This window comes from Thalassophryne amazonica, chromosome 20 (genome assembly GCF_902500255.1).
Source record: "Thalassophryne amazonica chromosome 20, fThaAma1.1, whole genome shotgun sequence".
Classification (NCBI taxonomy): domain Eukaryota; kingdom Metazoa; phylum Chordata; class Actinopteri; order Batrachoidiformes; family Batrachoididae; genus Thalassophryne; species Thalassophryne amazonica.
The window spans coordinates 63,445,179-63,517,267 of record NC_047122.1 but is presented as its reverse complement, the minus strand read 5'-3'; the positions used below and the strand labels follow the sequence as shown (position 1 = coordinate 63,517,267).

Here is a 72,089-nt window from a genome sequence, read left to right as displayed (position 1 = left end):
CACACAGATAATTTCTCAGAAGATAACTTGTACCTACCTGCAAGATATCTTGTTCCCAGAAAATAGCATGTTCCCACAAGATAATTGTTCTCAAATGAAAACAACTTGTGCCTGTAAGACATCTTGTTCCCACCATATAGCATTTTTCCACAAAATAACTGTTTCCACAAGATACCTTGTTCCCAAAAGGTAACTTGAGTCTTATGATATCTTGTTCCCAGCAAATAATAGCATGTTCCCAAAAGAAAATTGTTCCCAAAAGATAACTTGTGCTTGTAAGATATCTTGTTCCCACAACACAATTGCTCCCAAAAGAACTTGAAACCTGTAAGATATCTTGTTACAACAACATAATTGCTCCCACAAGATACCTTGTTCCCAAAAGAAAAGTTGTGCCTGTAAAATACCTTGTTCCCACGAACCCGATGGCCATATTTGATGGCCTCAGGTAAAAAATGAGGCAAGCGAAGTTGAATGCCCCATTCTGTTTATTAGAGTACAACATTTACCATAATGGCGTCATAGGTAAAAAACTTTGAGTATTTTCATGACATTGACAGTCCAACTTTAAGAGTCCCGGTTGTCCTTTGAGAAATCTGGTCAACTTGTACCAGATGGCAGGAACAGTAGGAGTCGTGGCTACATAGAACATGTCTTCAGCGGTAATGAGGAAAAACTGAAACTCTTAACTGACCTCATTAAGGACAGAAGATCCATCAGAGGGTGTTACTTTCATTCATTTTAACTGTCGTATGTAATAATAAAAATCAGCACCGTGAATTTCTTCCTGTTTGGAAACATTTAAAATTTTGTGTCATTTATTTGCACAAGTCCCGGTCTGTAGCGTCCTTAGTATAATTATGGAATGGTAATAACAGCATCAACGTGATGCCACTTTAATTTTAGTGTTTTCACCTCAAGATTAGTTGTATTTAATTAAATTACCACAAAACTACTGCACAGTGAACAGAACACGGGGCTTTTGTGGCCCTGATGGGTCCAGTCAATAATCCAGTCTGTGGTTTAAACACTGATCGTCTGGATAGTAATCACACTGGAGGTATTCACTCATCAAATTAGTACAGTGGCAGTGATGCACCAGTGTATGAATTGTCTGTGGTCATCATTAGCCATTTGGAACATTTACCAGCCAACATTAAGTCACATGGACTAATATTACAGAATACTCAGAATATTATACAATGCTTAATTTCTTAATGTACAGGATTTTCCTGCTTTCCACAAGTTGGAATGGACCATCTGGCTGCCCGGAGTGGTTACCTTTCTCCACCTAGTACAAGGCGCACAACTGCTTCACCTCAGGGAGCTTTGGTGGATCCCTGCTGCTCCTGTAAATGAATGTGGAATCCGCTTTCTCGCTTCTGTCAGACTGAGTTGACTAAATAAATAGTGAAGTGTCAGGTTCAAGCGCACACAACCCTTAAAAAGTACTGACAAATGGGAATCCGTTTGCTTTATTTTATGTTATGTCAAAAACACAGCCATGTCTAAGTGACTGAGTACAATCCCTTTCTACCCTGTTCCTTATTTTACAGTCAGATTACACGCCAAATAAATATTAGGGTTATAAACCACGTTTCTTCACAATGCAATATTGATTTGTTGGTCAATGATGCCATATTTATCCAATGGTATGAGTGATGTTGTGTACTGAGGATTTTGGCTGTTTAATGTGCATTTGTGTCTTCTTCATTTTGTTGTATTGACATCATCACAGTCTGAGCTCCCAGAGATGAATGTCACTGCAGAGATAAGTGAAGGAAAAAGCAAAGTGAGGTGAAAATATTTACTCTGTCAAGCTGGGTTTAAGTGCATTCCATAACTTTTAGGCACAACGAAATTCTAAAGCGATTGCACACATAAGAGCAGAAGCATCTGTCGGCCATAAAAGTACCGCATTAAAAACTGGCTGTTGGTTATTGCATGGATGCAGACTGAAGTGCTTGGATGAACCTGATCATCAATCAAACATCAGCTGGGAACAGGTGGAAAATATGGATGTCGATGACAGAACATTAACATGTCTGCAAACGTGCATTTAAATCTGTGTTCAGCAGACATGTAAACATCTGCACACGTTTGTTCTGTCCTTCATTTGACATTACACAAAGCTGATTCTCCACATAGTTATCCGCTAACGCGACGGCCTGTTTCGCCGCACATGACCACTGATTGGGTTGGTTACTCCTGATGACACGATCGCATGATTGAAACGTTTTAATCTGATGTCACAGTGTTCCAGCTGCTACCTCAGAATTTACCGAAATTTGGCACACTTTTACTTTGACATACGGGGAGTGGCATAGGCTGTTGAGCATGTTAGTAGTATTTAAAGGGAGAGACACTTCTGTGCTCCATCATCATTGTTGGCAGGTGTGCTAAATGGTTGATGTCATACTTTTCTCTTTGTTGGTGAAGATAAAGTTTTCCTTTCAGTCTCTGAATCAAACCTGTCCTGGGGATGGTAATCAGCTAGTCAGTGTAGAAAATGACTTTCAACAATGAATCAGTGTGTTTATAAGCTTAGCTCGAATCCTTCATATCTACATGGGAGCCCAGCTCGCCCCCATGGAGGCTGCCATGTTGTTACAGTAGCCCAAACATGCTTCCTGTACCTTTCGTGCTTTGCAGCATGGATGGTTGACCAGTGTGTTCTTTCAGCTTTGGGGTGGCCGCAGTAGATCCAATATGGATCTGCATGCTGATTTGGTACACGTTTTTACACCAGATGCCCACATTTCATGGCGAATGGGCAGGGGGTGGCCTTCAACCGTCAACCTTCTGCTCTGGAAACAAGCACACTAACCACTTGCCGAGGTCAGAATACTGAATAAAATATGCGTTCCCCTTCACGCACAGCCAAGTGCCACCAAACTGTTCCGAGGACCTAGACCAGGGGTGGGCAACGAGGGCCGAGACACTGCAGGGTTTCCTTGCAACCAATCACCTCAGCAGGTGGGTTGCTGATGAGCTTCTCCCTTGAACATAAAACACCTGGTCATCAATTAAATTACCTGCTGAGGTGATTGGTAGCAAGGAAAATCTGCAGTGCTTCGGCCCTTCATGGCACATGATTGCCCACCCATGACCTAGACCTTCAGCAGTTCTAGCTACATGCCAAAAAAAAAAAATGGAGATTGCAGTTGCAAAAGTGAGAGAGGAGTTGTGGAAGACAACAAAAGCTGTCACCATATACACATGAAGCCTCCCCTTAACTACAGTTGGGTCAGATTTTACTTCCCACTTGTGCGGCGAATCCCCACAACGTGATGAATCGCAGCATTCCTCTTGGTTCTGGCGGCGTCGGGCTTTGAGCCCAAAGTGGCTCTTCCATCCTTCATTTGCTCAGAAGTGTTTTTCATCCTCTTTGGCCCCGGTGGGAAACAAAATTCATGACCCGCCACCTTTTTTGCTGACTGCACGGGCCATCCGCCGCCTGGGAAAACCATTTCCCAGCTATTTTACTTGCTTCACAAAACACTTGATGACACAAGTGGCATGAAAAGTTTGGAATTCAATTTATCAGTGGTTATTACTTTGTAGTGCCGGCACTTACTGTTATGTTTTGATTATGGGTATTTTCTGTTGAGTTGGCTGCCAACGCACGGCTTTTGAAAGCGGCGAAAGTGTTCATTTTCTCTTGTTTGGGGGTGGCGATCTATTAAACGTCACCTCTTGTCTGATTAAATTTCGTCTGATCACAGGCTCGCCTTTTACTGATGCGTCCTTTTGTGCGGCAGGAAGAAAAAGCAGGCGAGAGCCGAGGGTTACACAGACAGAGATAAAGCAAGGAAGGAAAAGGTTACCTTTCTCTCAGAGCGGTGGTGGGTGTGGTTTTTTAAAACAAGGCCCCGGCGACGTGTCGTTTGCCCTTGAAGGTGTGACGCGAGTGTAGATTAGTGGGGACTTTTTTTTATCCTGTCCTATTTCGTAGGACAAGCAAAAGAGTAAAACATGAACGCACAGTGACACACTGCGACCTGAATCTGTCAGGGCTTTTTGTCCCTCTTCTTCCAGCAATTCCCACAATGCACTTGTTGCAATTGTACCACCATTTCCCCCTTAACTTCTTTTTTTTTTTTAACCTTCTGGATTCATCTTTCTCATAATTCAGCACAGCAACCTTGCAAATGAAGAAAATCAGGTTAAAATAAAACTGGACGCTCCTTGCAGGCGTTTCCTCCGACAACCGTGTTTTTTGCAGTTTGTTCTCTCGTTCATTTCGACTTTACTTTTTCCGTCTCTCTGTGGTGGTGAAAAATTACGCAAACGCAGGCGTGCCAAACGAGTGGTAGGTGGTCGTATAATGACAGGAGAGATTTCAATTGTAGTAGAAACAGCTAACCTAGAAGTTATACAAAATGTAACTTCAATGACCGTTAATCTGCTGCAAACTGATATGTTAACTGTGCTTTAGCTTTTTTTTTTTTTTTTGCTCTAAAGCCCTGAAAAATACCCCTAAAGAGCTCACATTTTAATATGTTGTGGCATAAATATTGAGGTTCCCAATATGCCAAGAGCAGATGATCAGTACATACACAAATAATTAAATGAACAAATGAAATTAGCCGCACCATTGAACATTTTATTCAAAATAGAACAGAAAGTATTAAATGAATAAGAAAAATTTGGAAATAAAATACATTTAGAATATAAGTTTAATAATCTTGACCTCCTGCTCCTCCATCTCCATCCGGGCCACCGTAGGGAACACATAATTATTATTTAGCTTATTTTGAAGAGTTTTCCCGGTTGTGCTCTACTTGTGCAACTAGCGTAATATATATATATATATATATATATATATATATATATATATATATATATATATATATATATATATATATATATATATATATATATATATATACACACACACACACACACACACACACTTCCGATAAGTGTGAACCAGACTGGACAAACAAATAATAAATGTATACCTGGCAACACAACAGCATGCATGCAATAATTACGTTGTGCTGGTTGACGCTGCTTCCTGCCTCACAGAACTTCGTAATCTTATGTATTTTAAAGTTAAGCAAGTTCCACGTGACGGTCATTAAATATTCGATTGTCATCGTCGCCTTTGCGTCCTTTTGATTTTTTCATTTGTCCAGCTACAGTCAACAAGCCGATAAACGTAGATGTTTTCTAACAGCTAACAATGCTAACTGTCCTGTTGAGATTCCTAACATGACGTCGCTTCCTCTCCCAGCCTTTGCGGTCAAGTGGCTTTCTCGTAGACACGTGAAGATAAAAAATACATGAATAAATAAATAAAACATGGACAGCAACCATTGTAAACAATCGGAGCGGAAACATATCTTAGTGGAACCCCCCTGGATGCTTAGAAAACAATGCATTCTGGATAAATTTTTCCTATATGCGGTAGGGAGTATTTCGCTAGTGCATAGCTCCAAAAGGAGCGACTGTACATGATTTTAGGATTGAAAAACTATTAAAATTGAACAAAAAGGGTCCACTAGTCCTAACATCTATATATTTAACCCCAAACTGATTTAAGTCACCCTAATCAGAACCAGAACTTGTGGACCCTAGGACTAGTGGGAAGTTCCCAAGCTAGCTGGGCCGACTCATGGTTTTCAGAGATACCAGAAACGCTAATGTGCACATGAAAAAGTTAGCTTTGCTGATTAGCTGAACTGTGCCCACTGCTGGCTTTGAAATATTTGCAGCTGAATAAGTTGCTCAATGAACCTCGTGGGAATTTTTCCATTCAGTTTTCAGTCTTACAAAAACAGACTATATGATGTGTAGATATGACCTCCAGTCCGTCTCTTCTTCCCGGGTGTCGACGCCAGTTTCCAATATAACGCCTCCATGTGATTTCATGCTCCAGCCGCCCGCTGCGTGGTCCGGTTTTAGGTCACATGAGATGAAACACCTGAATGTGCTGAGCTTCACAGAGAGCCACTCTGCCCCGCAACAGATAAGATTTCCTTCCCGCCATCCTCTCTTCGCCACGCTTTCACACCGCCGTGACAAAGATTGAGAGAAAAGACGTCTCAGAAAATGTCAAAAGCAGCAAACGGGATCAACAGCTTAGAAGAGGGTATTTTTTTTTTTTTAAACTTCTCTACAAACACACAGCACGTTTAGGCTTTATTTAGTAGGCAGCATACGTGCATGTGTGCGCGCGTATGGGAGAGGGTGGCGTTGTGAAGCAATTTATTCCCTTGTGTATTGAAGTGTAAAAGAGGCCTGAATGCTTTCACTTCAGTGATGATGTGAAACAACCACAGCAAGAGGAAAAGTAAATCTCCCGCACACAAAATTGCTGCACGCGCTGCAACTCATGTCCGTTTACCATTGTACATGTTTTGTCATTCATTTAAACACAGATACTCACAACATTACGGCGTGAAGAAAGTCCCTTACATCATATTGCTCAACCTGTCACTTTTATGGCTGCAGCAGTGCGGAACGCATGCAAATCGAGCCGTTAACGCACTTCAGCAGACTGTTGACAAGCGACACAAGCTCGCTTTTTGACAGCAACAACAACAACAAAAAAAACGGAGTGTAATTTAAAACTCTAGTAACGTTACAATCCAACTTCAGGCCACTTCAGATGGTGAGGTGTCATGTCTGTAGGCTGGGTACCTTTTTCCCAGCCTGGTCTCACATTTTTTTTTTTGCTATTTATAATCTACCCCTTTTCCTAACTAACCATAGCGTGTGCACCCTCCCCAGACATTATCCCCCTCTTTTCACCCCACATTTTGTGCCCCCCGTCACGAACCCATAGATTGATGTACTTTTCGTAACCCAGTCCCACAAACTGCCATGAGACTGGATTGCTTTCCCCCCCTTATCCCAAAAAGTGTTAAATCATAGTCAAACTAGACAGTAGGAGGCGCTGTGCATGTGGTAGTCAATAGGTGTCACTCCCCTGACACCCAAAGGGTACTAAAGGAGATCCCGGGTTTTAGCCAACTGGTCAGAGTGTCCACATCATCTCTTTGCTGTGACCACACAAAACACCCCGATTTTCGTCGCTGTCTCAGCCATTATTCCAGTCAGGAACATGACAAATTATGATAATATATTTGATAAATATTTTTTGTACTTACGCGCACGGTGTAGTTTGCCAACACAACAGCATTTAGAACCTTTTCAATGCAGTTTGATAAATGAGGGGCTGGCATGCTAAAGATATGGACATTTGTTCTCCTGCAAAGACACCAGTATCACCAAACACGTCTGTCGAGTGATCTCATTACATCACAATTTCACATGCATCGATAGATCCCAAAGGCCGGAGATATTAATAGCACTGACGATATAAGGGAATGTCTCTGCAAGTTCAACGCTCTCGCAGCGTATAGCAACACAGTCCAGGGAGTCAATCCAAGCCTCGATCTTAATCTTAATCCAGGACACTCCAATTCCTCACTCAGCTTCTCAAATGCTGCAATTATGTAATCCATTCATTCCGCAAAGAAATCAATGGATTGTCGGCGCATTGTCAGTGAAGTCAAGGTCAATAACCCAGTAAAAAAAAAGAGGCATCTAAACTGCTGGTTTCCACAACCCGACCTTACACCCAGTCCATGCAAGTACTGGACAGTGTAGGAGCCAGAACACATTGCTGTAGTACGCCAGTGTCCAGCAGGAAAAATTCAGTTTCTGCCTCTGAACTCATCTATAGGCTGGGTATGATATCCAGCAACTTCTTGTTGTTCCCAAGAAATTCCCACGTTGTCCAAAAGAGCAGCTGGATCAAACAAATCAAAGGTGAAAATCAACACAGGCTGCAGAGAAATTATACTGTATTTGTTGTCTTTCTGATGCAGCTCCATCCAGAGATGGGTGTGGTGTCTGTTTCTGAAACCCTCTTGTCCTGTGCACTGGCTACATTACCTGTATATTCATTTTGTGAATTGTTTTGTAGTTTGTGTCGGTAGCATGGCCCAAGCAGAGGGTCCCCCCTTTGAGTCTGGTCTGCTTGAGGTTTCTTCCTCAAGTCATCAGAGGGAGTTTTTCCTTACCTCCTGTGTGCTTGCCCTGGGGGTTGATAAAGTTAGACCTTACTTGTGTGTAGCACCTTGAGGCAACTTTGTTGTGATTTGGCACTATATAAAATGGAAATAAATTGAAATTGAATTGACCTTTCCCAGCACATAGAGCTACAGTTGTATGCAAAAGTTTGGGCACCACTGATAATTTTCATGATTTTCCTTGATCAATCATTGGTTGTGAGGATCACAAATTTCAGTTAAATATATCATATAGCAGACAAACACACTGATATTTGAGAAGTGAAATGAAGTTTCTAGTATTTATACAAAGTGTGCAATAATTATTTAAACAAAATTAGGCAGGTGCATACATTTGGGCACCCTTGTCATTTTATTGATTTGAATAGAATTAGCACTAACTGTTGGAACACAAAATTGGTTTGGTAAGCTCACTGACCCTTGACCTCCTTACACAGGTGAATCCAATCATGAGAAAGGGTATTTAAGGTGGCCATTTGCAAATGTTTCCCCTCTTTGCATGTCTTCTAATGGAGTGACAAGTGACAACATGGGAACCTCTTAAAACCTCTCAATTGACCTCAAAACAAAGATTGTTCAACATCATAGTTTAGGGGAAGGATACAAAAAGCTATCTCAGTTTCCACTGTGAGGAAATGTAAGACTGCAGGCACAGTACTAGCTAAGACCCGAAGTGGCAGGCCAAGAAAAATGTCAGATAAGCTGGAGTGAAGGCTGGCAAGGACAGTCATAGTCAATGCACAGACCTGCTCCAAAAACTAAAAATGAAATGAATGAAACTAAAATTGAGTTATTTGGACATAACAAGGGGCAGTATGCATGGCTGAAAAAGAACACATCATTTCAAGAAAAACACTTGCTACCTACAGTAAAATTTGGAGGTGGTTCCATCATGCTGTGTGGCTGTGTGGCCAGTACAGGTACTGTGAATCTTGTTAAAGTTGAGAGTCACATGGATTCCAGTCAATATCAGCAGATTCTTGAGAACAATGTTCATGAATCAGTGACAAAGTTGAAGTTGTGCCGGGGCTGGATCTTTCAACAAGACAACGACCCTAAACACTGCTCAAAATCTACTAAGGCATTCATGCAGAGGAACAAGTACAACGTTCTGGAATGGTCATCTCAGTCCCAGACCTGAATATTATTGAAAATCTGTGGTGTGATGGTGTGAAATCCCAAGCAGAAAAATAACAGAAAGCATCACACAAACACATTAAAAATACAAATCCTGACACTAAATATGTTTTGAAATTAGACACAACTCAGTCACATAAATAAATGCAAAAATCATCATTCCTACAATATCTTCTGCAGTCAGCTCAACCTTCTATAGCCTTCAACAGACAGAATTCAGACATATATATATATATATATATATATGTGTGTGTGTGTGTGTGTGTGTGTGTGTGTGTGTGTGTGTGTGTGTGTGTGTGTGTACTTCATGTATTGTATATCATGATATATCTCAACATCATACTTCAAAACCTTTTTGATTTTATATCAATTTTCAGGCCCTGATTGGGATTTTTTTTTTTATCTTATTAATTGAATTATTTATTTATTTTTTCAGGAAAAACAAAACCATACACACAAACAGGTGTGATATATTCTCCATGGGAGGCCGACTTAAAGGTTTGAAAATGTTATTTATGTTATTTCAGTGATTTCAATTAAGATATTTTCAGCAATATTATTGACTTTAAAAAAGTATTAACTCACTCGTTTGCCAAAAGGTGTCTGACTGTTTCTCAGCTTCTAAAGGGGATGAAAGTTTGAGAAGCACTGATTTGATTTGGATGCATGTGTGCTTTTTCACCTGCAACATAATGAATTTATTTATTATGTGACATTTCACAAATCGTGAATAGATGTGCTCATGAAATCCAGAAGCATCTCGGACCACGACAGTCCGACTGTGTACCAGATGTGATAAACATTCAGTGGACAAAGTCAGCAGCTGAGAAATGAAATCCTGCGGTTTGTTGTGCTTGTTATTTGAGCCGTGGGCCGTTCCTGTGTGCTGACCTGTGCTGACCTCTGGCTGCACACACTGACTTAATGCTGTTCTTTTGTGGCCGTGCTTTGGTTTCCTCCACCGGAGTTTACTGTGAAAAAGCTTTTAGTTTCTGTGTATGTCAGGATGTTAACATTGCTGTCGAGTTCTGTCTGCCGTCTGTTCGTCCGTTCTCATTGGCCGGTACAAGGACAACAGGACGGTCAAAGTCACTGGAATTCATTAGGAACTAAATTCTGCACAAGAGAGAAAAATTGCATAGTGTCAAAAACATTAATAGCCAGTCAGCTGTCTTTTCAGAATGTCTTTTGAAAAGACAGCAAAATAAAATTAACCATTATAAGGGTCTTTGTTTTTTTTTTTTTTTGTTACACAGGGAATCCTGCTGGGTCTGGTGGACCCGTTGCATATTGGGGCTTTTAATTCAACATATTCACACCTTTTTTGTTAAAAAGCTCAGCATATGTTTACTTCATCCCAATTGCAAGTAAGACCCGGAGCACAAATGCGTCAAGGTGGTTTTGCATGCGAGAGAATTCAGCTACCCTGGTTAGCTGTGTCAGTTGACACTTACCAACAGGACGTCTCCCACTCCCTTCGTCTTCTCTTCTCCACGGGGAGCCGAAAAAAACCCCACTTGTCACAACTGCTTCGGTTATTACAGCTGAAAACAAAACAGTTTTCCGTGTGAACTTATGCTGTGTATATATTGCGCAATGGAGAGGAGGCTCCCGTAAGTGGTCAAATCCTGCGATATCACGCTGGGTTCAAACAAGACTGTGGTGCCCTATATCATCTGTGGGTGATTCTTAGACTACGGGCACTTATTATGTCCTTTGATCATATTGTATGAAAAACAGAAAAAAGGGGAAATTTCACACTTTTATAGTTATCTTTACAATGAAAGTGTGTTAAGAAATTTGTTCTAGTAGTCTATGATGACTTTTCACCTTTTTTCAGCATCATTATATGCAAATATTGCCGTTTTGTGCTTGTCCCACACCCAGACTTTTGATCTTCAATGATAAAAATGAATGGTAAAGAAATGTTTTTTCTAATGTTTTAAAATATCTCTGAATAAAATATCAGTAAAATAATAAAAACATAATTAACATAATAAACAAAAAGAGGTAGAAATAGAATATGTACGTTTATATATACACACACATGCATATATATATATATATATATATATATATATTTTTTTTTTTTTTTTTTTTTTTTTTTTTTCATCTTCTACCGCTTAGTCCAATTAAGGGTCGCGGGGGGCTGGAGCCTATATATATATCCAGTAAAACAAAATAGTTTGTAAATGTCATCTTGGTAGTCATTCTTGTTTTGTATTATTAATCAGCTACCTGTTTTTTTAAGACATCTAATTGGGTCGTGGTATGTGTTGTTGTATTGTGTTGAACTGTTGAGGTGATCTGTTGTTAAGGTAACCCTCATAACTCATGTCAATGTCAACCAGAAACCTCACTGTCACCAACAAAGATATAGTCTCTCTCTCTCTCTCTCTCTCTCTCTCCATGTCCGTCTGTTGTTTTCACTCTCTGTCATCCCGCCTGACCTTGTATTATTCTAATTATTCTCATTACTGTATGACTTCAGAGACACCGGGCCAATGTGTGAGTTATGAGTTGCATAATGTAATAAAGTTTATGCAGCCCTATGAGCCAATACGCTGAGGGACGCAAAGGGGTCCACGAAATGGACACAAAAAATGAAACGTTTAATTTTTTCACTCGACTTTCAGCATAGAGCATCGGATGCAGTGCTCTACGCAAGCCTTCACAACACTGCGTTACTGTACCCTAAGCCTCCGCAATTGTACACAACCCTACGCCTGTCCAGTGAAAACTCTTTTTAGGTTTTTTATCAGTAAATACCTGCATTGCTAGATTTTATTCATCCCACTGGACTTTGCTGAATTTTGCTGGCAGTGAAGCTTCAAAACCACGTAAGAAGAAGGGGCGGGCCAAAGCTCCCTCCCTCTGCACGCAACTTGCGCAGCCATTACTGCGTACTAGATACGTAGCACAATGCAACTCTACGTAGCCGCGGTGTGAAAGGAGCTTTAAGCCAAGACCTCAGTCTTCATACCAAAATCATTTTGTCCCAAGCCATTGTTCTTTCCAGCCTTCTCTACAGCTGTGAGGTGTGGGTGTTGTCAAGGCATGATGTGACAAACCTGGAGTGTCTCCAACAGAAGAAACTCTGTGTGACCTTGAAGATCAAATATCAAGACCTCATCATCAATGAGTCCATCCTTCTTCAAGTCAGTCTCCCCAGCATTGAGGCTGCGATGGCATGGCACCGCCTCCACTGGATAGGACACGTTAGAAGAATGTTCACAACCTGACTCCCTCTTCAGATCCTGTTCTCACAACTTGAATTTGGACCCCAAGGAGCCCCTAAACATTGATTTTGCAACCAACTGAAGGCCACTCTCCTCCGCTGCAACATCGACCATGTCAACTGGGAGGCCATCGCCGAGGACCACTCTGAGTAGAAGTAGACCATCTTTCAGGGAACAGGCCACATGGAACATGAATGATGTCATGAGGTAGAGGCCAAGAGACACCAACACAATGACCGGCTTCTCCTTCAATGCTCACCACCCACCCTTCCCTGCAAAAAGTGTCCGCATATCTTCCTCTCTGCCCTGGGCTTGAAAAGCCACATCAGACACCGTCACCCCCCGAACAGCAACAACTGAACCCCTAGGGATCCTGCCATAGAACCACTGCTCGGACATGAGCATCTGCTGCGGTTGCCACCACTGACGACACAGGGAACAACAGAAAACAGGTTTATCAAAGAAACTATCCTCAGTTTCTCCATATTGAAGTTACACACACGCATAGACGTACACAGAGGACACTTGGCTTTTAATACATCGTGATTCACCGCCCCCTGCTGGACTGGCGTATGAGTCCAGAATTGTTCACTGTTGTTTCCTAATATTCCTAATTCCTCTAAAGATATTAGTCCTATCATCTTTCCATTTTGGCAGCGTTCATCCTTGAACTGAAATACGTAAACATACCAAATGACAAATATCAGCTCTCCCCAGTTTGTTCGTGATCGAAGCCATACACATGCACGCGCACACAGAGGCAACTTGGCTTTTAACATATAGATATACAAGAATTTAAAATATACCACAGTCAGGTAACACCATCCAACAACAGAATCTGATTCACTCAACGTCACGCTCAACCCCATCGGGTCATCTGTATGGATCCAGGTATTGCCCGAGTCAAGAGGTCTCACCCTCTGCCTCACCACACTGTGCGTGTAGATGTATTTATATTCATGTATGCATACTATCCGCGTTTGGTTATGCATGTGAATAGTCCTACTAATGGCCAAACCAGACAAATTGGATTTGACAGTTACAACTTCAGTGTGCGGAAGGTTGTGCCTGCCAACGTTCCAGATTACCCAAGACAACAGTAAAGGAGGCGGTTTCTACATATTTAGAAATGGGGGGAAAAGCCTTCCCTAGGGGATTGTTTTCTGTCGACCCTTGCAGAATAAATTCATGAAGCACAAGATTTAGTTTATGAGTGCATTGTGAGCCAAGCATCGAAGTGAGAAACAAAGCTTTGAATTAGGAGGTGTAACAAGATTCTGCGCTGCAGGGTTGCTTAGTCAGTAAGTGAGCTGAATGCAAAGCAGCATGCACACACGCTAAACATGGAGTGAACATGCAGCCACGCGGATTTTGCATTGCTGCACAGCGGCGGAAACATCAAGCAGCGGTGGCACAAGGACACGCGTGCTGAGAACAGGAATGTTGTTCTGGCAGATTGAACGGGAAAATGACTCGTCCACATAATTGTGAATTCCCATGAATAATTTTTAGCAAGGTGTGGCGCGAAGAGGCGATAAATTGCATCTCTGTGCATTTGTTACATGCATGAATCGTTTTAGAGCAAGGGGTAATGATGCAGGGGAAGTTGGGAGAAGTAAGGGGGTGGGGATGGAGATGGGGGTGACTTTGTGTTTCCTTGCTTGCATTCAAAGTTCTGTTTGTGGTGTCTGTCATTAACTAGGGAGAGCCAAACCCGCATTTCACATGTGGACACACAAATAAGCACGTCGATCAAAGGGAACCCTGAAAAGACTTTCAAAGACAGGATTTTTCTCCTCTCCAGCACCCTTCCATTTCACCTTTAAAGAATAACAGCTTTGAAGGAGCACTGTGAACCAAGGCATATCATTTACAATCATTAAAAACTGAATGTGGGATGAGTTACGGCTGTATTTTTAATATATATATATATATATATATAAATGCCCTGAAGGTAAAAAGCAGCTGGTGAGGGGTTGGGGATCTCAGCGATCAGGCATTTCTTCACAGAGCTTTAATGGCTAAGAAAGGCATCTAATCTCAATCTGCAACCAGCCTTTGAAGGTCTAAATGCATTTGAGATGACTAGACCCTAAAGCCACATGCTAAATCCTCTCTTTGGTTGCAGAGATTATTTGTAATATTTGTGCTTTTGTCAACACTATTGAGCAGAGACGAGCAGGTCAGACCATGGTTCAACATATGAAATGTGGTGTGAGCTGGGTTTGAGTTCTGTTGTGTCACGTGGCTGCCAAAATCTTCGTTGCAGGTTCTGAGACTTTGGCCCAACAATCTTCATGATTATGTGATAATATAGTATAGATATCTCTATTTTAGACTTTTGCTTTTACAGTTTGTGGCTAATTGAATGCAGTTGATTGCACCAATTAAATGGATATTGCATTGCTCTTTGTGCCCAGAAAGGTGCTTGCAAGGATCGTTCTTAAACAAGTAGTCACAATGTGAAGGATTGAGTACACTGATTAGTAACGAATTGAAATCATTTGTCTAGTGGCAGCAACCACCCAATCTGTCAGTCTCCAATCGATTTGGGAATCTCATGGAATGAATGAACATCCACCAAATGTGGATGCACAGCGCTTCCGGACGTGAACAGAGGACAAATAGATCATGCACAGATAAATGTAATGTCTGCCAGACGTCCACTTGCAAGCTATGAACAAGTACAGGAGAGAAAGGTAAACAAACATGAAACCACTGTGGAAGGTCGCTGTCTAATATCCACTCAAGGTTTGGAGCATGCATTAAACTTTCTGACTGACTTGCTGGACATCAGCTGTCAAGGAACACATTCAGCGAATGAGGAAATAATTTGTACAAGACAAAAACAAGACAGAAACAGATATCAAAATTTTGTAACTGTTACTCATACGTTCCCTGCAGAGGTGGTGGAGAAGTGGTTAGTGCTCTTGGTTTCAGTGCGGAAGGTTCCCTGTTCAAATCCCACCCCTGCCATATTTCTCCATGTAATGTGGAGTTGCATTAGGAAGGGCATCCGGTGTAAAACCTGTGCCAATTCAACATGCAGATCCACCTTGGATTTGCTGTTGTGACCACAAATGGTGGAGAGGCTTGTGTGCCCCTGTGAACCTGAGAGATGTATTGTGTGGAGCCTTCGTGCTCCTGATAAGGTCTCCCAGGGTGAATTGGTCTCAGGCAAGTGGCCAGACTAAGAAGGGTTCACAAAGGCTCCATGAGAAATATAATGTTGCTTTAATATCAGCTTGTGAAACCTGAACCTGTCAAAAACATCAAATGTTGGTGTCTGAGCACAAAAGCTGGTGTAGTTTTTGAAAAACAGATGTATATTTGTATTTTGTTCCTGTGAGTGTCCTTTTTGTCCAAATCTGGATCGGATGTTTCTGTTAATCCTGTGAAAATTCCTCTAAATTAAAAAGCAAAGTTATTCCACCTGAGAAAATTATCCCAATAGTTCACAGAGTGTTTTCAGAGAAAATTAATTTCCACAGTTCTGTCATAAATAACACAACCGAAATTGTCAACTTACTTATTTATGAGAAAAAACACTGAATATTCCTGTCATGTCGTTGCCTTTAAGGGGAATGAGAGCTTTTTAAACTTTTGTATCGAGGGTCTATGCCTTTTTTATTTTGCAAGAACAGCAGAATATGAGAACGTCCCTTTTCCTGAAGGTGTATTAATTATACTCCTTTTTTTTCAAGAAACAGCAGGACGCTTTCGCAATGCAACCTCAAAGCATGCTCGGTAAAAGGATGAGCCACGCTTTTAAAGAGTTTTAGTAGCTGTAGCACCATCTACTAATTCTGGGAATTCACTACAAATACTTTGAGAGGAATTAAGATCCAACTGACCACTTGACTTCAGACTCCCTCCATCATCGATTCACAATCACCGCCATCATAGTACAGACACATCATCTGTCTGGAAATGTTTCTGAAGTGAGGAAGACACTCAGATGAGAGCAAAATGCCTTTCCTGGGTTGAGTTGGTGCAGAGTGAACTTCTACCTGAACAACTGAGATCCTACACGCGTTTCTCTCATCTCCTCTACAACAGCATCTCAAACTTTAGGCAGAGTCAGGTCATGTCAAATCCCGGAGCATGCATTGGTGCCACACATCACCACATCCACTACAACACAGAACCACCGTGGGTCCCAGATGGCAACCACCAGTCAGACAACTGGTCCATCCCCATTTTTAAGAAGTAACTATCTGTCTGTCACAGCCAGGTGTAATGTTGGTGTCCAATTGACCGTCTCCAGCTGCTGGGGTCCTCAACATTAAAGTGCCTACGTGCTGGATCATGACCCTAGAAACGCGCCACATGGACAACATGTCAAAGCTGAGGTTCCTTCACAATGAAAGCAAGACTTTACATAATCCAGATGCCACAAATGATTCGATCACACTTGTCATGGGTAACAGGTTTCCACATTTTAGAAAAGTAGCATATTTACTTCTTGCATTCTAGTCCACTGACTTTACAAAGCTCACTGAACAAAATGTAAACCAGCTCTGGAAATTTGTAGTCTGGGTAATAGTACCCAGACTGTACAAATTACTGTACCCAGTATTAGTACCCAAATGACTGTACCCAGTAATAATAATAGGACATGAAGACAATAAGGGCTACAGTAATCTGATATTTGACCCCAAAGACCCTGACAGAAAACAATACCCCCACATATGATACAGCGCGTGCATGAGAAATTTACTCACTCACTCACTCACTCACTCATCTTCAACGGCTCATCCGGGATCAGGTTGTGGGGGCAACAGCTCCAGGAAGGGACCCAAACTTCCCTTTCCTGGGCCACATTAACCACCTCTGACTGGGGATACTGAGGTGTTCCCCAGCCAGTCTGAGGTTCAACTTTCGGCCAAACCCTCCTTTCCAGCAGCCTAGAGTAGACCTCCATGCATTGTTGAAGAGACACCTCTCCGGGAACCATCACCTTATGGTGTTGGAGAGGTTTGTGTGTCCCTGTGAACCTGAAAGCTGTGTTGTCTGGAGCCCTTCGTGCTCCTGGTAGGGTCTCCCATGACCTTGACCTTTTCCAAAATGACTGAATGCCTCAGTAAGTTTTTCTTCACCACCTTGCCAGCTCAGGTGGTTATTAAGGTTTAAATCTTACTTATTCCTACCACCTTTTGGTGACTCATGCTGTATTCAATAAACTGAATCGGCCTCTGGCTGACACTGATCCACTTAACTGTCCTCCACATTCGGTCCAAATTAGGCTGAAAAACAAAATTCATTGACCTTTTCCCAAATGAATTCTTTCAGGACCATTTCGGGGGCAGCCTTCATGACACACCAAATTTTGTAAAAATCAGCAAAAGGACCTGGGAGAAGTAGACCAACAAACAGACAGGCAAACATGACCTTGAAGCCAAAGAATGACCTTTGACAAATTTGATCTTGCTTGGGCCATTGCAGAACATGCCCCTATATGTGTGGTGCAAACTGGAGTTAAAAGAAAAAATACATTTTGAACTTTAACCCTAATGGACTTGACTCCAATGACTTTGACGTGGTAAATTTGATAGTCTGGGCAGTTCCAGAAGCCACCTACATCACAATTTTAACCTTTGATGACACTGATCTTTACCATTTCCAAAACAAACCCCTTGCTGGGCAGGCGGTTCATCCACAGGCAGAGTTTGATGGACCTGAGAGGAAGCAGAGGAAGAAACTGACAAATGTTGCTTAAATTATCGTGTTATTTGTCATGTAATTTCATGCAGTTCTGTTGAACTTCAGCAAAATAATCACCTTGACAGGACGGAGATGAAGCCATGGGACCAAGATTAAGTTGTAGACTAGTTGTTTTGTGGGGCATCAAGGTGGTAACAACAGGACCGGGGATGAAGGAGGCGAGGATGGAGGAGGTGGTATTACAGATCTAAGCAGGTGTGACAGTTCTGAACGCTTTCACAGGGAAAAAATATTTATCTGGCCTTGTAGCAAATGCTAAACTGAGCGTGACCCTCAGACTGAACCCAGCAGTTTCACCTTCTCTCTCTCTCTCTCTCTCTCTCTCTCTCTCTCTCTCTCTCTCTCTCTCTCTCTCTCTCTCTCTCTCTCTCTCTCTCTCTCTCATTCCGACCTAAACTGCCTCCTCCAACATTGTGCAGAGCAGATCGTAGGATTTAACTTCTCTCTTCCTATTTGTCTCCACAGCACTTCTTGTTTCATCTCTAAAAAACATTATTATTATTATTATTATTATTTGTAGTCAAGATGTTCCTGTCAGGTGGAACCTCTTTGCTTTAATAGTGTCAAGTCCATATGTTTTTGGACAAATGATAATTTTTGTAATTTTTCTTCTGTACACTAACACAGTGGAGATCAAATGAACCAATCAGGATGTTCTTGCAGTGCAGACTGTCAGCTTGAATTCAAGGGGTTTAATACAAATATTTAGGAATTGCAGTCATTTTATATGTATTTTCAGAACCTGACAGAATAGAGTTAAAAAGTATGCTATGGTCTGTCCCCTGTCTGTGTTTTATCTGTTAGTTGTGTTGTTTTGCATGCTTTAGGCATTTTTGAGTTCCACTTTAGTTTTTAGCTTTTGTTCCTTGGTTTTGTGACTTTGTTACTTTGTGGTTCCCTAGTGTAGTTTGGTATTTAGTTCCAGTATGTGTTTGTTTCTACTCAACCCAGAGTTCTTTGCGGTGTGTGTCACTCAGTCTTTGTCAGCCCAGTGTCTGTGTGTGTGTGTGTGTGTGTGTGTTTGTAGGCGTGTCTCTGTCACTGTTTCTCCCTCACAGCTGTCTCACATTCCCAATCACACCACCCATCGCTCGCCTACTCATCGCTGTGTCACGACTTAAGTTTTTCACAGTGTGGTCCTCAGTTGCTGGGTTTGTCTGATTCGTCGTGCTCCTGTTTGGTTAGTTTTCCTGCATTGTTCAAATCAAATCAAATCAATTTTATTTATATAGCGCCAAATCACAACAAACAGTTGCCCCAAGGCGCTTTATATTGTAAGGCAAGGCCATACAATAATTACGGAAAAACCCCAACGGTCAAAACGACCCCCTGTGAGCAAGCACTTGGCGACAGTGGGAAGGAAAAACTCCCTTTTAACAGGAAGAAACCTCCAGCAGAACCAGGCTCAGGGAGGGGCAGTCTTCTGCTGGGACTGGTTGGGGCTGAGGGAGAGAACCATGAAAAAGACATGCTGTGGAGGGGAGCAGAGATCAATCACTAATGATTAAAGGCGGAGTGGTGCATACAGAGCAAAAAGAGAAAGAAACACTCAGTGCATCATGGGAACCCCCCAGCAGTCTAAGTCTATAGCAGCATAACTAAGGGATGGTTCAGGATCACCTGATCCAGCCCTAACTATAAGCTTTAGCAAAAAGGAAAGTTTTAAGTCTAATCTTAAAAGTAGAGAGGGTGTCTGTCTCCCTGATCTGAATTGGGAGCTGGTTCCACAGGAGAGGAGCCTGAAAGCTGAAGGCTCTGCCTCCCATTCTACTCTTACAAACCCTAGGAACTACAAGTAAGCCTGCAGTCTGAGAGCGAAGCGCTCTATTGGGGTGATATGGTACTATGAGCTCCCTAAGATAAGATGGGATCTGATTATTCAAAACCTTATAAGTAAGAAGAAGAATTTTAAATTCTATTCTAGAATTAACAGGAAGCCAATGAAGAGAGGCCAATATGGGTGAGATATGCTCTCTCCTTCTAGTCCCTGTCAGTACTCTAGCTGCAGCATTTTGAATTAACTGAAGGCTTTTCAGGGAACTTTTATGACAACCTGATAATAATGAATGTCTTTATGTCTGTAAGACATTCCTGCAGTTTAACTAATTGGTGTGTGTCCTCTGGCTTCATGAATAGATAAAGCTGGGTATCATCTGCGTAACAATGAAAATTTAAGCAATGCCTTCTAATAATACTGCCTAAGGGAAACATGTATAAAGTGAATAAAATTGGTCCTAGCACAGAACCTTGTGGAACTCCATAATTAACCTTAGTCTGTGAAGAAGATTCCCCATTTACATGAACAAATTGTAATCTATTAGATAAATATGATTCAAACCACCGCAGCGCAGTGCCTTTAATACCTATGGCATGCTCTAATCTCTGTAATAACATTTTATGGTCAACAGTATCAAAAGCAGGACTGAGGTCTAACAGAACAAGCACAGAGATGAGTCCACTGTCTGAGGCCATAAGAACATCATTTGTAACCTTCACTAATGCTGTTTCTGTACTATGATGAATTCTAAAACCTGACTGAAACTCTTCAAATAGATCATTCCTCTGCAAATGATCAGTTAGCTGTTTTACAACTACCCTTTCAAGAATTTTTGAGAGAAAATGAAGGTTGGAGATTGGCCTATAATTAGCTAAGATAGCTGGGTCAAGTGATGGCTTTTTAAGTAATGGTTTAATTACTGCCACCTTAAAAGTCTGTGGTACATAGCCAACTAATAAAGATAGATTGATCATATTTAAGATCGAAGCATTAATTAATGGTAGGGCTTCCTTGAGCAGCCTGGTAGGAATGGGGTCTAATAGACATGTTGATGGTTTGGAGGAAGTAACTAATGAAAATAACTCAGACAGAACAATCGGAGAGAAAGAGTCTAACCAAATACCGGCATCACTGAAAGCAGCCAAAGATAATGATATGTCTTTGGGATGGTTATGAGTATTTTTTTCTCTAATAGTTAAAATTTTATTAGCAAAGAAAGTCATGAAGTCATTACTAGTTAAAGTTAAAGGAATACTTGGCTCAATAGAGCTCTGACTCTTTGTCAGCCTGGCTACAGTCCTGAAAAGAAACCTGGGGTTGTTCTTATTTTCTTCAATTAGTGATGAGTAGTAAGATGTCCTAGCTTTACGGAGGACTTTTTTATAGAGCAACAGACTCTTTTCCAGGCTAAGTGAATATCTTCTAAATTAGTGAGACGCCATTTCCTCTCCAACTTACGGGTTATCTGCTTTAAGCTGCGAGTTTGTGAGTTATACCACGGAGTCAGGCGCTTCTGATTTAAAGCTCTCTTTTTCAGAGAAGCTACAGCATCCAAAGTTGTCTTCAATGAGGATGTAAAACTATTGACGAGATACTCTATCTCACTTACAGAGTTTAGGTAGCTACTCTGCACTGTGTTGGTATATGGCATTAGAGAACATAAAGAAGGAATGATATCCTTAAACCTAGTTACAGCGCTTTCTGAAAGACTTCTAGTGTAATGAAACGTATTCCCCACTGCTGGGTAGTCCATCAGAGTAAATGTAAATGTTATTAAGAAATGATCAGACAGAAGGGAGTTTTCAGGGAATACTGTTAAGTCTTCAATTTCCATACCATAAGTCAGAACAAGATCTAAGATATGATTAAAGTGGTGGGTGGACAAATTTACATTTTGAGCAAAGCCAATTGAGTCTAATAATAGTTTAAATGCAGTGTTGAGGCTGTCATTCTCAGCATCTGTGTGGATGTTAAAATCGCCCACTATAATTATCTTATCTGAGCTAAGCACTAAGTCAGACAAAAGGTCTGAAAATTCACAGAGAAACTCACAGTAACGACCAGGTGGACGATAGATAATAACAAATAAAACTGGTTTTTGGGACTTCCAATATGGATGGACAAGACTAAGAGTCAAGCTTTCAAATGAATTAAAGCTCTGTCTGGGTTTTTGATTAATTAATAAGCTGGAATGGAAGATTGCTGCTAATCCTCCGCCTCGGCCCATGCTATGAGCATTCTGGCAGTTAGTGTGACTCGGGGGTGTTGACTCATTTAAACTAACATATTCATCCTGCTGTAACCAGGTTTCTGTAAGGCAGAATAAATCAATATGTTGATCAATTATTATATCATTTACTAACAGGGACTTAGAAGAGAGAGACTTAATGTTTAATAGACCACATTTAACTGTTTTGGTCTGTGGTGCAGTTGAAGGTGCTATATTATTTTTTCTTTTTGAATTTTTATGCTTAAATAGATTTTTACTGGTTATTGGTGGTCTGGGAGCAGGCACTGTCTCTACGGGGATGGGGTAATGCGGGGATGGCAGGGGGAGAGAAGCTGCAGAGAGGTGTGTAAGACTACAACTCTGCTTCCTGGTCCCAACCCTGGATAGTCACAGTTTGGAGGATTTAAGAAATCTGGCCAGATTTCTAGAAATGAGAGCTGCTCCATCCAAAGTGGGATGGATGCCGTCTCTCCTAACAAGACCAGGTTTTCCCCAGAAGCTTTGCCAATTATCTATGAAGCCCACCTCATTTTTTGGACACCACTCAGACAGACAGCAATTCAGGGAGAACATGCGGCTAAACATGTCACTCCCGGTCAGATTGGGGAGGGGCCCAGAGAAAACTACAGAGTCTGACATTGTTTTTGCAAAGTTACACACCGATTCAATGTTAATTTTAGTGACCTCCGATTGGCGTAACCGGGTGTCATTACTGCCGACGTGAATTACAATCTTACCAAATTTACGCTTAGCCTTAGCCAGCAGTTTCAAATTTCCTTCAATGTCGCCTGCTCTGGCCCCCGGAAGACAATTGACTATGGTTGCTGGTGTCACTAACATCACATTTCTCAAAACAGAGTCACCAATAACCACAGTTTGATCCTCGGTGGGTGTGTCGCCGAGTGGGGAAAAACGGTTAGAGATGTGAACGGGTTGGCGGTGTACACGGGGCTTCTGTTTAGGGCTACGCTTCCTCCTCACAGTCACCCAGTCGGCCTGCTTTCCCGGCTGGTCGGGATCTGCTGGAAGGGAACTAATGGCGGCTAAGCTACCTTGGTCCGCACTGACTACAGGGGCCTGGCTAGCTGTAGAATTTTCCACGGTGCGGAGCCGAGTCTCCAATTCGCCCAGCCTGGCCGCCAAAGCTACGAATAAGCTACACTTATTACAAGTACCATTACTGCTAAAGGAGGCCGAGGAATAACTAAACATTTCACACCCAGAGCAGAAAAGTGCGGGAGAGACAGAAGAAGCCGCCATGCTAAACCGGCTAAGAGCTAGTAGCTGCGCTAAGCTAGCGGATTCCTAAAAACACACAAAGTGAATAATGTGTAAATAATTTAGAGGTGATTCAGCAGAGGGAGTGCTTTAGTTAAGGCACGTGAAGATTACACTGTGAAACAAATCATTATCTAGTTATCTAGATCAATCTAACTGCGCAGATTAAACAGCTAACAGATACAGCAAAACACCGCTGTGCTCCGGAACAGGAAGTGATACAATACCGCAGTGAGAGCAACCACCAGTAGAGGTCAGTGTCAGTTCATATCTACTTACCCTGGTGTTGCTGCTGATTCTCATCCTGTGCTCCTGTCTGGTTGGACTGCTCAATATGTTTGAACTTGCCAGCCTGTGGTAAATAAACCATTGACTTTTTTCCCCTACACCCGTGTGGTCTGTGTCTGCATTTTTGGGTTAAATCCTGCCACACCCTTAATAAAGTAATAAAAAAATAAATAAAAACTCCATTGTTTTTAGGGGGGACAGAGGCTGGCAGCTATGGTTGTCAGAATAATTATGTAAAAAATAATAATAATTATGACTCCTCATATTGACATACAAATACAGTAAAAATATCTTAATGTGACAATATGATAGAGAATAAATATATTTTCAGAGTATTTCCTATTGTACGACAGCACAGTGGCACAAACAGGAAGCGTATTTACCACCCAAGCAAAATATTCCAGGTTCAAGGCTGCCCGAACCCCACTCTCCCTATACAGCTGGAGTAATGTGAAAGAAAACCTGTGGTGGCCCTGAGCAAAATGGGAGCAGCACAACAAAATTTCATGAAATGGGATTCAATGTACAATAAGTAAAACTGCTTCAAAAATCTGTAGAAATATTTAGTAAAAAAAAACAAACACTTTAAACAAAAATCAAAACATGATAATATTAATTATGAAAAAAAGGTGCTGGTTTTGTTTGTTTAAAATGTAATTATTTGTGTAAAGTACATCAGCTTTATACTGTAAAATTTACAGGTTGTCTTGTAAAACCATTTACATATTTTACTGTATTTTTCTACAGACTTATTTTGGCACCCACAGCTGCTAAAACAGGTTTTTATTTTTTTTTACAGTTTAAACAGTGCTGGTGGGAAAGCATCCTTGGTGTCTCCAGTACTATTCCTTTGCACTAACTAGGATAAAAATGGAACATAACAATGAAATCTTGCCATGGTTGAACTATTTAGGACATGAAAACACATCACATGCAAAACTGGCAACTATGAGCCGAACCCCAGTGTTTACCCCGTCCGTCTGCCCCTGTTTATCCCGGGCCATAGCGCTGTGTGTTAGAGGAGAGGCGAAGTCCACATAAGCAGAAGGCGAGAAAACCCAGATCGGATTGGAACTCCTCCACCTGCCAAAAGAAGTAACTCTTCCTTTTATGAGGCAATTGAAATTCAGCTCACAGGCCATCCATTCTGTCAATGACACGAGCAGGCAGGACAACCTTGCAACCCCCAACACTAATAACACTGTAATGGTCAGATATAGATCAACCTGAATGCTGATATTTAGAGTGGGTCTTCGGCCTCCTATAGGTGTTTATTGCTGACGATTTTTGCCTTCATTTGTGTTGAGCAGAGGCACGCCTGGCTACACCTGCGGTCGATTGTAATAGTTTTCACTCTGGTGCCTGACTAACAAATGACCTGCAGTTTTCACTGTTTGCCCGGACAACATCTGCCTGCAGACAGTGCACGTACACTCAGTGACGCAAGAGACAAGCAATGGTCTTGGCTTTCTGTGTCTGCATAAATAGGCCACCTTTAACCTCCGACCCTTCCATCGCCTCTCAAACTCAAGACGGTGTCATTACCACCCCCTGAGCCTGACAGCGACTCTGTTCGGTGTGTATTCACAACATTCTCTTCACGGAGCTTTGTTACAAATTAAAATCTGTTCCCAAGTGTTTTGAATCAATAGAGCATAGGGAGTCATAGAAATGGCTGTGGCTCACTCTCTGTCATGATCAGCACTGCCACTAAGAGGCAGTAGAGAGCCTGGAATGAAATTGTCACATCTTTCGGGCACCCTGCCTGAGCTGAGTAAAACTGTGAAATTGTACACTGATATGTGATATGTTCTCATCTGTTATTGTTATTAGTAGTAATAGTACTAGTATTAGTATTGTGCTATGCTAGAACATTAAACTGTTTTAATTGTATTATTATTATTATTATATAATATTTTTGTGTTTTACTTTTATTATTATTATGTTATCAAATGTTCGAAATAAACAGTTTTCATTCATTCATTCATTCATTCATTCATTCATTCATTCATTCATGTTATAAATTAAAGTGTTTTAATTCATTATGTTGATGATTATTATTATTATTGTGTTATGTTATAACATTAAAGTGTTGTAATGTATTATTATATTATTGTATAATATTATTGTTTTACTTTTATTATATTATTATTATGTTATGTTGTAACATTAAAGTGTTTTAATTTATTATGATTATGATGATTATGATTATTATAATTATCATTATTACACACATGTAAAAATATATGTGTGTGTGATATGACAATGTCTGGCTGTACTCTTCATGGTTTTTCACATTTTGTCACGATCAACAAGTGAGTTAATTTTGAGCCTAATATAGTATTTCCCTCCTCCAAATTAAAGATTAAGCCCATGCATAGTCAACATTGGTGGACCATGTGTACAAGTACATGGAATCGTGCAATCTGTTTTTTGTGGATTCATGTTGGGCTTTAATTAAAAATAAATAAATAAATAAAAATCTGTGCTCGGCTTCCCAACCTGATGATGAAGCTCGCAGCACCTGAACGCACCCCCATGAAACACATCATCAACGATTTGTTGCATATTCCGTTGAGTAGTTTTGCAGTGTTGTGAGCGTCATATTTCTCCTCGCGGTTGCTAGCTTGACTTGTTAGCTCACATGAAAATGGACACTGCATCCAGCAGGTGGCAAACACATTGTTCAATTTGTACCCAGAGGTCGAATTTCCCAAATACACACCTCAGTGATGCCCCCCCCACCCCCTGATATCAACATTTAACTTTTTTAACCCCAGAAATGCGAGTTCACAATCAAAGATGGCTGCTCCTAGCAGCAACAGTTGTGAAGTGGTTTTTAACACTTCTGTTTTTGTGTGTGTGTGTGTGTTCAATTTAATAAACCTTGCATACAGTACTGTCCTACTACTGTCTGTGGAGATTTTACTGTGGTATTTTCATGCGTGAACTATCACGTAATGTGTTTCTTATCAACTGATGCCACTAATACAGGATAGACTCACCCATCAGAGGTTGCTAACAACAATGGCCATCCATGCTGTGCTACAAACCAAGCCATGTAACTTCTGCGCCATCTTTGGTGGCCCAAATATTTTTTGTAGGACTCTTCATTCCAAAATGTTTGAGGCATCCAGCTCATTTCCTGACTTGTGGTGTTGTGTCTTTAAATGTAATGCATTTATCTCAGGTGTCACATCATTCCCAGTTGTCTTCTGACGTCCGAGGTAAATGGACTGCAGCACTATTACACAGGCTAACAGTCTTTTTCTGTTGATCTAGTGTGTCAAACATCACCAGATTTTAAATATTTTTTCATTATCATATGCCCTTATAAGTCAGAGACTTGAAAGATTATATCATTTTTTTGTTTTTGAGTCATTGCTTACAAAACATTGGCTGGGATGGACTTAACCTACCTAATCATCTACATTTTTGCAATACATGCTTTACTGTTAGAATATATGTATTTGTTTTTAGCAATCTCTGTAAATTAATGGCTCGAAATGCATAATTCTTCTGAGTGTTAATTAATTAATTAATTAATTAATTAATTAATTAATTAATTAATTAATAATAGCAATACTGCATAATTGGTTATGGGCTCTAAACGTGCTTTAGCGGGAAGTAGACCGCGGCCAGCTTTAGCACCTTCTGATATGATGTGACACTTTTGTTTATAACACCCCTCGCAGCAGGAACACTATAACAGTGTTATAAATCTGATAGTGGCGTTCTCACTCTGTGGGGGCGGCGCGAATTCACACAGTGGGCGGTGCCAGGACGTTCGCTCTGAGCTCATTTCCCTCCGCCAGAGAGCCGGATCGCTTCTCCCAGTCTGCCTGCTTTTTGTTCTCACGCATTTGCAGCCAGCCAGCGCCGCGAGCGGACTTCAGCCAGCCGGTCAGCGGAGAAACTAAGCAAGCGGTCCCGTCTGGAGCCACATGCTCAGCGCACTTGTTTCAGAGGATACGCGGCGCTCCTTAGTTACATAAGTGGACTACTTTTTTCTCCCCTGTTATCACTGGGTTTGTGTGGCACCGAGACTGACTCGCTTCTTTTAAAAGTACAAAAAAAGAAAAAGAAAAATGGAAAACGATGACAAGTACCTGCCCGAGCTGCTGGCGGAGAAGGACAGCCTGGATGCTTCGTTTACACACGCCACCAAACTTTTAAACGCAGGTAAAGCAGCTTTAATGACTGCTTATTTTTCACTTGAGTTGTGGGTTTTATGTTTGAGCTTCTAATGGCTCCTGAACTCACCTTTACAATTTAAAAAGGTGCCGGTGGCTCGTGCGCGGTGTGTTTCAGGACTGCCCCAAAATCAAGTCATTTCAAATGATCTCGCTGAGACATTATCGAAATCATTATTCACTGATTAACTCAAATAATCTTTGCTAATAATTTATACATCTTTAATTTCCTGAATTCTATACCTGAACACTGGTTTATCCCAGTTAAAGTCTGCGTTGGTATCATTTTACGGCGCATAACGTTGCGCAAATGTGCGCTAGTGGCACTTACGAGTCCACAGACCTCCAAAGTGCTCTCTGTATTAGCTGCTGCCTAAGTGTCCTTGAGCACGACAGTGAAATAGGTACGGCTTATATATATATATATATATACACTTATTATATATATATATATATATATATATATATATAAACCTGATAAATAATATTCATAAATAAATGAAAGATGTGATGAATTTCAACTGTAATGATAATCGATATGAAAACCGACTGGGTTGTAATTATATGATTTTTTGGGGGGGGGGAAAGTCGCACCAGAGTACAAGTCACAGGACCTCAAAAACTATTTTAAGAAAAACGCAACTTTAAGTATAATTATTGTGTTTTACAATCATTTTAATTTTCTACTGGCAAGCACACTTAAAAAGAAATTCGCATATTTAATGTGGCAGTGTGACCTATTGGCAGTAATAATGACAATGAGGGAATACATTACCCAAAAATACCGTATTAATGCCACACAATTGTGGTCGCAATAGTTTTTGCTAAAATAATGAGCAATCCATCCCAAACTGGATTACATCCAGATTTTTTTTTTCTTGTTTTGGAAAAATTTGTATTTCCTGACAATCTCAAAAAAAAAAAAAAAAAAAAAAATCATGCTACAAACTTGCCCTTCATTTTTTAATGGGGAGAGGCAGTCTTAACTTTTCTCTTTCTGGAGTTTCGGCTGATACGAAGTACCAGTTCCATGCCATAAAGAGCATTAAAAAAACCTGCTTATATAACATGGGGCTGTAACTCATTTATTGATTCATGTCTATTATTTCTACACTTCGCCATTTCGTCGGCAAAATGCAGAAAAACAGTTGAAGCTGCCGTCTAAATTTCCGATAGAATAAGCTCATGTCTTTAAATTGCTTGTGTTGTCAGATGAACTGTTAAAAACCTGTAATTCTTCAGTTTACAGTGACATAAACCAGAAAAGGAATAAGCCATCACATTGTAGAGAGTGGAACCAGATCCTTTTTCCTTTGCTTGAAATGATGAATCATTTCATCATCCGGGCATTCAGACAGCACGTCCATCTATCCGTCTAATCCAGGTGTAATTTTGCCCAGTGTTATGTCAGCGCACCTGACAAAGGCGGTCAGTATACATCCATAAACACAAGTTCTTCAGTGTGTTTGTGCCATATGATGACTGCTCCTGTTTTTGGATCTACATGTGGATTAGGCACAGATTGTAGGTGGGATGCCCCATTATACATGGAGAATAGGGCAGGGCTGACCTTTGTGACATCATAAGGTCCAGCTTAACTGTAAAATGTCATCTATTCTTTCCCAATTTGAGGACCATCTCGCCAGAATATTTGTCACAATCCATCCTCTGCTTTTTTGCAGACATCTTAATGTTCACAGACGGGAATGGTTACATAACCTCCGCTCTCCTCATTCAGTTGGTGGAGATCATGACTGACATTCATTTTTATGACATTTGATCAATCGACTAATCATTTCAAGTCGCGTAAAATCTGTGTACGCCTGTGCTGGAAGAGACTGGGATTATTCGCAGTGGGTGTAGATCCCTTATTTATGAAGCACTGTTCAGAAATTCAGGCTGGAACATTGATCATATCTTGCTGGAAAACTGACTTGAGTTTGTCCACTTGGAAGAACAATATCTAATGTGGAGGGACGGGTGATTGTCTGGTTCACAGATGATGCACAAAATAAGATTTGTGTCACCGCTGAGCACAAATAAGTGCCTCAGCTTGTAACGGATTGACAGCATTATCAAAGAACGTAAACAAAAGAAAAAGAAATCCCCTCAACTGTTTTTTTGCCAAGTGAAAGATATGGAATAGTAATTCTGCAAAAGGAATTCTGCAACACAACTGACTGAGCACAGAAAATTAGGATTACAATGAACATAAAATCATAGCTATTGGATTCCATCAGTATGTAGTAAATATGAGTAAACATTTGTCACTCTTAGAATGACGTAAACTCACCACACAAGCGGACTTCAGAACATTTGTCATAATTGCCAACTGTTTGTGAGACTTCATTGCTTAGAAATGTTCTAGCCTTCTGCTGCTATATTGATTAGCTCCTTACGCCGGTTATGTGCATGTTCCTGTATTCTTCCTTTTTTGTGGAAGCATTGCAGCACGATGTACAGGCCTGGCTCACCTGAAAATACTACAGCATTTTCAGGCGTTTTCAGTAGATTCATGTGGATGGAGATATTTCTGGAAACACACACACACACACACACACACACACACACACACACACACACACACACACACACACACACACACACACACACACACACACACACACACACACACACACATATATATCGCTTTGGGCAATGTCAAGTTTTTTTTCCAGTATTGTGCAGCCCTCATTTAGAAAACAGGGGGAGGACATGTAAGTGCTAACAACTAAGCCACCGTGCTGCCATGTAAAGAATGTAAAAAATGTTTGCTGCATCTCTGAAGATGAGCGTGAGAATAACAGAGAAAGACGAGTAAGAGTGTCAGGGTGTGCCGTTATTGACTTCCACAGTGGCTTTTCCTGTTCTGCAGCTGGTAGGATGTGCAGCTGCTGACATGTTTGCACATTGTGTGCTCAGGAGCTGTCATGTCCGGTATTGAGGAGACAGCTTGAGATGAGCTTCTATGATAGTGCTGTTGAGTTGCTGTGAGACAGTGCTGAGGGCTGATGGATGTGGTGTAGATGCACAAAGTTGCAGGCTACAAATCGGGATAATTTAAAGATTCTGGTCAGAACAACTTAACTATGTTAACTGCACATAAATCCTGATCATGTGTTTGAATTGTGCTTGATGACAAAACGGTTCCTGTTCCCTTCTAGAAATCGACAGGGTCCAGAAAGGTGAAACAAAAAAGGAGGCTGAAACATATCTGGACCTTTTCACAACAAAGAACATCAAGCTCAAGGAGCGAGTGCTCATACCTGTTAAGCAGTACCCGAAGGTGAGCCTTTTCCTCTGTCCCCTGTCCCTCTGTGATCCCTCCTTGATTGAATTTATCTTGCAGCCTGGTTTCAATTACACGAAGCCATAGGGTAACTTGGGACTCGCAAATTACTCCTCTCAACCTTGATCTTTAAGCTTCAGAGTGTAATTACAGCCAGTTCTGATGGGTTTTCATTTTGTTGATAAAATGATTAAAATACTAATAATGCACTGGTTAAAGCAACTGAAATTCTCTCTTTAAATCAGGCTGCTCGATAAATTGGATCATCAGCTAGTCTTTGTTTTCTTGTCGTTAAACGTTTCCATTCTAATGGGGTTCTAATTAGCTTCGTCATGAAACCTCAAGAGTGTTTGTCCACATCTACTAAATCCTTAGACCTGCCAACCTGTATGCATTTTCATACCAAGCATGAACTTTGAAATCAAAGAATATTGGTATGATTTGTTACGCAAAAGTAATTCAAGTAAATCTATGCCTGTCAAAAAGCAAAAAGGGTGTATTCTGTCCTCTTGCGGGCTGTGTTCAGAGCTCCCATAGTTCTGACGGAATATGAGCAAGAGCCCTGCTAGCACAGACTGCTAGCAGTGACTGCTAGCCATCGTGTACCGACTGTGTCTGTCCTTTGTAAACATTTTATTGCAAATTTCTGCACTAATATAGTTTGTTGTGTGGTTAATTCTGCTAATGGACTAAGAAGTCTGTGCTCCAGTATTTCCTTTGAGTGAAGTTTTTGCGTGATTTAATTTGTATGTTAGCACAGTTATCAAGTATTGGTAGCTTGGTGACTTTTGCTCTACTATGACTGAGGCAATAAGCCGGTTATTATTTTTACAAAGTGGCTATGGGTACTGGAGATTTATCCCAAAACATGAATTCACAATCATATCTTATGGGATTTTAGGATGTCATCATGTAAAGTGATTTAACCTATTAGTTTGTGATATTGTCATGAAATGTAGTAGATTTTCACAAAATGATAGATCATGAAGGGGGGGGGGCTTTGTGGACCCACCATGTGGCATTTGGGTTCCGGTGATGTTTAAGCTTAAAACAATCTGTTACATTTCGTGATGGTATCGCATTCTAATAGTGTGAGACTGGGCTGGAATTCAGCATGTATGATACAAGTAGTACAGAGCTATGATACATTTTTGTAAACACAGGAGGATGAATTTCAAGTCCTGTGGATGAGGGTTAGTATAAGTGTTAGGTTTTATTTGGGTGTTTCATGAACTCTTATTTTGTGAACTAGGCTGTGGTTTTCATGACAGTTGGCTTGGGTGTGGGTATTAACTCAAAGTTAGTAAAAATGGTATAACAATGCTATTATTTTCAGGTATAAAAACCTGTTTCGTTTATTTTGTTATTAGTTTTGCTTTTCATTCATTCATTCATTCATTTTCTGCCGCTTATCTGGGTCTGGGTCATGGCCTATTTGTTTATTTATTTATTCATGGAATAGTTTGCCTCAGGTTACATTTTACTTTATATTAAGCTACTGTAAATGCCTTTCCTTATTTTCTGGTTCACTGTCAGTCAGAATTTTTTTTTCCCCCTCAAGTGAGTAAATCTTTTTAGCCAGGGTTTGGCCAGAGCTACTATACAGTAGCTCTGGCCAAACCATGGCTCACCCTGGTTCACCTTGTAGGCTCAAATACATGGTTACACAGATTTCTGACAATAAGTAAGGCAATATCCTGTGGTAGACATAACTGGAGGCCAATTCCAAGGCAATCGCACAAGTCACCATCAAGTGTGGAACATACCAAGGTGATGCTCTGTCCCCGCTGCTGTTCTGCATCGGCTTCAACCCCCTCAGCCAACTCATCACAAAGAGCGGCGGATATCGATTCAGGCGTGGAGTAACCATCAGCCACCTCCTGTACATGGATGACATCAAACTGTATGCCAAGAGTGAGCAAGACATTTCTCTCTGATACACCTCACCAGGATCTTCAGTGAGGATATCAGGATGTCATTTGGATTGGTGTGGCCAAATGGTGGCAAAGAGAGGGAAGGTGATCCAGACTGAGGGAGTGGAGTTGCCAGAAGGCAGGATAGCAGACATACAGGACAGTTACAACTATCTGGAAATCCCACAAACCAGTGGGAACCATGAATAAGATGGGAGAAGGTCAGCCACAACCAAATACCTGTAAACAGCACCTCAGAAGATTTTTTGTCCAAGCATGTGAAAAAAAAAAATCAATTCAAACACTGTTTTGATCCGGGTCCCAAAAGATTGTGCATGATTTTTTCAGTTACTGCTTTTGAAAAATTACAAATACTGTCACATCCTGTGGTGCAACAATTCCCATCATGCAATGGGGTGGCACTCTGTTTGCAACTGTAGGTGTTATTTCTTGCTATAGTAATAGTATTTATTATTCTGTGTTATACTGCATGTCATTTGTGTTTATGTTATTTTGTGTGTACTCCATAACACTTTGATGGGCATCTATGTGAGGCCCCATGTGACTTTGGGCCACTGAACTTCAGCCCTGTGCATTAATCCTTTGATCAAAATGTTGATCAACATAAAGACAAATATAAAGAAAATAAATCCATATATAAAAATCCATATACAAAGAAATAAATCCATGTACAGAACTTACTACACTAAACTGTTTTTGGTATTGAAGGTAGATGTAAATCTAAATGGATGGTGTAATCTGTCATAGACAAACAAAGGACTTGCTTCATGACATCATAATTCTTCACCACTTTGTGCTGCTTTACATTCCTACAGATGGGTCGAATTCTTTTTACCCGAAGGTTTAGTAAACTTTGTGTGACTTAGAAAAATGGATTGACCACTCCATTTGTCTTTTTCCTTGAGAAGTTTTGCTGTTCTAACTAGACTGAGATCTATAGATCCAGCCCTGTTTTGAGGATCAGATCAATATGATGTAAGAGTCTGGTCTGCAGGGTAAAACACCCTTTTGAGCTCCCAGACTCAGTTTGTGGTTGTAAATCAGACTGATGTGTCAGGGATGACAAAGTTAATTGTTTTCACACATGAAAAGCTACTTTTGCAACTCCAGCACGGATTGGTTTCAAGAAGGTAATTCTAGTCATCTTCATGGCATTTGTATGATTCTGAATGTGGGCGGTGGTTGCAACTAACAATTATTTTCATAATCAATTAATTGTATGCTTATTTTCTTAATTAATCAATTAGTTGTTGGGGAAGTTTGTTAACTGAGTTTTCCAGAGCCCGAGATGATGCATTCAAATGTCTTTTGTCCACAGGCTAAAGATAATCAGTTTACTGCTAGAGAGGAGTAACAAAACGTGTAAATCTTGTAAAAGAAACCAGAAAGTATTCACATTTAACACCCCTATTCCACAGGGTGCCATTCTACTATATGATTGCCCACAATCCAAAAAAGTGCAAAAACCAGATGAAATGGCTTATAAAGTGCAGACCTGACAACGTGCCTGCAAACAAAAGTAAGGAGCCGTGTCCTCAGACGGAACTGATGGAGCACAGACAAGATTCAAGCCGTACTCTCTACAGATACACCGTTTAAAGACATGTGGACACGATTGAAGGTGTTCAGACTAAGAATAACCGGAAATTACCACATACTATCCACGATTTCACGAATGAGATGAAATTTTTGAACAGTTTGAAAATTTGACCATGATTACTAAACTGGTGCCAATGATGGGTGTAACTACTATGCATTTGTATGCATTAATCTGATTTGCTATTTGGGATTAAACAGGAAGGAATGGCGCTTTGTGGAATAGCCCCATGAGGACCTGAAATCAGATAATTCGAATGTTAAAAAAAAGACTTGATTGTCAAAGTAGTTCTTGGTTAATTTAATAGTCGATTAATAATTGGTTGCTGTATTTTTTAAAATGGCTCTTGAAGAGGAAAAACTCTATAAGTCACATCTTTTTTCCTATATTTTCATCTCTTTAATTTGGGATTTTAGTGCATTGTTATTGACTTTTTTTTTGCAGTTTATTTTGTTTAGTGATTTGATTTCCTGAAAAGATTTGTATAAATAGTCATAATTTTTATTATTAAAAATAAACGTGTGATTTTTTTTTTTGTTACATAAGTCACACCTGAGTATAAGTTGTAGGACATCCTAAAAAAGTATAAAAAAAGAAACGCAAGTTATACTTCTGAAAATACAGTAATTGTTTCAGCTCTACTGTGAACACAGTGATTTTATGCATTGATCTGAAGTTGTATCTGACTCAGTGCTCGGTTGATTGCTGTGATAGTTACTGATGGTATTACAACCCTCAAGGGTTCATATTGACCTTTTGTGGTAAATGTACTACCTAAGGCTGCAGTATGTCATGTGAGGCCTCCAGCAGTGGTTGTTCTTCACTCTCTCACCATTGAAATACTCTCTCTTTGATTGTCAGGCTAATTTTAACGCTGCTTTGTTTTGCTATTAGTTCAATTTCGTGGGGAAGATTCTGGGACCTCAAGGTAATACAATCAAACGTCTGCAAGAAGAAACTGGAGCTAAGATCTCCGTGCTGGGCAAAGGATCCATGAGAGACAAAGCCAAGGTAAAGAAAACAAAACCTGTTTCTTGACAAAAGCACACACCCGTGTGAAGGTTAAGTCAACTAAAAACAGATATTTTGTGTGTGTGTGTGTGTGTGTGTGTGTGTGTGTGTGTGTGTGTGTGTGTGTGTGTGTGTGTGTGTGTGTGTGTGTGTGTGTGTGTGTGTGTGTGTGTGTGTGTGCTTTAGTGGGACATAAGGTAGTGAGCCTAACACACACATTACACGTGAATTTAAATCTATGAGCATCCACACACAGTGCATCTGTTAGGGAATTCTGTGAGATAGCTTCATAACTGTATTATGTACCAGTTTGATGTTGTTACTATTAAACTATAGCCTGCAGTGTGGTGCCACGCCCAGGCCTGTTGTCCTCACACGTGGATAAAATAGTTTCTTATTATATTATTTCTTGCATCATTTATATAACTTTGTTTGGCTCACTAACACCCCTCATTTTGCCCTTTTTCAGGAGGAGGGGCTGAGGCAAGGCGGCGAGCCCAAGTACGCCCACTTGTCTATGGAACTGCACGTATTCATCGAGGTGTTTGCTCCTGTTCCAGACGCCTACATGCGTATGGCACACGCCATGGAGGAGGTCAAAAAGTTCCTGTTTCCTGTGAGTTTGAATTCCTCTTGTGGTTTTGGCGAGTTGTCTTCTACTTCATGTTAGGTGTGAAATGGTTTCTTGGCTCACTTGCTTGGCAAACTAGTAGCTAACACTTTGCTGTTATAACCTACGCCAACCAACAGAAGACACCAGAGATTTTCCATTTGCCCCATCAATCAATTTTACTTGAACATTTACTCAAAAATCGAGAAGTTAAAGCCTGGATTTCGATAGAATTGTGTGGAGAAGTGGTCTTTTGGTCAGGAAAGGGTTGTTTTCTTAGGGAGGCTCAGGTGAGGAGATCATTTGTATTGTAAAGGAATGTCAGCTAGGATATTTTCTCCATGTGGAGCACTTTTCTGGACTTGATCGAGCACACAGGTGCAACTAGAAAAGGCCAAGGGGACAAAGAGATGATTACTGTTGGGAAAGTGTAGTGACACGGACGCACAACAGGGGGCGTAAATGAACGGACAATGAAAGAGTCGAATATGAACGCTTTACTGTTGTGAATGAGCACAACCACAATACAGAGGAATACAGAATTTTGCAAACAGTCAATCCACAAAGGTGACGTGTGGGCAGGCTCGAGGATAGAAGACGTCTGTCCTGAGAAGAACCGGAACCACACGATTTCCTCCGCCACCGAACCTGGAGAATACTGGAGCCGCCAAGTCCCGAGTCCCCAGGTGGCCACCGTCTCCGAATGTCGGATCTGGTACTGCTGGCGAGGAGCAGAAACAATAAGATGTGGGTGTGTGCACACCCAGTAAACAGTCAGAAACGGGTGGGAAACACCTCCACCTCAAACATAGTACAATAACGTGCAGCGCCTGATAACCTATCCCAATTTGGCATGAGGAGCGAAGTCCGTCGTCTTCCTCACGATCCCCAAATTCCAGCCTCCAGCTGCAGAGATTAATCAGGAACGCCTGCAAAGAATCTAGACAATTGTGCGTTTGGCACCAGAAAACGGCTGAGAGTTTACCTTCACAGGTCGACGATATCTCGGCAACGAGGTGGAGATGACGTCCAGGTTTTATGGAGTAGTATGATGAAGTGTAGATGGGTGACAGCTGTCATGAGATGATGAGTGACAGCTGTCACCCCCGGCTGTGTCCGTGGCGGCACCGCCCTCTCGTGCCTGAAGCCCGCACTTCAGGCAGGGCGCCCTCTGGTGGTGCGCTAGCAGTACCTCCTCTTCTGGCGGCCCACACAACAATTACTTTGAAGTTGTGGGGATGGGCTGGTTGTCTGCTTGGGCAGTTGCCATTCAGCAGGACCCAGGATGGTTCCATAGTGCGGTGGATGCAACAACGCGTGACACCATTGCATGCTGCCAGACGTGACAGTAATTAACATCTTACAGGTGTTTGGTATGGTCAGAAATTTCACTTCACACCAGCAGTTCACCGAGCCCAAAGCTGTGGGTTTTCAGGCCTAAAATTTCATAAAGTAGACTTTGAAAGTGGGAAGAATTCTGAGAGCAAGCAGAGCTGCTGTCTTCATTGCTACCATGTTTGTTTCCCTCCGGCAGAAAGTAAATGAGATGCAAAACACGATTGGTGATAACTCAGTTTCCTGAATGTGCTTCGCAAAAAAAAATGTTTTCACATTAAACGATTGCTGACTGCACAGCAAGAGCACAAAGAAGAAAGAGCTTTATTGTGAAAGGGTAACACCATCACTGCAATGCTCTAACATTTCTAGGCTAAGGCGGCTAAGCTAATATTAGTTATAGTTTACCTTGAAACAAACATTACATATCCAAAATACATTGCATTTGTATTGTGTTTCCCTTATAGTTGTATACGCCTGGCGGCCTGCCAGGCTAACAAGAACCCCCACCGGGCCAGAAATACTTTCATAATAACCCCAACAAAAATATCTAAATAAGCATTAATCTGGAGCCCTTTGATTCTGGTTTTTTCTCACGCAAGCAATTTTTTGTGGAGTAAATGTTATTTTTATAGTGATTAGCACTAATCCTCTAATTATTGTTATTATTTTAATCTTACCAGCAGCATGACGTTAAACGCTCCCGCTGCGGTCCACATCAGTGCAGTCAGTCAAAGGTGTCATGTCTCAGAATATGACATCTGCTAAAGAGATTTTAACTTGTAAAACAAAACAAAATGAAAAAGTGCGATGTTAGTGAGAGTACGTCACCTCTGCCTCTCCATGAAGCACTCTCTCACCGCTTGTGCTATTAAAAACTCCTCAGTAACTCCTTTGACACCAGAATCAGTGCTGATGAAGCCAACGTGTCATTAAAGAAATGTCTACAATTCTTTGATCCTGAACGTGGTCTGAGCGATGATTTATGGGACTGCAAGTCTGCCGTTCTGCATCACCAGAATGAGGGTTAGTAACTGATGCCCCTCAGGTCACATAAGTCCCGTGTGGACATGCTTTACCAGGGTGTCTGGACTTAAACTTTGAAAGAAAACAGTGGATGCACGTCCACCCTGAGATCTGTCAGTGATGGCTGATCACTGGCTGAGATGGCTGAGATTGTGACAGTAAATATTCACATTAAATTTTGCTTATACCCAAATATAACTTTTGCACCCATGCAGTTGTTGATGTTAATAGTCTTTTGGTTTTCTTTAATATGAAAAATACATGTGTATTGTTCTGTTAGTTGGGTCGGTGAGTACTACCAGCCCTGAAAAAATTATTGGGGAAACACTGATGCCATGATCATGTGTGAAAATGCATGATAAAAGAGAGTGGCTCCAACCCAAACTTGGTAAAGGTTTTCGTGCTGTAGATTACTTACAAAATAATTTGGAATAATTCCAATTAGCGGTGCAGTTTAGGTAAAATTTTCATAACAGTTGTGCATTTTGTGATAAAAGCGTAGAATTTGGCACACATATTCTAAATTAACTAATATTTATTTTCAGATATAGAGACATCCTGGAGCTGACCTCTAATGAGCTACAGGACTCAATAAAGAATTACACAGGGGTCAAAATTTAAAAATGCTGCAATCATGTTGAAAACTATACCACATTATTTGTCTGATCATAATGAATCCAAAAGGTATAGTTTGAACTATCTATGAATCTATGACTGAATGTTCTGGAGTTATGGGGTAAAAACAGCAAAAATGGTGACAAAGATCAGTTTCAGTTTGTCCAGAGGTCAAAAGTTAAGTTGCTCCAATTTTGGTAAAAAAAAAAAAAAAAAAATGATGCAAATTATTGGTTGAGTTAATAGCATTTTAAAAAGGAATAATTTGCCCAATCTGTCATGCTTAGTTCTTATGTTACGGGTTAACATATGTGATATGTCATGGAATCCAATGGACGTCAACATTGTTTGGCCTTTATTTTGGAGACCAAGCATTCAGCACAGTCAGAACTATTCCATTTATTAATCCTATTAGGTCAACCAGTAATTTGCATCACGTTTTACCAAAATTGGAGCAACTTCAACTTTGGACCCCTGTACAAACTGAAACTGACCTTTGTCACCACTTTTGCAGTTTTTACCCCATAACTCCATGGAATTCAGTCATAGATAGTCTAAACTATACCTTTTTGGACTTATGATCCCCTGTAGGCCATTAGAGGTCAGCTCCAGGATGTGTCCATATCTGAAAAGAAACAGCAGTTAATTTAGAATATGTGTGCCAAATTTGATGCTTTTATCAAAGAATGCACAATTGTTTTGCTTTCCTGCACGACTAAGTGCAGTATTTACAAAGTTCTATGTAATCCTGAGTGAACTCTGTCAAATATGGTTCTCTTCATGGAATGTGTTGAATTTACCCACATCGTGGTTAAAGAGTGGATTTGGTTTAAAACAGGAAAAGATTCTGAAGACTGACATTTGTCCACATCCAGTTTACAGTGGATGCAGTCCAGAATCAATCCTCTGAACAGAGTTGCTGGACATACTTACTTAGCTTTCTATACTTTGCAGTATGGCCGAAACAATGGGAAAAAAAGAAGCGACATCCCAATACTCATGCCAGATTACTATTTAGTGGGCAAGAAGCAGTATGTCAGTATCCGTAGGGTGTCGGAAAATATTCAGTATGTTTTTCGAGAGTAGTCAGTCTAAAACCTCCATAGTGTGCAAACGGGCAAACTGCCCTATCCCATAATGCAGCTAGCACCTGGTAACAGAAGAACGTCTCAAGAAAATTCAAAGAAGAGAGCAAACATACATGAAAATAGCAGCATGATCCAAGAGTCATATATACATTAGGATCGGTTTAAAAATGAGAAATTTTCACCTACTATGTGGCTATGCACAGATGTCATCTGGTGGACAGGTAAGATGGAGGTGCTGTAGTGTGTTCAAATTGTGCCTTTTCTACTCGTTTGCATATTTGTAGTACTTACAGCAGTAGCGGTTGAGTAGTATGTGCTAACATCAGTATGAATCCCCATCGCTAAAGTAGCAAAAATGTGAAGGGAAACAAAATTGTGACTGTTGACAGCATAATGCAAACTGGAACTTGACCTATAGACACTAAACACTACACATTGTAGCTTTATGCTAGTAGCTCACCAAGCTGCCACTGCTGATGAACGCTCCGATTTTAGATTCACTAACTGGTTTGGCAAAAAATGAGTGAATATCTATAGTCTGACTCAAGATATTGAGGTCATTTTCATATTTTTAATTTTAGAGAAAGAAGTGAGCTTGATGTGCTTTGTATTATACACATCATCGCCGTCTTTAAAATACACCTGAATTCAGATTTATGTAACAGTGTGGTCTGTGAAATTAGGGAGGTTATAAAACATTAGGATGTAAAACTATGTTGCTTGGAAAAGGTTGAGAAACTGCTTTAAGATTTTGTTGGTGATTGGCTGACGGTGTGCCTTTTGGAATCGTAATGTAAGCTGCAGTGTGACCGTTGAACAAAGAATTGGGTGAAGGCCCGGAAGGACCGATAGAGGAGATGTAGTGAGTACGTATTTACTTGGAGCAAACTGAACCTGATGGCAGAGTCGAAGCACGTAACACTGTCACCTAAAAGGAGGAGTTTATCCACTTTCACTGTGTCAGCAGGGTGGTTCTTTTACTGTGCGGCTCATGACTGTTCATCACTCTCTCATTATACTGTTCATTTCATGCAGGAAGTCAGAAGCTCCAGACGGTGTGTGGTAAAATCATAGTTGGTCTATACACTCACCGGCCACTTTATTAGGTACACCTTGCTAGTACTGGGTTGCATCCCCCTTTTAGCCTTCAGAACCACCTTAATTCTTTGTGTCATAGATTAAACAAGGTGTTGGAGACATTCCTCAGACACGTTTGTGCATATTGACATGATGGCATCACACAGTTGCCCATTTAACGTCTGTCCATTCTCCTCTGGCCTCTAACATCACACAACTGTCTCTCACTGGATATCTTCTCTTTTTTGGACCATTCTCTGTAAACCCTAGAGATGGTTGTGGGGTAAAATCCCAGTAGATCAACAGTTTCTGAAACACTCAGAACAGCCCATCTGGCACCAACAACCATGCCACATTCACAGTCACTTAAATCCTCTTTCTTCCCCATTCTGATGCTCAGTTTGAACTTCAGCAAGTCGTCTTCACCACGTCTAGATGACTAAAAGTATTGAGTTGCTGCCATGTGATTGGCTGATTATTCACTTGTGTTAACAAGCAATTGAACAGGTGTACCTAATAAAGTGGCCTATGAGTGTATACTGGACAAACCTTGCATGACGTGACCCACAGGTTTTCTACAGAAACCCAGAATGGCCAATATGAATCCCGTATCTGGGCGTTGCCATGTTGGCACCACTTATTCTGGCAACATGACGACAAACCTAGAAATCGATAAAGAGGTGGAGCGTGGGTCAATCAGTGTATGAAGAAAGAAGCCTGAACAGGCCCCTCTCTTCATGTCCGAATCACCTAAGCTAACAGGCTAACCTGGTTTCACGTGTTTATTAAATCATATTTGTTGGGACTGTGCAATGGTTCTCATAACTGTTTGCTTTGTGTGGGCATTAAAAGTTATGATCGCCTTATTTTCTCAGTAATCGTGCATTGACGCGATGTAACGGAACAAACTAACGATAGCTGCTAACAATGCTAATGCCAATAGCATTCAACATTAAGTAAGACAGGAAATTCACTCAAAGTGAATATTCCAATAGGGACATCGTAGAAGATCCGTTAGGACGTTTCATAACAGAAAACCAACGGTGACGTCATGGCGGGTTTATGGAGTATAGATACAGTCTGTGGGTTTAATCCACATGGCCTGCAATTTCATTATTTTGTTTTACGTTGAACAGTTTTTGAGTTTGAACAAAATTGGTTTTCTGTCAAACCAGCTCAGGCCCAAAGTGCTCGAATAATGGCTTGTACCATGGCAGGCCAACGGGCAGACGAATTTGACGAATGCTTCGTTTTAGATCTGAGGGAAGATGAATGTGCTGATGAACTAGCTGTGATTTGGTATTGTCACATTATTGAAAAAGCCGTTCCAGGCAGAAGCTGTCATTGCAATTTAAGGACGTAATCTGTCAGGCTTGACTGTCTGCGATTGGAATCAGGTCATATTTTAATAAATAACTGGTTTCCTCCGAAAGTGGGTGGATGGGATTTGGTGGTGAGATGTTTTATTCATTACCTGTATTTCGGGAGATGTTTGTTCAGAGTTTCTCCAATTTATTTATTTTGTTTCTATATTAATTCTGGTCTTTTATTTCTTGGCAGATTCACACATTTCACACTTCCTGTAGAATGTTCTGGTACTTGCTCATGTCTTGCTTGTGCTCGTCCTGGTTGGCGCTTTCCCTTTGTTCTTGTTTTTCATGCACTCTTTAATTTTCTTCTGTGTGTGTGTGTGTGTGTGTGTGTGTGTGTGTGTGTGTGTGTGTGTGTGTGTGTGTGTGTGTGTGTGTGTGTGTGTGTGTGTGTGTGTGTGTAGGATATGATGGATGATATCTGCCAAGAGCAGTTCATGGAGATGAGCTACCTGAATGGAGGCCAGGAGCATGGAGGCCGAGGCCGAGGGGGCCTGCCGGTCAGGGGCCGAGGAGGACCTCCTGTTGGAGCACACAGGTCAGGAGATATGTGCACGTGTACGTGCGTGCACACACACACACACACATACATTTACTGCCATGTCAGACTGCTGTTGGCTTTTATCTGCTGTGTGTTTTACGAAACCAGTAATTGAGGCTAATTTTCATTCTTGTATTGTCATACAAGAATGAAAATTCTTAAGTTTAGTTTAATTCTTTTTGGTAGAATATTTCTTTTCTGGGTTGGGGGAGGCTTTATGTATTGTACAGCACCTGTATTCTTTGTCAGATGTGGATCCACTTGTGCTGCTTCGGGGTGAGATGACAAAGAATGCAGGGATGGTTCACATCAAGTCTTTTAACATTTCAAACTGTGAAGAGTTTTGTTTGTGCAATTGTGATCATAGTAAAGGGGAAAACAAACAAACAACCAAAGAAGCAAAAACAGTCCTGGCCTTAGCAGTTAGCTGCATATGAGAATAGCTGAGAAAATCCAATGTTCTGTAGTTAAGTTAATCCCATTGCAATTAAAAATAAGTGCTAATATCTTGGGACACTTAATCTGACAAATTGCTTCTGTTCTTTCTGCAAATACACAGAATATTAACACTGACATACAGCAATTACAATCACTGTCTTACTAACTGTGTTTCTGGGACAGTGTTGGTGTCGGTGGGGGGCTTGCGTTGGGGGTGTGTAATAACACTTCCATACGGATGAAAGCGGCTGCAGACACTTTGTGTCACAACGAAACAAATGCAGTTTGTTTTTGGGCATAAGATGTAGTCATGTCCACCACGGCCACATCTCATTAAAATCTTGAGTGGGTTAACTATTATGTTGGCAGATATTTGTCTCTTAGCTGATATGCAGTTGTACTTTTATCAGTTTCAGCCGTGTTTGTATTTTAACCCTCTGGGATCCAGGGATATTTTATCAGTTTTACTATGCTTTCAGTCATTCCCCTTTTAACCCTTTAGCATCCTCACATTTTTCAGTAGAATGTAGTAGATATCAATATGCTGTACTAAACAATGGAGTTGAACATTAAAGGGCTAAAGTACTTTTTAGTACTTTTCTTGAGAAGTTTCTCAATTCTGGGTAAAAAAAAAAAAAAAAGTTCTTCCACATGCTTTTCCACAACTATTTGCATTGGCTGTGTGACAAAATAAAAGTTTGAAAACGTTTTCAGGCTGACAGGACTGTTCTTTTAGGATTTATAAGCATTTAGTTGCAGTGTGTGTTAGTGTGTATCCTCCACGGAGACAAGCTGCACGCTGACTGCAGCCTCTGACAGTGGCAAGCAGAGAGAGAGAGAGAGAGAGATGGACCCATGTGACCTTGCCCAGGCTCTAAGATTGTCTATGAGTCACAGATCATCTAGAACAGGGATTGAAAGAAGAGGTGACACTGTAGTTTCACAAAATGGTCAAATGAAGCCTCTGTGATGTTTCGTCACTTATCTATTTATGGAAACATGATTTAAAAAAAATAACAGTTGGACGCATGTCAGAATAATTTTTAAATGAGAGATCACACGAGACAGAATGAGTAAGTTTAAAGATCTTTAGTGAATACTTGCAGCAAGGGAACAAGAGTCAACATGCAGTCAAAAGTTGTTCACTGAGCTCTGAGCTCGCACACGGAGGAGCATGAAACTGTCAGTACATCACCTCTGTTACGCAGGCATGTACTGTGGTGAAGCTGCCATCTGGTTTTCTCTCAAATTTTCTCTCAAAAATTCTTGAAAGGGTAGTTGTAAAACAGCTAACTGATCATCTGCAGAGGAATGGTCTATTTGAAGAGTTTCAGTCAGGTTTTAGAATTCATCATAGTACAGAAACAGCATTAGTGAAGGTTACAAATGATCTTCTTATGGCCTCAGACAGTGGACTCATCTCTGTGCTTGTTCTGTTAGCCCTCAGTGCTGCTTTTGATACTGTTGACCATAAAATTTTATTACAGAGATTAGAGCATGCCATAGGTATTAAAGGCACTGCGCTGCGGTGGTTTGAATCATATGTATCTAATAGATTACAATTTGTTCATGTAAATGGGGAATCTTCTTCACAGACTAAGGTTAATTATGGAGTTCCACAAGGTTCTGTGCTAGGACCAATTTTATTCACTTTATACATGTTTCCCTTAGGCAGTATTATTAGACAGCATTGCTTAAATTTTCATTGTTACGCAGATGATACCCAGCTTTATCTATCCATGAAGCCAGAGGACACACACCAATTAGCTAAACTGCAGGATTGTCTTACAGACATAAAGACATGGATGACCTCTAATTTCCTGCTTTTAAACTCAGGTAAAACTGAAGTTATTGTACTTGGCCCCACAAATCTTAGAAACATGGTGTCTAACCAGATCCTTACTCTGGATGGCATTACCCTGACCTCTAGTAATGCTGTGAGAAATCTTGGAGTCATTTTTGATCAGGATATGTCATTCAATGCGCATATTAAAGAAATATGTAGGACTGCTTTTTTGCATTTGCGCAATATCTCTAAAGGTCTCGAAAGGTCTTGTCTCAGAGTGATGCTGAAAAACTAATTCATGCATTTATTTCCTCTAGGCTGGACTATTGTAATTCATTATTATCAGGTTGTCCTAAAAGTTCCCTGAAAAGCCTTCAGTTAATTCAAAATGCTGCAGCTAGAGTACTGACAGGGACTAGAAGGAGAGAGCATATCTCACCCATATTGGCCTCTCTTCATTGGCTTCCTGTTAATTCTAGAATAGAATTTAAAATTCTTGTTCTTACTTATAAGGTTTTGAATAATCAGGTCCCATCTTATCTTAGGGACCTCATAATACCATATCACCCCAATAGAGCGCTTCGCTCTCAGACTGCAGGCTTACTTGTAGTTCCTAGGGTTTGTAAGAGTAGAATGGGAGGCAGAGCCTTCATCTTTCAGGCTCCTCTCCTGTGGAACCAGCTCCCAATTCAGATCAGGGAGACAGACACCCTCTCTACTTTTAAGATTAGGCTTAAAACTTTCCTTTTTGCTAAAGCTTATAGTTAGGGCTGGATCAGGTGACCCTGAACCATCCCTTAGTTATGCTGCTATAGACTTAGACTGCTGGGGGGTTCCCATGATGCACTGAGTGTTTCTTTCTCTTTTTGCTCTGTATGGACCATTCTGCATTTAATCATTAGTGATTGATCTCTGCTCCCCTCCACAGCATGTCTTTTTCCTGGTTCTCTCCCTCAGCCCCAACCAGTCCCAGCAGAAGACTGCCCCTCTCTGAGCCTGGTTCTGCTGGAGGTTTCTTCCTGTTAAAAGGGAGTTTTTCCTTCCCACTGTCGCCAAGTGCTTGCTCACAGAGGGTCGTTTTGACCGTTGGGGTTTTTCCGTAATTATTGTATGGCCTTGCCTTACAATATAAAGCGCCTTGGGGCAACTGTTTGTTGTGATTTGGCGCTATATAAATAAAATTGATTTGATTTGGTTTTGGTATGTGTGGGTAGCTTCGTTGGGTTTCACAAGATTAGCCTCTGCTCCAGTCACAGTTTGCACAGTCCGCATCCAGGAAGACAATCACAAGAATTTCTTGCACAGGCACTATGAGTAATTCAACGGTGTCAGCTGTTTCTGTGTGCAAAAAACATTCCATTGCAAAGATGCTATCACAAGGTTACATGAGGTTTTAATATTTCCTGACAGTGCATGATGATGTTTGTGTGTAATTGTATCATTGTGGCGCAAGTCAATTATTGAATTGTAAAAAGAAGTCTTAACTGAGAACCGTGATTAATCCTTAATAGTTATCTTTTAAACTCACTTGATGGTAAAGTATGACAAGTCGCTCAGCTTTGGGTCTTTGTGTGAACTGGATGTTGCCTTGCCCAGGGGCAGAGGAATGCCTCCCCGCGGTGGCCCTGGGAGGGGCGTTGTGGCGCGAGGTGGTCCAACCAGAGGCGGTGCAGTGAGAGGAGGTCGAGGCGGACTTGCTGCAGCAGCCAGCAGGGGTGCAGCCGCGCCCCGTGCTCGTCCCCCAGCTGCAGGACCACCTCAAAGGATGGCGGCGCCACCTCAACACCAACACACCCCGGCTGCTGCTGAAAGCTACGACGAATATGTGAGTAAGCGAGCCAGGGGAGGGCACTTTCATTCATCTGTTACATGAAAATTCAGTAAGGTATATCTTATATATTATATTCCAATTGTAAGGTGGAACTATGCTAGTATACTAAGGTATATCTAAATATTTAAAAAGGAAGAGTAAAAAAGAAGAGTAGAAAAGAGTAGAGTAGAGCCACGTAGGTGCCTGGTCTTGAGAACCATGGATGGTAGGTTGAAAAGCTTTTTTATCCCATGAGAACTCTCCCTACCCACCCAAGTGGCTCAAGAAAAAAGTAGTAATGTAATATTAAATAATAAGACATAAGAAAGATAAGACATCATATATATATAACTTATATTTTAAAATTAAGGGTAATAAACAACATATACAATAAATATAGTACTATATAATATACAGGAGTAGGTATTAAAACCTAAATATTAATACAGAAGAAGATTGTAGTATAGGTAATTTAGTATGTAGACTAGTAGTAAAATTAAATATAGTTAGTAGGCTAAGCTATAAATCTGGTATTTTATTATAGAAACAGAAGCTATGTAATGTGTATAGGTATCTAAAGTAACTCTGCTAGCATACTATAGGAAAATAAAAAGCATAATAATATGCTATCAAATGGAAACCTAAGAACTAAGGTACTAATTGTTGATATCTTTAAAAAGAACACGTAAACTGATGAATCATTAAAAATCAACGCCATGTAAAATAAAATTGTAAATAATGAAAATAAGCTAGTTAGAGTTAGAAGAGCTAAATTAGCCGTTAATAAGCCAACCGTAACTAGCAAGCTAACAAGATACACAAAAACGGTAAAAAGTGTATAAAGTATAATAGCGTAGTTAAACCTACAATAACGGTATTAACAAATACATATAGAAATAAATGTGTGCAAAAGTATGAATTAATGGAGGTTATCAAACAGAAAAGAACCAATACTTTGTAAGCTACGATAAACGGTACTACAGCCGGCTAGATTAGCTAACGTTAGCTGTTAGGTATAACTAATTGTACCCCACTCCTCCAGTATTTCCATAAATATAATAATATTAAAAAGGGGGGGGAACAAGAAAAAGTAAAGCGTGTTGAAATGTATATGGAGACATGATATAAGTACAGTGTACACAAGTACATTGTACTTATATCATGTAAAAGTACGTCAGTGCACAGCATGTTTATGCTGTAGAAACAAATAATAACTTGACTTCGGACTCTCAGCAGAGGAACAAATCATTTTAGACACTTTGTCATTCACACTTGCTGAGAAGCCTGTGTGTAAGTCACAGTTTCCTCTTCTCTCCAGGGTTACGATGACAGCTACTCAGAGACGACCTACGAGTCATATGACAGCTATTACAGTCAGCCGCAGGCGTGAGTGAAGTACACATCTCTTTGATTTTAACATGCTTTGTGTAAAAGTGTCTCCTACTGCATATTTTACTAGTGTCAGTCCAACATCAGCAATAGGTAGTCGATGGTTCTTAAGCTAAACTCCGCAATTTCATTGCTGATGGTGTTTCATGTTCCCGGTTTGACTGATGTTATTTAGGAGGACCAATAAGGGGCCGGTGGTTTAGGCTATTATCATCTCCATATCATGATACTCAGCAGCTACTTAATGTAATTCAAAGATTAAATGTGATCTCTCCATTTCTATTTTTGTCCATCAGAGAGCCAGAATACTATGACTATGGACACGGAGAGACTACAGACTCATATGAGTCATATGGTGAGGAGAAAGGTCTGTTTATTCTTCAATGAAGAAATTTCCTGTGTTTTGACGTTAGAAGATGTTCATGTTGCCCTTCAGACTTTGTCAAGAAACCAGTTGGCCTCGGTAAAGATATATTCACCTTGAATGATGTAATATCTACACATGCAAATTTTTATTTCTGCATTTTATTAAAAGCATTGGTTTGTATGGTTTTACTTGCAACCAGCTGCAGTGCTAGAACAGAGCATTATGAACATTCCATATTTTTTTTAAATTTTGCCTCTGTTGCTTCTCCACCACAATGGAGTGAAAACAAACCAATCTAAATGTGCTTGTTGTGGAGACTTTTATCTTTAATTCAAGGGTTTAATAAAAATAAACAGACCCCATAATTAATTGGGCAAACCAGTACAAATCATTACATTTACACTCAGGCCTCTTTAGACAAGTCAGCCAATCCTGTGAAACATCAGAAATGAAGCAGAGTAGGTCCTGATTGGTACTTGTCTGGGACACTGCTTAGGTCAACACGCAATCTCAACATCAGTCTCAGTTTCCTCTGAGTTCAAAAGTAAAAAAATAGAAGGTCACCAGTTTTCCACTGCAATCAGACAAGCCTCCAGTTTTGCAGTAGGAGTGATATTACATATGTAAGCAGGCATGTACACCTATAGGTCATATCACTGAAACTCAATCCCGTGGCTGTGTATAATATGAGTAAAAGGTGCTACATTTAAAGAGAGCAGCAGTGGACCTAGAACAGAACCTTGAGGTACCCACACTTCATTGTTGAGAATTATACAATATCGAAGAGATATCCACCGCCAGGACAGTTATATAAATAATTACGACAATACATACATACGTAATTACATAACAAATAACAAAAATGAATGACCACATAACACAGAGACACGGTCTGGGTGCTGAACAGATGAGCGGGCGTGTCCACTCACAGCCATGGCTGTAAAGATCTCTGCTCCTGGACGTCCCAGGTTGAGAACACGTTCCGTGTTTGGAAGGACATACAACATTCCTCCGTGAGGGGCATGTCTCTGCCTGCTGTCCTCATGTGGAAATATATAAAACATCTTTCACCTTTGCGCCAGGCTGCAGCGCCCGGACACATCGCACCTCATCCATGTCTGTTGATTTCAGGCATTTCTCCGTACTGATAACAGGCCAGCGATGGTAGCACAGTGGTAAAGTTTCCATCTGTTAATCAGAACTTACAGGTTCAAATCCTGTGAGTGACATTTTTATTAACCAGGGTTATTTAACCGCTGGGTTCTGTATTGCGTCCCCTTTTATTATTTACATCAACCCTGTGATATTCACTACTTATACAGCTGGTTTTTATTTTACTGTTCTCCACATCAGTGACGTGATGTGGTGCAGCTGCTCCCACTGCGTTCCTGCTCGAAAGACACGTCCTGTGCACGAACCGTCGCACCGATGTTCGCTCATACGAGCTGTTTCGCCATGAGTTGCCCTGAGTTGTACTTATTCGTACTATGTGGGAAGGGGCCCTAAAATAATCATCTAGGTGCTGCAGACAGGTGAATTGTGGGCTTTCCCTTGGTCTTCTCCAGCCACTGGGGTCCTCAACAGTCAGGCATCTGCGTGCTGGATCATGCATATAGAAACATGCCACATGGCCAAAATGTCAAAGTGAATGCTCCCTCACAATGCAAGTGGTCCTCCTCATCTTCGTCTCTCTAAGTAGCTGCTCCTTTGACACAAAATCACGCTAGTGATACTCAAAGATCCCCAAAGAGACCTAGCACCAAAGACATCCAGTTGACGTCTTAAATCACTGGTTAACCATACAGTAAGACAGGTAGCACCGGCACCCTAAAGACTTGGACCTTTGTTCTCCTGCAAAGACATGGGCATCTCTCCATCTTCAAGGTTGAGGACCCAGAGTGAATGAATCTCACTGCTAAGATTAAACAGCAGCATTCATGGCCATTCTCTTCTTCTTCTTCTTCTTCTTCATTTAATAACATTAATGATGATAATTAATCTCGAGTCATAGATTATTTTAGTGATTGACAGCATGGTTTACTTGTTTACACAGTGAGTGTTTTTTCTGTTCTAAAGTGTGTGTGTGTTTGTGTTTTACTTTCCAGGCCAGGATGACTGGAACGGGACCCAGCGAGCAACACAAGGGAAGGCTCCTCCTCCATCGAGAGGGGCCAAGACGCCTTACAGGGAGCACCCGTACCGACAGTACTGAGGTGGACTCACCACCGCTCACGTGTCGCCCTGATTACCGCCTGTCTACCACGGCAGCTCTCGCTTTAAGCAGCCCGACAAAAGTAATTGTCTGTTTTGTCCTTGGTTTGGTCTTTTCCTTCACTGGACTTTATACGAGAGGAAATTGGGAACTGAAAATCGGAACTGATTTTTGAGATCTGATCGCAAACCTTTTCCCCAACATCCACTTTGTCACCACCCGACCAAAGCGGCTTTTAGATGGGTTAGAGATGAGAACTTGGTGTCTTGTTTTTTGTTTTGGTTTTTTGTTTGTTTTTATTTTTTCATTTCAATTTTTATTTATTTTGCTGTATTTTTCTCTGACCCTATGATCCCTCTCTTGCTTTTTTTGCACTGTTGATGATTAATTTTTCTAGTGGGAATAGTGGCTCGTTATCCATTTTGTCTAATTTTAATTGTTTTTAAACTACAGAGAATCTGTTGAGGGTCAGTTGCAGATTCCCATTTAGGCTACATTTCAAAATTCTGTTAATATAGCCAAATAAAAGACATTTTAAACTTTCAATTATATAATATACAATCAAAACATACTCTTAAATCACATGAAGGTTCAAGAATTAGTTTTAATGAAATTCAGTACAATTCAATCTTGATGTTTTTTTTTAAATAAATAGAACTAAAACATTGTTCATTTAGATTTAGGCTGCAATATTTGTTATTGTACTTCGAGTTTTGAAATATAGCCCTAATAGACACTGTTGAGATGGACTGTCCTCATATCCTCAATTTGTTTTACATGTTAAAAATAATTTTAAGACCCTGAAGACAAAATGTTTTAATGAGATCACGGGCAAGAGATGGCCCGCATTAATGCTAAAAGAACAACAAAAAAAGGTTCAGGTCTTCATTTTGTGATCTGATTCTCTCTAAACTGCATGCACAAAGTACTCCAAGAAGGATTGGGACAAAAATCTCCACATGGGTCTTCTCTTTCTAAAGAGAAGGGATCCTGCAGCTCAATCCGAACTCTTGTACATATTTTAATACATCCTAACTGTACTTATTCTGCCACTAGTATCTGTACCCTCTCCATAAAATGCATTATGCTACATGTGTAAGCTTGCCTAAATAGGTTACTAAATCTGTCCAAAAGATGTTTTGCAGCAATTTGTCAATAAAGCCTAGTTTGTTTTTTATGAAACATAACTTGCTTTATTTGTTTCCTGTCCTAGTAAAATTTGAAATGGCCTTTTTTTAAACAATCTTCATTCAGTTGTAGGTGTTTTGCTTTGTTTCTCATTCAAAAAGGCAGTTTTAAATCTAAATGAATGTATTGACGTCTGAAGACTTTAACCCTACTAAATGATGTCTTGATTGATTATCAAAAGAGCACAACTTATTCTGTCTCTCTCTTTCTATACTTTTTAAAAAGGACCCAGAGGTAAGACCTCTAAAATAACCTGGATAGCTTCCTAATGTGTATAGAGTTCTAAAGCATTGAATGCCTGGGTATGTATAAAACTTTTTCAATCCTCTTACCTGTGGTCGTAACCGTTAATGAGAATTGCTTTTATAGCATCTGAAAATTAACTGAATTCAAACCACCATTCAAGTCTAGGTTTGATTGTCATGAATGACGCTGGCGCGATGGCTACTTTAGTACAGAGTAATGGCAGTGCAATGGAGAGGATGGTTATAACCTAGAGAACTCCACTGTAAAGGTAACCTAACCCTAAATGTTTAATTTCGTAGTGTGTTTATACTTTGCCATAAACTTGCTGGTAAATATATACAATTTCTTAAAATATTGTAGTCATGACAACCAAAAGTATCAACTCAAAAGTAAGAACAAAGTAACTTCCAATATCATACATTAGTGGATTTTATGTACCAAAATAATTGTTTTGTATACTAACAATATACATATATATATATTTTGAAACAGTGTTAATGCAACTCTAGCTAAAATGGAAAAAAAAATCGAATCTGTCAACATCTATACAGTTGAGCTGCTGTTACTTTTTATTTGCAAATCTGTAAAGGTTGCTTACTGTAATAATTAAAAGGTTCTGCCAGTAAAAAGTTATCTGAAAAAGAAAGCTTGAGTTGCATGAGCATATCTTCTATCCTTTAGACTTTGCATGATCTGTCTCAAATTTCTCCCAGTGTTTTTGAGACAAGGTATTGATTTGGGATTTGTCCTTTCTCCAGGGACAGCTATCGGTCACTGAGTGCCCAAGGAATGACGGTCTGCTGGAGTAAGACCAGAAAAACCTCAGGTTAGTCCACCACATGGAAACAGCTATACAGCGCTAAACCGATGCTAAACCGTTGTTCTAGCGGTACCGCTGCTGGCGCAGTGCAACATATAGCACATCAGAGTGTGCACAGAGTTTATATAAGGGCCATTTATCAAGCGTGCAAATAAGTAAAAACATATAACTGAAATTGCAAGTGTTGATATCATGGAAATTCTATTAACAATTGGAATGGTTTCAGGAAAAAAAAAAAAGCCGCACTACTTCACTGGCTGGAACTCATTTTGTTGAACAGATTACAAATGGAATTGAAAATAAGGAATATACTGTAGGGTTGGTTTTTTTTTAGTTAATTTACCGAAAGCATTTGATATTATTGACCACGCCTGGGCATTTTATGGCCTGTGGGCCATATCCAGCCCTTTGGCTGACTCGGACTGGCCCGCAAATGCCTAGAAATTAAAGAATAAAATATTTACTTTTCTATCAAGTTAGTGTTGCGGGTGACCTTCATCCACCTCCCAAGCTGTTTGTGGCTGCGTGTGCATGTCCTCTGGAATATAGCAGAGCTTGGCATGGAGTGATCGCTCCGCGCCACACAGCCTGGCACGGTGCCATCATGTTTGCCACACAACCACACAGTTGCACAGCCTGGCATGGCGCCATCGCGTAATAGCAGAGCCTGGTACGGTGCCATCACATTCGCCACATAGCCTGGCATGGCGTGTTCGTGTGATCCATGGGGAACTCTCCATGGGGGCAGTCACGGAGATGGTGGACGGAGCCTGGGATCCAGCGCCGGACACAGTTTGGTTTTATTCCCACTTTCGGTCCTGTGATCGTAAATGTTTTGTTTTCACACTCGTGTGCTCTTGGTGTGCAGGCTTTTTGGTAATGGGAAAGGTGCAGGACCTATCGTCCACCTTTTCCCAACGACTTGTGGCTTTTTGACTTTTTCTCCTTTGTTCTGCTGTCGTCGTGTGCCATGTGACCAGGCCTTTATGACTGAACTAAAACCTCATTGGTTTTATTTTGAAGCCTTTTTTTTTCTTTTTTACAAAAAAAATACATTTTACAAAAGCACATTTATTTGTAAACACCAACACACACGTTAGATTAAGATGTGTTGGTTTTTACATAGAATGAATGAGTCAAGCAATCACTGTGAGCGGAGGCTCAGTTTGCTCATAATCCCTTTGCCTTTGGGCATCTGTGTGTGCTAATGTTCAAAATTTCAGAATTAGTGCATTATTTTAAAATTAAAAGATATGTGTTATATTTTCAATTTGTACAAATGACAGAGTTGACATTCATGTAGTTATTCTATCTGGATTAGTTTGATTTATAAATCAAAACCATACGTCAAACCTGCTTTCCTTTTCAAACATCTGCCTCATGGCTGGACCACTGCATGCTGTGATGGATAATGACTCTTTCTTACAGGAGTGGGCAGGGCGCACAAAAGTTTTGTTTGGGTTTGTGATCGCCTTTGATTCTATCAGAAGCATTGCTGGTGTTTAAACTCAAAATCGACTTGTTAGTAGCTGAGAGTGTACTGGAGACAATACTGAAAGTTATCGGTTAGCATTTAGCTGTGGCTTCCAATAAATTTTTTGTTGGTTTATCACTTTAGTGTTATAAAAGATAACTTTTCATTTAGCTGATTAGCAGTTATCAAAGCTAACTTTTTGGTTAGCTGTGCCCACCACTGCTATAGACCATACTATGCTATTGGACAAACTACAGAGGTATGGTGTCAGGGGAATGGCACACGATTGGATAGCTAGCTATTTATACAATAGGTATCAGTGTGTACATATTGGTGGGACAAACTCTGAACTCATGAAAATTACTTGTGGGTGCCCCAGGGTTCAGTTCTGGGGCCCTTGTTGTTTCTTCTATATATATATATAAATGACGTGTTCAGTTTCCAAGTCCGTCAGTTGTATTTTGTTTGCTGATGAGATGACGGTGTTTTGTAGTGGGGATCATTTGGCACAGACCTTGGACATGATGGAGAAGGAGCTACGGACATTTAAACAATGGTTTGATTCAAACAAATTATCGCTCTACTTTGGTATTTTGAAACAAGTCCAGGAATTTCTGCAGAAACTTATCATTAAATGATAATGAAATTGTAACTGATACAAAATTTCTTGGTGGTGTTATTGATGATAAACTGAGCTGGAAAACACATATTAATTTTGTTAAATCTAAAATGTCCAAAGCCATTGCAATTTTGCATAAAGCAGATTTAATTTTCCATATATGACCTATTGTATTGAGGTTTGGGGAAATACATATAAAACTAATTCAATATTTTTGTTGCAAAAGAAGGCTATAAGAATTATCTGTAACAAATCATATTGTGAGCCAATGAATCCATTGTTTGCCTGTTTACATATTCTAAAATTCTGGGACTTGGATGATTACATCACAATACAAATTATGTATAAAGTTAAAATAAACTGTTGCCACAACATGTCCAGGATCTGTTTAAACTGAGGAACTCCAGTTATAATTTGAGAGGAATATTATTTTTTGAGAAATTAAGGATCTGAACTACTGCTAAAAGTCAATTGTGTTTCAGTTAAAGGTGTTAATATCTGGAATAACTGTCCTGACAATATTAAAGTACTTGGTACTTTAGTAGGCTTTAAAAGACATTATAAGTATAATAAAATTGCTTGTTATAGTTTAAAGACGGGTTTATTGATTTTGTTACTGCTTTCGGGATTGTGTGTTGTGCACCATTGTTCGTTTGGTTGTATTTTGTAAATTTGAGTTCATTGACTAATTTTGCATTTTGGTATTTGTCATCATGGGCGTGTGTATATGTAGGTATGTATGCATGTATGTATCTGTGTGTAGATTTGTATTTATGAAATTGTGTTTGTGTGCATGCATGTATATATTTCTTATTTTTATAGTATAAGTTTTTCAATTTTTCAGTTTATTTTCATTTATATAGCGCCAAATTACAACAGAGTTGCCTCAAGGCGCTTCATACAAGTAAGGTCTAACCTTACTAACCCCCAGGCAACAGTGATAAGGAAAAACTCCCTCTGAGGAAGAAACCAGCAGCAGACCAGACTCAAAGGGGTGACCCTCTGCTTGGGCCAAAAAGGAGTGGGTAGTCATAAGCTTTGCTTCTGCCCTCACCCTTTCCGTCACACGGGTTCATCAGGGCTGTCAAAACTCAGCGGATCCATGAAATTCAATTCAAAACTTGATATTAAACTTGAAATTTGGTTTAGGAATTTAATTTGTGCTTATGGATGTTTAAATTTTAGCATTTTATTGCTGTTCTTTTTTTTATAATGAAGTGCACTTTGAAATTTTTAACCTGGAAGTATTATATAAATCAATTATTACCTCTGCCAAGTGGGTAGTGTTTGCCTGTTTGTCAAATGAATTGTAATTAATTTTGTTTGGCACGCACACACACACACACACACACACACACACACGACAAAAGAATCTCTCATAATACAAAAAAACAAAACAAAAGAAAATAAAAACTCAAACAATTTCTCAGTTTTGTGCGCCCGAAAGGGTGTAGGCTGAAGCAAAAGCTTATAAACACCCCCCCACCACCACCTTCATCAGTTACTATATACACATATATGTACACTCATAACAATAAATACCAAAAAAGAAAATAAAAAAGACAAGAAAGACAAGACAATATAGATTAATCAGTAAACTAATATATCTGAACACAGCAGAACAAACAGCAGTATAACGCACAGATAAAACAGAACAGTCAGTAAACCTAATTTATTGTACTATAATAAGTAATTATATGGTTTTTACAAAGTATTTTCAAGCCAGCCAAAGTACCAGATAATGTAATATTATCAGAAGATGTATTCCAGATTTTAACACCTAGTCACCACGTAGTGACTTTTTACAGTAGTATGAATCTTTAAGCTGTCAAATATTAATGTTCCTCTCGTGATAACAGGACTCCCTCATTTTAAACAGTTCCTGGACATGTTGAGGCAAAAGTTTATTGTTAACTTTATACATGGTCTGTATCATAATAAAATCAACCAAGTCCCAAAAATTCAAAAGGTGTAAACAAGGAAACAGTGGGTTTGATAGCAGGATTAGACCAAACTACTGAAGTAATTTTCTTCAGACTTGGTGGAAGGGTTGGGTACGGACCAAGGAGCAAGCCATTAATGGTTCTGGCAGATCCAATTAAGAAGATGAGATAAGAAAAGCCTTTATTCATTCAATTAAGAAATGAATCCAGGAATATTTTTGTTCTTCACTTTCTTTAACATTGGAAGAGTTGGCAATTTAGTAGTAGATAGACAAACACTTTTTCGCATCATGAGATATTTCAGCACCATATTTAGTTTGGTGCAGATCTCTAAAGACAACAAACTGAGCTAGAATCAGAATTAGATTTATGTAATTGGCAGAGTATGAATACGTACACATACAAGGAATTTGTCTCTGGACTCGTTGCTCAAACCACACAATAGACATAGACACCAACAGAACACAAACCAGACACGAGTAGACATACGAAATCAGCAAATAACAATGAACAATATAGGAATAAAGAAAGCTTATTGTACATATTCGCACTGTGTGAAGGGGCCCTTAATAAAATGGAAAAAGCATCTGTAAAACTCAGGGCAACTCCTGTTGGAACAGCTCATATGAGTGAACCACGAAACATCGTGCCGTATATTTTCATGTCTTTTTGAGGACATACCAAAAAAGTCTGGGTAGACTTTTGCTACCCTGACAGTAACTCATAAAATGATGTCATAAGCCACACCCACGTCCCCTCTCACCTGGTAGTATACGTTAGGGTTAGGAGAAACACAGACTCGGAACTTATCCCTGATGAACACCAGATTCTGCCTGAGCTCCATCCAGCACTTAGAGTTCTACTAGAAAGACACAGGCAAGATTCGATTTTAAAAGATTTGAATCCTTAAAAGTATTGTGCAAAATGGGAGAGAGGCATAGGTGACTCTTGCATCAGGAGAATCTGTGTCATGATCTCAGATCTAGCCGTTGGTAAAAGACAGGGGCTAAGCCTATCCCCAGACATCAGACAGGGGCCACGCTGGTGGTGGTGGGGTGGAGGGAGCATGTGTGACTGTGCACCACAGTCAGAGAGGTTAGTTAGGACAGACATTTGTACACAATGTGCGCTTCTCCTATTTGCTGAGTGCCTCTAACTCTGTGTAGGTTCTCCGTCATCCAGGCGAAGATCAGAAGCTTCGTGAAGTTTAGTTGAGGCAGATGGATTAGCTGATACTGATGGATCGATATGAAATCCATCTGTGCCTGCAGATCTTACGCTTGTGCTACGTTTCTGGTGCATAGATTGGCTACTTGGAGATCCCACAAATTCTCATGTGGTACCAGAGAACAGCCCTGTCATCAATCAAATGCTTCAGAAAAGTCAACATGGACTGCAAGGAAGCACGCCGATATTCGGGCTTTTGAAACCTCGTGTTCACAGTATCTTGGTAAAATGTATCCATCTATTTTATAAACCCACTTATTCCAGTTAATGGTCTCCAAGGGGGCAGCTGGAGCCTCTTGTAGTCACTGGTCAAGAGGCAGAGTACGCCCTGGACAAGCTGCTAGTCCATCCAGTCGGGAAAATACACAGAATGTATTTTTACCGCACTTGCTGAAAAGTTGTCATGTATGCAGCTGTCACCTGTAGCGGCCTCCTCCAGCTGTTTTGGCTGCAGTTGTTTTCTCTGCTTGTGACGAGTCTAATGAGTGCTGCTCTGGATATCGTAGCAGTAGCAAGAAGGACTCTTCAAATCTCTCTCTGCTGGTGCTTCTGAAGACGCACAGACACCAGACATTAGAGACATTAGAAGACAGTCATCTTCTGATTTAGGAAACAGTCACAGTCCCATTATCCCGTTGGCCTGTGTGGTTGTTGTTTGTCGTGAATACAGATTATTGACAGTTAGACTCTCAAACGGCAGTTATAGCTTTAAACTGCATTTAAATTGGACGAAAACAGGAACCAGAAAAATCTACAAACTGCTGCCTGTGATGGATTATCCATCTCAAAGAGTGAAGTATACCAAATTTGTAGTTAATGGTCTAAAACATCCGAATCACTGATGTGCCCGCTTAACTCCCCCCCCCCCCCGACCAATGTGAAAGAAAGTGCTGCGGACGCCTGCGGGCTTTTCAGCCATTATGCAGCAGCACATTCTTGATATTCACAGCATTTCAAAGGTTGGTTGATTCTGATGATTGCCCGGCTCCCGTGGCCGCCTTGCTTTTGACATTCCTGTGACTCGGTGTGCGGCTGTGCTAGCCTTCAGCAAGTCTGTGAGAAGGTGGTGGCGGCACCACCGGTGTCAGTGTGGTCTCATGGAAAGTGACTAATGAGGAGCTGTATCTCAGGGCTCCGACAGAAGGACAAGAGGACCGAGGGGACTCTGGCAGTTCTCAGAATGGAAGCAGCGCGAGCAGAGCCGACACGAGTTTGTCATGATGCACTCGTCTTTAAGGCAGTGGAAATTAATGCTAGCAGAAGTAAACGTAAGCTGCTTGCTGCCTGTGTTGGAGCTCCGTAACTAACAGCCCTGCGGCTGATCCTGTGTCTGCATTTACATTTGTTAATTAATCACTTTAAATTTGAGCGTGAAGAATCAGCACAGGTGTGGAGTTTCTTTACTGGTAGAAATTCAACACATATCCTGTAATACACCGTTTAGATCAACTTTGAATCTTAAGACGCATCTACATGTTTTCTGCTGCAGGGATTAAATGTGTAACAGTTGTGTAAAAATGGTGGAGAAAAAGAGGCCGATGACCGTCAGCGCCGGTCGTCATGGTGAATCTGTAGGTGGTTCGACCTCTGCAGACACAAGTCACAGGTGGACTGCATTTAAAATAAATAAATGAAATGTGTCACAGAGATACTGTATGTCTGAGTTGTTCACGGCTGTTGACCCTGATGTCATTCCGCTGTTCAAGTGCAGAGAAAAAATACTGATATTCGTTGTTAAAATGTTATAAACAGCTGCTTCCGGAATCTGAACATCACTATGATTCCAGACTTTCTGCTGATAATCAATTAAAAATAAATAAATAAATATCTGCTTCTCTTCCAAGAAGACTGTTTTTGAGGAGCGTCTCTTTTGTGCGAACTGAGCCCGGGAGCTAACTCGACTTCGAGCAAGCGCGCAAGATGAAGTAACCGTGGAGACCACACAGACCATCACTTTACCCCAAGTTGTTTCTTGTGTCTGCGTTCATAAAACAGAAGCACTTCAGGGGGAAGGGAGCACATTTTTCCTGAAGGGTCCAGATTTTATTTATGTGATCTGTTTGAAAACAAACTGAGGTTCTACCAGAATGAAGCTCACACGAGCTGTTTGAGAATCCACAAGAAGAACCACATCAGTAGAGTCTCATTGGGTTGCACACGGAGGGACCGTGTCCACGTAACACGTATGCTGCTGCATGCAACAGCCTCCAGAAAAAAAAAATGCTGTGATGTCACTGCAGCACATTTTCAGGCAAATGGGAGGAGAAGATCATTATTGCTGATTTGTCACTCAAAATCTAAACCAACAGAGAGAAAAAAACTAATCTGGGACAGCAGATTGGACAGATGCTTGATTCTGGCTGAGGTTCAGTACTTATATCACCATACATTATAAGCTATTTATTGTTGTCATAGAATCAAACTGTGTTTCCACCAGAAAAAAAAAATGCTATACAGAAATGCTGCACAGATGTTTAGTCACAGCTAAAAGTCAAACCTGTGATCGATTTGCTAATTGCACTCGTAACAGCAGCGCTGTGCTGTGTTGGTTCTTTAACAGGAAAATAATCTTTGTTCATGCTGCAGCCAACTTCAATAACTTTTAAAAACGTCTCTTGACACGGGAAAAAAAAAGCTGCCGCTCTTCACTGTAACGCCGCTCCTCCTGTGATCTTTGTCTTTTAGTGCAGAGAAGCCGTTGGCACGGAGGAGCTCGCTGTGGAGGAGGCGGTCAGACGAAGCTCTTGGGGCGTCTGCTTGAAAGGAGTGGTCTGAGGTCCTTTCCTGGCAGAGCGCGGCTGAGAGGCGACTCACAGGAGCTGGAACAGCACAAAGACTGCCGCTGATCAGCGTTTCGCCTTCCTGGCAGGACAACTGAACACTCAAACTCAGCACTTTCTGCTTTTTTCAGTATTTCATATTAATATATTGAACAATGAATCATCCTTTTGTAATTATTTTCTCGTGAAGGCATTTTTGGATTGGCTGCTACCGTACAGCTTCAATTGGACTCCTCGTTTTTTGTACAAATGTAATTGTCCTGGTGTAATTTGGCGTAAAATGAGCGCTCTTGTTATAGTCGACTGTGAAATTGTTTTTAATTTCTTTTAGATGTGAGTTGGATTATTTAACTTTGTGGCAGGCCGACCACTCACGCTTTAGTTTTTGTGCTGTCAGGGAAATTGTCACATCTGCATTTAACATGCTGGCAGGATGCGGGTTTCATACCGTGCCCTTTGAAACAGGAAATTAGACAGTGACGGAGACCTAGCGATGCCCAGACTGTACGGATCAGTTTGCAGCCCAGGTCCCATTTCACACACAGAAATACTGGCACTTCTTGGCATATCCCTGATGAGACCAAATGCTGATGCCAGTTTGTAAATACACATTCTGAGAAACAATAGGCCCTTTTCCACTGCAGGAACCCGACCCGTAGCTGAGGTCTTACTACATTTACAGGATCTACCCCTTTGTTATCTTCTCCGCTATCTCCAGACTTGTTTCCACTAAGTGGTCAGTACGGTATGTTATTTTGTGCGTATCCTCATTCAGATATAGGGACAGGCACCGTATCACTTTTTTGGGCACCCTTGACTTGGGGTGCCGTACTGACTTGGCCTGCTCAGTGAAAACGAGGTTTTAGAACCATCAGTCTCATGGTGACAACAAGCTTATAGTGCTAAAGAAAGCTAGCAAGCATGAGATGCACGGCAGCATAAAAACATTTGCTTGCTAGCTCTCGTTAAGATTTATCACTCTATTCAGAAGGCAAAGGCAGGTGAATTTTATGCTTTTTTTATTCGCCCTCCTACAAGATTGTTCAATAATGTAAACTCGTAAAGTATCAGCATTTCTTTGTTTTCCTGACTCCAATCTTCATAAACTGCAATGTCCATCATTGAAAAAGCAGCAAGTATTTTGTTCCCGAAGCTTTGGGCGTAAGCGTTTTTGGTGCCAGTTTTGCAGTCTGAGTGACTTTTGTTGTTGAGGTGGTGGTCCAGACGCTTGTAGTCCTCATTCAGGTTTTCTCTTTTGTCTCAGCGCCTCTTCGTGGTGTGATGCCTTTTCTCTCCATTCTGCTCATTTCTTATTTTTGTGTTTTTTCTTCATCTGTGCATACAGTCGACCAATCAGCATCAAGCCCGACCCATGGCATTTCAGGGCTGCTGAGAAGTACATATCCTGCAGCAGGGACACACCGCGTCCCGAGAAAGGTTACGAAAAATCAGTTTCAGGGGTGGAAACACACACAAAAGGTGTCAGAACCCTAAAATGAACGGGCCTGCTGTCGGTTCCTCATCTTCGCTTCACCATCCGTGTACAATAACCCGGTAAGATGGTGTCGCGTGCGAGACAGGGACAGACATTGCGAACTCCCCCGCCCGTCTACCCCTCCATCCATCACGCCGCTGCTGATTTGATTCCCTCCCGATGCCGCTTTGTGCCATTACCACTGATGGGATAATGTGGTGCTGAGTTACATTTAGAGGTCAAAGCTGTACTTTCCGCCATTAAAAACAAATTTCTCTGTCCCGATCCGCTGGTCAAAGGCAGCATTAGCGGAGACGGGGGCTCCGTTTTCTTGATTGAAAAAGGCAGCAGTTTAGAGGATGGAGCATCACATATTAGGCTACAAAGCATCATCTGAGACGAAACATCAATGAGTCATATCCAGAACAGGTCATTTTTCAGGCTTCATGCGCTCTTATGTACAAACCAATGATTTCTGTCTCCTGTAATCTAATGAAAGATAAGTGATGACGTGGAATCCGTCTTTGTCTGAATCGATAGACTGTCCAGAAAAAAGTAAATGTTGCTTTCTAGTGATCAATAAAAGTAGATGAATCTTAGCGAGCGGAGAATCCGGTCCGTCTTTTTTGGAACCACCTCCACGTCGTCCACGGCCCATGGTGCGTTCACACTGTGTGGGAGAGGAGATGGAATGAGGTGAGAGACAGGAGGCCGGTCTGTCTATCTGAGGCGGGGGGGGGTGGAGGAGGTGTTAAAATGCGTCTGTGTTACTGTGGGCAGAAATGGTGGACAACTGGATTGTGTCTTCTGGTCAGAACAATTTCACACCTCCAGGGAACATCGTGTGCTGATACCTGTGAAGATTTGTGACAATCCGCTGCCGCTTCATCACAAAGAGCAAATAATCTGCAGCAGGGGAAAAGAGCCAAATGAGTGCAGACGGTTTTATTTTTCCACACAATTCTTTCCATGAATATGAATTAGTATCCGTCTAAAATCAGTGTTGCTCATACTTTTCTTTGAAACGTTCATACATTATCCCACTCAGGTCATCTGCGCTCTCTAGTACCCTGGGCTGCTTTCACACTCTGATCCAAACTTTTAAGTAGTTTGTTGCAGGCGTGGGCATCTTTAGAGGAGCTGAAGAAGTACTACACAGTCTAAAGGGGCAGAGCTTGCAGCAGCGGTTGTTTAAACAGTGTACGAGACAGCAGGACGCAGTTTAACACGTGGCTGCATGAAGCGAGTTTTCTTTACTGTCTAAATTGCGGAATGTGAAGTAACAAATTGAAAATATACTTAATGGAACAGCATGTATTTTGTAAAAAAAACTCACGTAAAAAAACATTTTCGCTCACAAGAGGTGGTTTTTCAGGCTTATTTTGCAAAACTAATGGGAAAACGTTCAGCTAATGCAAGTCACGCGATGCACAGAAAAAGTCATGTGACATTCTAAAAAACCGTCACAAAAATTTGACTCATTTCATCACGGGAGCACGAAAAAACCAGGAGAGTGGGCTGTCTAAAAATATATGGCGTGATATGTGTGAATGATGTAGAACACAGAGGGACAGATGACATGACAGCAGTGTTGGATTTGAAAAAAAAAAAAGCTAAATTGCAATCTTTTGCAGGATGTAACCCTCCATCGCCATGACGATTGGAATTACCAGCCCAGTGTCACTTTTTTTGGGGGGGGGGGGGTTGTTTGATGATGTGGTTGGTCACCCTTCGCTCACTAATTTTAAACCCAACCCTAACTATAACCCCAACACCCCCCCGTGACACCCCAAATTTTATATCATCACAATTTTTTTTTTTTTTTTTTTTTTTTTTTCCGTGACACCATCATGAAAATCTTGTCCATTTTGTGATGGTGTCACAAACTAATAGATTAAATCACTTTTCGTGACGCCATCATGAACTCGGCGTGACATCAGGTTGGTGCATTACGGTGATCATGAGAGGCCAAAACTCAGCAGTCGCGTTCCATCAATCAACAGAAATGGCATCATTTTGCTGTAGTGTTTTGTCGACATTCAGAAAAATGTTGCTTAGTGTTTGCATACATGTCTCTTGGATCCCCAGCCCAGCTATTGGCACTTTTCACCAACAAACAACTTGCGGGCGGGGGGGCTTGCCATTCTAACACACGGTCTAAAGCTCATAATGTCTACTAAACGTACTAGTCTACTAGACATAGGGCGCAGAGGTCATTAGTCATGGGCGTATCTTCAGTATGACATGAAGTAAACCAGTTTTATTGTTACCCATCATTATCCCCTTTTAAAGATGGATGGCACCAGAACCTGGTACTTTGCTATTCAGAAAGGTGGACTCAAGTAGGAGAAGGTTTTCTGGAAAGGTTGCGAATGTGGGAGCGGAAGGAAGCCACCAGTGCTCCCTGAGGTGAAGCAGTAAAGTGAAGGTTCGTATTTTTTTCCACTATTTTAATTTGTTTTACTGTTTACCCGTATCTGAATATTGTGCCATAAAGACAGTAGCACAATTCTGGTCTGTTGTGCAGTAGCTTTTTACTGCGTAAATATCATCCCCCCCAGGTGTACACAAATCACAACTGATTTCAACAATTTGGGCGCTTAACGTGAAAAGGGTAATCACACAGGTTGGAAACGAGCAACTGAGTTGTGCTGTTTGTTGCTGTCCACCAGGTGGAAGATAGGGCCCTTTTTGTTTTTTCTTCCCTCGCTTTCTACACATGGGCCAGAAAGTGGGTTGACCTATCACATAGATATCTTGAGGATGTGCTTGGGTCAAGATAGCATTGAAGCCTGTTGATTTTGCAGTTAGAAGGTCAAGGTCACTGGCAGCTTTTTTTTAAATCACAAATTACTTGCAGTAATTTCTGCTGTATATACTTACTACGGATGCTATTGAGCCAAAGTTCAATAACCCCATTGATTTTGGAGTCAAAGGTTAAACTAAGGGGTTCATTTGTCTCCAGAAATTGCTTATGAACGTAACAACGTGTACTGTAGCCACCTGTAGTTAGTAGCAACCTGGGTTTCTCCAGCAGCCAACACCAAAATCATTGAGTTTGGGGTCAAAAGGTCAGCAGCTACTGGAAAAATATTTAATCTAACAGTCGCATGGTACCATTATTTATGGGCAGAGGTACTTTTTCAAGTACATCAGAATGGCACTGGACATCTTATGCTGGATCCAAATAAGACTGCAACAAATTATTATTTTCATTAATTGACCCAAATAGTTTCTCAAATTATTGATCATCCATATAAATAAAGGGTGAAAAATGTCAATTAGTGTTACCTACATAAAGCCCAAGATGATGAGATATGCTTTATTGATCTCACAGTGGAGAAATTATGTTTACACTCCAGTTACCTCAGACAGCAATTAGTCCACAGTTATTACGTGTTTACCGTAATAATGGCACACATCAGAATTAAAGACAGCACATACACATTTGACATTGTTTATGTGCACTAAGTTTGAAGAAGTCCGTTATCCGAATTGAGGCAAGTGGGTGAAGGCCACGCAGCAACCCTGAGATGCGCCGCCGTCAGCTTGGGGGGAAGAACGGGGGATGCAGCTAAAACTGCACCGCCCCCGCCGAAGGGGAAAGGAGTGACATTATTAGGCGCCGGAGAGGGGGGTGTTGATGGGGGATAGGAGGCGGGTGGGGGAGGGAATGGAGCATGCTTCAGTACTGTGAAAAGCAGTTTATTGACTTTGTGAGTTGAGATAAGAAATAGCCAAATGTTCCCCAGGCTGACGAAATTGCTCTGGAGGAAAACAGTCTGGCAATTTGACCTTCAGGCTTGATAAGCCTGTAATGTTATGGGTTGAGCAGTGAAAAACACTTTTTAACAGTTCCACTTGCACAACCAAATCCCAATTATGAATTAAGAATATTCCCAATTATGAATTAAGAATATTCACCGGCCTCTGAAATCTTCAGCTTCAACTGCAAGGCACGCATCTGCTCCAAGATGTCATCCAATTTGCGTCTGAGTTCAAGAGTCAACGCAGTCTGAGAATGCACTGCCTTGCCAACCTTGTTAATCATGATGGACAATCGAGGGGCCATGGTTCTTGATGCAACCGTCTTGCCAATTTTCCGGTAGATCAGGGCAGCACATGAGCCAAAAAGTACCAGCCCTGCTGCCATGACACCAAAAATGAATAAATCCTCGACATCCTCAACAGAGAAGGGTGCCAAGCATGCCACATGCCAGGAACTCCAGGAGTCGAGGACATAGCCCACAGGATACATTCCATCTGGGCAGGCAGGATCCCCCGGTCCTGACCTTGTACAAAAAAATGGTGTCAGTAGCGTTCAGAGACCAGCTGATCAATTCCATGGTTAATCCAATAGTAGTCAAATAGATCCAGAATCCATTATAATTTGAGGAATTCACAGTCTGGTGAAGTAGGGACTTGAAGGTTAAAGCAGAGAGCAGAGATAAGGGAGAGTGGAGGAGATGCGACCGCCCTCGTCGGAGTCCTCATTGGATGATGCCTACAAATGGCTTGTTTCATTTACAGCCCAAAGATACTCATTTTACCGGCAGATTGGAGTAAAGCAGCCATCGACGTAGGTTGATGTAAATATATTGTGTCAATTGTATGTGACACATAGTTCAAAATTGCTTGAGTTGAAGGTACTTTAAAAAAACTGACACGATTTGTTAATGATAAATTATTGTAGGCTTTAATGGTACATACATGTGGGTTTATTAAAGGTATTCCTGAAATTATCATTGCTAAGTAGAATATCAAGAACAGAAACTTCTGTATTCTCAAGATCGATCGATTTATTGAATGATCAGTGTAATTTACAACAACAGTAAATAATATGTTTATTTTGCCAAGATTAATGAGTGAAGCCCCTCATCATGTCATTTAGGTCCTTCAGACTTTTTTCCATAAAATAGTTCTGGGGAGCATTAGCATGCCCCCCCCCCCCCCCCCAAACAGAGCCTTATTCACCCCCCGCCATTTTAAATATTTTTCTTTATTTGCCTCTTACATGACTGGTAGTTCCTCACCATCTCACCATGTCATTTTCCTTCAAATTTTTTTTCCAGTCAACTTGTTCTGGGGAACATTAGCATGGATAAAACCTTTCAGATCCCACCACCATTTTAGGCAATTTTCTTTATTTGCTTCTCACATGACTGAAAGCTCCTCACCATCTCACCATGTCCTATAGGTCCTTCAGACTTTTTAAATAAGACCCTTTAGCTTCTGTACTGGAATGAGTGGGGACACTGGTGATGGAAACAAAAGTCAAATATGTTTGAATTAAAGAAATAAATTGGCAGGAAACATGGCCTAGAATGAAATATTCTTAATTCTGTATGTTATTGTCACACATTTGTGAATATTTTGCCTGTGATTTAAAGAATATCGCAGATTTGCAATGAAAGCAACATGATGATAAATAAAATATACTTTATGATGGTTTTTATCTGTTGAATCTGTGTTTTCTCAGAGTAATTACTGGGAACGTACTGAGAAACATATTCTAAAATCCTTGTAAATTATATATATTTCATCTAATTAAAGTTCATAACTTGTAAATGTTATTGTGCTTTGTTACTGTGTCTTGTTACCTCCGCCACCTTCACTGGCGGAGGTAACAAAACCTCACAGAACCAACGGGTGAGTGCCTGTTGGGTTTGTGAGGTCTTGTTGGTTTTTGCTGTTGTGTTAACATAAACATCAAAATTCCAACTTTTTTGAAGCGCCATAATCAGACGAACATGAGAGCGTCCATGAGCAGCAGGGTTGAGGTGGGCACTGCCCGCGGGGTTGTGGATGGAGATTGGTTGGATGTACTGTAGATATTGGAGGTGTTGCCTAAACTAGGCATTGAACTGCTCACCCTCATGAAGCTATGGTGTACATTCCTCGATCTTTTGCGCTTTGATGTTTTGCACGCAGATCCATTTCCTCACCAGTAAACCTCTCGCTGTAACGTGAGTCCAGTCTTGTTAATAGCAGAGCACTAGATTCAGGCACTCAGGCACTGTGATTTCCTGTTATGCCCAAAACTCACCCAAGAGTAACTGACTCAGTACAGCCCCCTTTCAGACCCTCTAAATAGCAAAATGGTTTTGGACATGCTCCAGATCCACTTGCACTATGTTTCTGTCCCTTATTGTGTTGAAGCTGGAAGGTTTCAGGTGGAAAGTGACACTTTCAACTAAAGCATTCCGAAAGCCCGCTCTGTGGCATTGTAAGCCTGCAGGTCGGACTGGTTACTGGATGCCTGGTAGTCTGGTTCTAGACCAGGAGTGGGCAGCGAGGGCTGAGACACTGCAGATTCTTCTTGCAACCAATCACCTCAGCAGGTGGGTTGCTGATGAGCTTCTCCCCTGAGCATAAACACATGATTGTCAATGAAATCACCTGCTGAGGTGATTGTAGGGTTGCCAACCGTCCCTTGAAAAACGGAATCGTCCCTTATTTGGAAATAAAAGTGTGCGTTCCGTATTGACCTGAAACGGGACGCAGTTTGTCCCGTATTTCTGTGAGAATCAAAAAGTCTGGCGCTTTATATGGAAACTTACGGTAAATTTGATCCCAGCCTCTCTCCTGTTCTTCACCAATGAGCTGACAGACACGAGTTGACGATACAGAATCACTCTTATCTCATTGGTCGAGGGACATCTGCTCGCAAAAAGATCCCGGACGAGAATCATGAGCCGACGACGGTCGTCGGACGACCATAGCAACATGGCTGATACCGACACCGACACTGGCACTGCAGATACGCCTACGAACAGCAATGTCTGTAACGTCGTTACTCCTCCTCGAAAAAAAAAACAAAACAAAAAAGAATGCAAAAATACATGGGCAAATGGGAAAAGGTGCGCGATAACAGCTGTAAGTATTGTTTACTTTTTCAGACTTTCACTGTTACATTGTTTTGGATGTTTTTTTTTTTGTTAATTTATACACTTTTATAACAATAACACGACAGAGATTTATTTTTAAAGACATTTTTTATGCTTTGAAGCAGGACAGGATGCTCATATTGAAATTGTGAGTGAAAATTTATTTTGCACTAAAAATAAATTGCTAAATAATTTGTTTTCCGCATGTTCATATCATAACAAATGCATGTGTGCATCTACTTAAATTCAGGGTCAAGTCATTAGTCAAATGGTTAAAAATCATTTCACACACGCACTGGGAAGGGTGAAGGCAAAGGTCAGTTGGCCGGTCCATGGAAATAGAGACTGGAAATGGACGTCACGTGACTAGCGGCGTGCCCCACGGCGGCCATTACTGAGGGTGGAGAGAGACCTTGATCCTGTTAAACAGAAGCGATATGAGGAGAAAAAAGGCAGCCAGTGCTTCATCATCAACTGCATGAACCACAAAAACAAATTCTCCAATACTAAAATGAACTGTACAAGAGCCTTAATGTAATTATGTAAAACAAATGTCTATTTTAAAGTCGTTATGCCGCAATTTAATGTCAATATACTGAGACTATAACTCAACGCCATAAGTTCTTTTCATTAAGCTGCGTTCACATGCGGAAACAAAAATGTTTAAATATATTTATGTCTATATATATATGTATATATACTTGCAGCTGTTGTTTAATATGATATGTACATGGTGGGCACAGGAGGCATTTAAATTTGATCTGTGTGGTTGGAGGGGATGGAGGAGGTACTTTTTACCCTGACTGAGGGTCAAAAGTCATAAATTCTGAATGGCTTTATATCTACTTGTAATAAAATGTTAGTAAAAATCATATATATGTTGTTGTCATTAAAAGACTAGCAGTAATATTACAGTGGAAAAAACAGCAAGATAAATGAGCACAATGGCAAGACATACTTCAGATTTATGTTTTAATACATAAGGATTTTTTTATCCAGGCATGTATGGGTTCGATAGACCTTTTAATTAGCATGAATACAACTTACAAGGCTTCATTTATAAAAATCCATCGAGAATTATGACAGGAAAAAAAATCACAGTAAATGAACAGAATGGAATATTTTCCACAAATTTCCACACTTTACATAAAACTTTTTTCTACCTAGACATGTATGGGTTCATTAGAAAGAGCAATGAAAGGGCTTTAAAACAAGCCTACTTTTATTAAAATCTGTTAATAGCGACAATAGAGCGAGAAAAGCAGCACAGTTTGTCGTAATTTCCCCAAATTTCTGCATTTTACATGTTTTTTTTTTTTTTTCACCCACACATGCATAGGTGCATTGGAAAGAGCTTTCAAAGGGCTTTGAAACAAGCCTACATTTATTAAAATCCATTAAGAAATAGTGACGCTAGTGCAAAAAAAAAGCAGTCAGTTTATTATTGATGAGCTGCACATTTCCACCCTTAGTAATATCGCCTTCCTGTCCTGAGTGACGCTAATAGATAGAGGCGCGCATGTCCATTCCAGTCTATATTTCCATTTGCCGGTCAGCCCCGTCAGTGAGGTGTCCCTTATTTATTTTTCAGAGAGTTGGCAACCCTAGGTGATTGGCAGTAAGGAAAACCTGCAGTGTCTCGGCCCTCGCTGCCCACCCCGGTCTAGAACCAGACTACTTCTTCAACATATTTGATTCAGGTGTGTTGGACCAGGGACACATCTAGAAAGGTGCAGGACACTGGCCCTCGAGGACTGGACTTGAAGACCCCTGTTCTAGACTCCTTGATGGCTACCACTCAGGCAGACAACCAATCCACCATCTCTCCAAAATAACAGTCCCTCTGAAACAACCAGGTCAAATATGGACGTCCCCTTGGTATTCTCTAGTTGCTGAGGTCCTCAACATGTTGCTTGAGCACAGTAAGTTAAGTCCTCTGATAATTCTTGAGGATCACTTTCGCTACTGCTGACAGGCTCAAACACTTTGTTGTAGAGCACTTTCATGACCACTCACTGGCAAAAC

At 40.8% G+C, this 72,089-nt stretch overlaps 1 protein-coding gene across 2 annotated transcripts; it reads left to right on the top strand.

Annotated features, from left to right (window-relative positions):
• Positions 1–27,524: 27,524 nt before the first annotated feature.
• Positions 27,525–61,868, top strand: khdrbs1b (KH domain containing, RNA binding, signal transduction associated 1b). 2 transcript variants are annotated; one of them, XM_034160483.1, is made up of 11 exons: positions 27,525–27,900; positions 31,076–31,197; positions 35,626–35,742; positions 36,212–36,358; positions 43,268–43,401; positions 47,225–47,453; positions 48,757–48,824; positions 49,124–49,182; positions 51,300–51,488; positions 53,599–53,666; positions 61,609–61,868. In XM_034160483.1, exons 1-9 carry the CDS (start codon positions 27,807–27,809, stop codon positions 51,404–51,406), a joined length of 1,077 nt encoding a protein of 358 aa, XP_034016374.1. In that variant the 5' UTR covers positions 27,525–27,806; the 3' UTR covers positions 51,407–51,488; positions 53,599–53,666; positions 61,609–61,868. The 2 variants fall into 2 exon arrangements, with proteins under 2 accessions (XP_034016374.1, XP_034016373.1); XM_034160482.1 differs by having other exon boundaries at positions 51,300–53,666; positions 61,609–61,863.
• Positions 61,869–72,089: the final 10,221 nt, after the last annotated feature.

What these genes read in the sequence shown, in the direction of transcription:
- khdrbs1b (XM_034160483.1), top strand. Translation starts at nt 27,807, where the DNA reads ATGGAAAACGATGACAAGTACCTGCCCGAGCTGCTGGCGGAGAAGGAC. An exon ending in CACCAAACTTTTAAACGCAG is followed by an intron (nt 27,901 to 31,075) that starts GTAAAGCAGCTT and finishes GTTCCCTTCTAG; the next exon opens with AAATCGACAGGGTCCAGAAA. An exon ending in CTGTTAAGCAGTACCCGAAG is followed by an intron (nt 31,198 to 35,625) that starts GTGAGCCTTTTC and finishes TTTTGCTATTAG; the next exon opens with TTCAATTTCGTGGGGAAGAT.